General features: G+C 42.9%; 1 protein-coding gene across 1 annotated transcript; it reads right to left on the reverse strand.

Moving 5' to 3' along the window:
• Nucleotides 1–20,366: 20,366 nt before the first annotated feature.
• LOC115459536 (secretagogin) lies at nucleotides 20,367–60,727 on the reverse strand (the record flags this gene model as incomplete). The annotated part of the gene is made up of 8 exons (XM_030189350.1): nucleotides 20,367–21,061; nucleotides 27,180–27,248; nucleotides 33,634–33,693; nucleotides 44,562–44,607; nucleotides 48,481–48,536; nucleotides 50,076–50,153; nucleotides 53,151–53,207; nucleotides 60,638–60,727. Coding segments are annotated over 8 exons (585 nt in total), but the record flags the coding sequence as incomplete, so codon positions are not given.
• Nucleotides 60,728–62,919: the final 2,192 nt, after the last annotated feature.

Below are 62,919 nucleotides of genomic sequence, written 5' to 3' on the forward strand. Positions count from 1 at the left end.
AAACGTGGTATTAACCTGATTATCTCCAGATATTACTCGTCTAATTCATTATTCCACATTGATCATCTGGTTGGCTTCTTCAAGGCCAATACGGTGTATAGTCAAATCATTTCATTGAAAACATACTTATTGTCCAATATTTAGTTAGAAATAATACATCTGATTACATTCTTTCTCTTTTAAAAACCAGAAGTTATTTAACAATACATATACTTAAGTCTCTAATTCAAATCCCACTGATTAAAATAATCCCAGTTTTCACAGGCTTCACTCCTTTTAAAGTAATAATTGAGGAAATATTTCTGAGGAAAACTTTAGGAGTCATACCCGGAACTCTGGGAAAAACAATAATCTCAATATTAATCATCTATAATAATATTCATTTTATTATTCAAAGTTTCTGGTCTATTATCATTTTCAAAATCATAACCACTTCTTGCTCGTGTAGAATCATTTGTTATATCAATTTTTCACTCTCAAAGGGTTCAGTCCATGTAACTCTCTAATAAAATTATATCTGAAACAAAATTATTTACTGCCACAGTTATGTCCCGAAGCGCCTTCCAGATGATATTCAATGTAACCTCCACGGGAGCCAAAATCTCCAAGTTGATTTCTCTTAGATGTTTAGGAGTGGTTCCGCTGATTCAGGTTCTGCTATAAATGTCCTCCGTTTCAGCATATGCCTCTAACTCACTCCTCCACTCCTTTGGACATAGTGGTTGAATAATTCGGGAGCGATGGAGTTGTTTTTTCCAGGTCCAAGAGTGTCGACGCTCCTTCACCGGCGCTAATCAAAGGACTCGCCAACCCTTTCATCTGTGGGCAGTTTGTCGTGCAGTGGTCCTGCACTTGCTGCTTAGGGGACAAAACGCTGGCCATCGGTGGCTGACTGCTGGTTGTCCCCTTCCTCTAAGTTAAGGTAACTGCAATTGCAGAGAGAAAATTTACTTAAAGAAGACGATACTTCAGAGGGCAGCTGGGCCGTTGGGCATACGAACTTCAGGTCGCCATCTTACCACTCTCCCAGTTTGGGACACTCTTTGGTTTCTTCTCAGAGGCCTGTCTGATATGGGTAACCCTTCAGCATAGCCCTCTGAGTCACTGAAACACAGAAGCCCCTCCACCACTACAAGGTGGTGTCCCTTCGGAGGGGAGAGCAGAGGGTTTCAACGTATCATCAACGATGACACCTAGATCATTTTCCTAGGCGTTGATTCCTAATGTGGAACCTTGTATCATGTAACTACGGTTTGGGTTCCTCTTTCTAAATGCATCACTTTGCACTTGCTCACATTAAACGTCATCTGCCATTTAGATGCCCAGTCTTCAAAGGTCCTCTTGCAATTTTTCACAATCCTCTTGCAATTTAACTACTTTAAATTTGCTGATAACACGAAGTTATTGAATTACCTCACTAGTTATTCCCATCTCTAGATTATTTATAAATATGATTAGTTTCTCCTGTGAACATGATACATTGGCTGTGTTAAAAGCTTATTTTAAGAAAAAAGATTTTCTATTTAGTGGGGGAAAAAAATTCAAGTATTTCCAAATATAGCTAATTCCACACAGTTATGAAGGAAATTATTTCTTCAGTTAAAGTCAAGAACACATGCAGTGGGAGCTAGTTTCTTTTTGAAATTCCTTAGCAAGAGTCTGATTAAATTTCCTAATGCTAATTATGTGTTTTGTGACCCTGCACAGCTTGAACAATTATTTATAGATAAAGAAGTTAAGCAAGTTAATAGTTTTCAGTTTAATTAGGTGTGGATTTAATTAATATCGCTAAAGGAGTTTCCAGGTTTATTTGGAGTGACATCCTAATTGCCTACTTATTGTTTAGTTCTTTTCTTTTTATTCTCTAGTCCCACTGATGTGGGCTTGTTTGTTTTCTTGGGTGCATACTGTACTTAGGATATTTAAAATGTAATAAAAGTTTTTAAAAAATCATGGAGAAACTAGGAAGATAGGCATTCTCTCCAAAAAGCATTTTTTAAAGTTCCAAAATTGTTCATGTTCTCAAAATTAAAATGCCAGTGTGTATTTGCTACAGTATAATAAAAAATGATGGAACCAGTGGTGAACTTATCTATTCAGTCCCGAGAAATCCACATTTGCTGAAGGTCATTTTGATCTACACAGCACAGACACTGGGCCTGCCAGAGCGCTTTGTGCCTATGTGCTTCATTTAATCATATACTGCCGGGTTTGTCTCTGTCTTTGACAGTTCTCTTTGTTAGTAGAGATGCTGCCTCATTCATTATGTTTAATTTGGGGTACCACAATGCTATAAATCCTAACACAACACAGAAAAAAGACAGCTCAGCTAATCATAAACTAAAGCAATGTTATTAGTGGTATTAAACATTTTGAACAGCTTAACTTACAGAGCCAATCAAAATTATAATAATCGTTTATTTATTTACTATACCGTTACTTCTTACAAAGCAAATCAGAACAGTTTACATCTTTAAAAATACTACATAGCAAACTGGTATTGTGCTTACTCGATGACTATTTTATTATTAAAGAGGAAAGACTTCAGAATCTCGGGCTCAGCTGATCATGCCACTAAATACAAATGACATGCAACAGTATTCTAACATAAAAGAAATCTATTTTGTAATAGGACAGCTCTATCAAAAATCTTCCATATCAAAGAAGACAAACCAATTACATATATCACTCATACATATCACATCAGATAATACTATTACCTTAAAATAGTATATATTCCCTGTTCAAAATAAACCATATTTCATTTCCTAAGTGGTTTTCTCTAATGAATAACACTAGATTACTCTTTATAAACAGCACTAAATGTCAAAAGCTTTTTCAAAGAAATAAGTTTTTAAAGCTTTACGAAAGAGCATAAATGATTCTTCTACCCTAATATATTTTGGGAGAGAATTCCACAATGATGGTGATAAAAAGAAAAATGCTGAAGCTCGAGTTGATTCCCACGTCACTCTCAAAGGTGGTGGGATTACCAACCTATTATCAGTAAGTGAACGTAAAGTTCACAACGGTGTGTATGGAATAGTTAAATCCGCAAGATATGATGGTGTAGATAAGTATAGCGCTTTATATATAAGGATGAGAACCTTAAATTAAATTCTCAAATGGATTGAAATCCAATGTAATTGGCGTAATAAAGGCTTAGCCTTATCGTATCTTGAAGCTCTATAAATTATACGAGCAGCTGTGTTTTGTATAGTTTGTAGGCATTTCAAGTTGAATTTTGTAATGCCTGCATAAATGTAGAAGATAAACATAAATTTATTAAATGAAAACCAAATATTCAAATCAGCCTGACACAGACCATGTTTCGCCCAGCAGGGCTGCGTCAGGGGCTACAAGACAAATAACATAACATTTAAAAACCTTTATTTGTCTTGTAGCCCCTGACGCAGCCCTGCTGGGCGAAACACGGCCTGTGTCGGGCTGATTTGAATATTTGGTTTTCATTTAATAAATTTATGTTTATCTTTTACTGATCTGCTTTGTTGTTTTTCCATCTTGGAGCCTGCAGATCGTCTGCCTTGTTGTTTTCTTGCATAAATGATGTTACACTAATCAAAGCGCCTTTGAATGAGCATGCCATTTGGCTGGCCCAGTGTATACAAATATATAAGGCACAGTGTGAATGTGCAAGTGTGTGTACAGAGTAAAGTCTTTTCCTCATAGATAGAGTACTGGTGTGGAGTCGTCCAAGGAGCACGCATGAAAAATTATCCAATATTTTAATTCTGCTAAACCTCAAGCAAGATTTAATTCAAGATTCCAGCTACTTTGAATGAAATAAATCAATGTTGAGTAGAATATAGTTTCCAAGATTATTAAGAATTTACTATCCCACCCAGTATACAGATTTATACAACCAGTATAATCTTGTTGGTGATATCAGAAGAGGCGTAATATAAATTAATAAAATAAATAAATAAATAAATAAATAAGATTCACAAGTCATGTTCGGCTCCTTGTAGTAAAGTGTGTTAAGAGTTAACAAACAACTTAGCGCACAAGCATGGCAACTGCTACTGAGCCTGGCATGACGGTGTGCGCTAATGCACATGTTAACTGCGACTCCTACTACTTAGCATTTCTATAATGCTACTAGACATATACAGCGCTGTACAATTGCATGAAGAGACTGTCTCTGCTCGACAGAGCTTACAATCTAATTAGGACAGACAAACAGGACAAATAAGGGATAAGGGCATTACTAATGTGGGAATGACAAAACAGACATGGGTACTGAACAAGTGAATAGGGGTTAGCAGTTAAAAGCAGCATAAAAAAGGTGGGGTTTTATCCTAGATTTGAAGACAGCCAGAGATGGAGCTTGATGTACTGGCTCAGTAAGTCTATTCCAGGCATATGGTGCAACAAGATAAAAGGAATGGAGTCTGGAGTTAGCAGTGGAGCAGAAGGGCACAGATAAGAGTTCCCAGGGAGGAGTGTAGGGAGAGATGAGAGTGGAGAGGTACTGAGGACCTGCAGAGTGAATGCACTTGTAAGTCAATAAGAGGAGTTTGAACTGTATGCGGAAATGGATAGGGAGCCAATGAAGTGACCTGAGGAGAGGGCTAATATGCAGCAGAATTTTGAAGGGGAGAGAAATGGCTTAGTGGGAGACCGCTGTGTTTCGGACAGGTTATAGGAGGAGAATGGGCACGGACTGTACATTGCACTTAGTGGACGATACTGCGCACTAACTCTCACTTGTGCGGTTATCGTGGGTGCACTTAGGGGGGAATTATATAAATAGTACCCAAATTTTGGTGCTAAGCGTGATTCTATAAAGGGCACACACCCTTTACAAAATCACACTTAGTACTGATTGCTACACCTAACTTTGGCTGCCAGACTTATGGCTGCTGAAACCTGGTATGAATGCTGGCGCCCGTGCTGGGGCCGTATTCTGTAACAGCACACGTAACTTTTTGGAACGCCCCTGACATGCCTATCCCCTCTTATGCTCACATCCCTTTTGGAGTTGCGTGCTGTTAGAATTAGGTGTCATGCTTTATTGAACAGCACATCCAGATGCACACAAAAATATTGAGTGCCAATTAACATCAAGAATTGGTTGTTAGCACCCAATTGTTGATGGTAATTGGTTTGTTAGCCAATTAATTTGTGAGCTCATCTCGAGAGCAGGCCCAAATTTTGGTGGGCAAATCTAGGTGCTCTACATAGAATCTGGGAGATACTGCCTCATCGAGAGCTGGTGGTACGTGCATCCATACTAATTGTAAATGATCATAATATACGGTAAAGAACTTTTCTGTTCAGTAATTGCAGGAGACATATGGTCTATGCCCCAAAAGTTACCACATAGTCTTTGCACTTACTGTGCATTAATGTTTGCTGTTTAAGCATAGTTATCAATGTGGGCTACTACTGAGATGTGTTATTTTACCACTGACGTGTGCTATTTTAGCATAGGACACACTTAAGCAATGATATGGAGGGAGGAAGATATCATTGTGGGCTACCGTTAAAACATATTATTTTACTGTTAACCCCAGTTACACCACTGAATGGTGCTGTTTTAGCACAGATCCCATTTTATGCAATGAGACCTAGTTACTGATAATCCCCCGGGTTAGCAGTAAAATAACACATCTTAACAGTATATATATATATATATATATATATATATATATATATATATATATATATATATATAAATAGACAGATAGATACATGACCCCCTAGCGGTAGTAGCATGATATTACTGCTCAGGGTGCTGTTTTGAGGGATGGCGCTGGCAAGGATAGGAGTGACTGAGGATGACTGCTGTCTGAAGGACCCACCAGATTATCAGGAACGAGCTGATAGGCCCCTGGGGTTCCCTTTGGGGGTGAGGTTCACATTGGGGGAGGAGGGCATTGGAGATGGGGCTCCTTATGGGGAGATTGTGATTGGTGGGGTATGGTGCTAATCAGACGGAGGGGAAACAGGTCAGGGGCATCAGGCTTAATGCTCCCGGGCTGATAGATTAACACTGCTTGTGAGTTGGCTTGCAAGCAGTATTAGTCCTTTATCACAAGAATCAGCAAACTGCAATAAGGAGATACTGCAAGTTGGTGATTCTCGTGGTAAATCAAGGTTTGATGCAGTAAAGGCTCTTCTTGTACTACACCTTGATAACGTCCCCACTTAGAGGTGAATTCTATATCTGGCAAAGAAAAATCAGCATTGAAAAAGTGCTATTCTTTAAGCTGCACTTAAAGTTAGGCTTGGTATATGGAATACTGCTTACCTCTGGGAATTATGCTTTAGTGCGGTTATTTGCACCAACTGAAACGTAGTGCAAATGTACACACCTAAATTGGGCGCATATCCCTCCTTATTCCTATAACAATGTGTAAATGCTAGGAATGTCCCTATTCTGCCCATGGCCCTCCCATTTCTGTGCCCCCTTTTTTCACTGGTGCCTAAATTTACACATATAAATTCCAATTAAATCTAATTAGTGCCAATAATTGCTTGTTAAAAAGCCAATTATTGGCATTAATTACCTCGTTATTCAATTATATTGCACGTGTACATTGGGCATGAGCAATTTTTGGCAACCTTTATAGAAATAGGGGATTAGTGCTAAATGTTACCACACTTTAGTAAAAGGGACCCCATTATCTCTAGTCTAAATTGCTGGATCATCTTAAAGACCCTAATTTAATTTAATATTCAATTGATTATGCTATTCTCAATTATTACAATTGTGCAGAGCAGATTACAACAAGTCAGCATAAAAAATAGTATCCTGCCCACCCTCTCATGATGCCTGCTCTAGCACTGGTGCGCTTTCTGTACACACACACACACACACGTGGAAAGAGCAAATGGAAAATCCCCAAAACTCGATATTGCTTTGCTCCTAAAACTGAGACAATAGCACTAGAACCAAGTATTTTAAAGTTAAATAATGTGAACGTCAACTGCCCCAGGACAAGTCATAGACTTTTACTACAGACAATGTTATGGGGCTACTTATCATTGGTTCAATGGTAGACTAAAAAAACTGGAATGGGGAACAACTCCCAATTATAGGAGATTAAAAACCAATACAGAAAAAGCTGCTACCATGTACTAACTCAAGAGGTAACACTAAATTAGCAGTTTTTTCTGTATTGGTTTTTTTCTCCTATAATTGGGAGTTGTTCCCCATTCCAGATTTTTAGTCTACCATTGAACCAATGATAAGTAGCCCCATAACATTGTCTGTAGTAAAAGTCTACGACTTGTCCTGGGGCAGTTGACGTTCACATTATTTAACTTTAAAATACTTGGTTCTAGTGCTATTTTCTCAATTTTAGGAGCAAAGCAATATCGAGTTTTTAGCCCTTTCTGTACAGCCATTTTGGAAAAGCTCTGGATGGGAAAGATGATAAGGAAACATCTTCACCAGGATGAGAACTAGCAATTTTCTGGTTTATACCAGAGGATCAGTAAAAAGGAGGCCCCTCCTCTTTGTTAAGCTGTGGTAATAATAATTTTTCTTCTGTAGGAACTGGAAGGGGAGTGAAGAGAGACAGAAAAAGAAGGGTGTGTTCTAAAATGTACTTGCATTTTTATTGTGCTCCAGGTAAACAGAAGATTTAGCAATCATTTATCTTCCACCAGTCCAGGTAAAACTTCCCCTGGCAAATTACAATTTAAAAATTAGAAAAAGAGAGGGGTAGAGGATTCTGTTTAGATATTGGGATGAAGGAGATAATATGATGTGTATGGAAAGAGGAAAATCTATTCCTTCTGCTTGCAGAATCCAAAGTCCATGGGAATTTCCTGGAAATCCTATCTGTGGAGGGGTGTTTTTGTTTATTTTGCATCTTGAATTCCAAGTGGAGCAAATAATTGAGGTTTTAGCAATTAATATTAATTTCCAAACATTGCTGAGGAGCAAGGGATAAAGGCAGAAAAAAAATTATCAGACACAGAGAGACTCATAACATGTAACATCACAGACAGCAGCTAGAACTAAAAGTAGTCTTCAACGAACAATCAGTGCTAAAATTAACTTCACCCTGAGTAATTTGTCATGAGTAAGTTTGAACTATCCAATTATACTATGAGAACCTCAGTGCTGTGATATTTTTGTAGTTAATCATAAAATAGCATTAAAACAAAAAGGTCGAAATGGTATAATTTTCTCAAATTGGCAGTCTTAACATCTGTCTAAAACTGCTCTTTGTCTCAACAGTCTGTGTTTCAGTTGGAGTGCGGCATAGTGCCACTGAAAGCCGGCCTGTTCTCTTCTCATAAGGTCACTTTTTATGTGCCTTTGTTTTCAAAGGATGATGATGACGACATTATAGCCCGCTGCTCCCTTTTTGGAGGATACTGAGGTGCAAAATGCATTATTATTTTCCATATTTAGAAACAAAGACATTCCACCCCAAACTAAAGGAACTTCTTAACGGGCATCTGTCTGTGGTCCATATAAATGCATGCAGTCAAATAAAAGTCTTGTCTGAGAACTCATTGATTCCAAAATATTCATCACAACACTTCTTTATAAACTCACAGAAATCATCTGATGGATTCCACAAGATTGGGGTAACAAGACTATTCAATGAAAGGAAATGTTTACAAAATGTATTGTGGCTAGGACACCAAGCACTAATCTTTACGAGAAAACTGGCCTGCTAGCTATATTTGCCATACAGGGCAAAAAGTTGACCAGTTTTGGACCTGGTGGCCCATTCCATCGCTTGTGTCCCTTGTGCTTTGTCGTCCAGCAGGAAGCAAGCAGCATTTCTTACTTGCTTTCCTGGCTTTCTTCTGCTATTGGAACAGTTCAAAGCTCCATAGTTTCACAGCACCTCTTGGCCCATGTGATATTAAAGAGGAAAGATGGCAGAGGAGGAGGCAACAGCACGTCATGATAGTAGAGAATGACACGAGGATGGGGACCCGCAGTAACCACGGGGATGGGGACGGGGACAGAGCCCACAAGGACAGGGACAAACTTTGTCCCTAACAGGCTTATTTTCGAAAGAGAAGGGCACCCATTTTTTGACACAAATCGGGAGATAGGTGTCCTTTTCTCAGGGTCGCCCAAATCGGCATAATCGAAAGCCAATTTTGGGCGTCTCCAACTGATTCCCATCGCGGGGACAACCAAAGTTCCTGGGGGCATGTTGCAGGCATAGCGAAGGTGGGACTGGGGTGTGCCTAACAGATGGGCATCCTCGAGCGATAATGGAAAAAAGAAGGGCGTCCCTGACGAGCACTTGGCCAACTTTACTTGGTCCATTTTTTCTTACGACCAAGTGTCTGTGAGCCATGCGCACAAAACCCAGGATATCCAGTGCACCAAGAAGTAGCTGGGAAAAATTTGGCCTTAATACTACTACTACTACTACTACTATTTAGCATTTCTATAGCGCTACAAGGCATATGCAGCGCTGCACAAACATAGACGAAAGACAGTCCCTGCTCAAAGAGCTTACAATCTAATAGACAAAAAATAAATAAAGTAAGCAAATCAAATCAATTAATGTGAACGGGAGGGAAGAGAGGAGGGTAGGTGGAGGCGAGTGGTTACAAGTGGTTACGAGTCAAAAGCAATGTTAAAGAGGTGGGCTTTCAGTCTAGATTTAAAGGTGGCCAAGGATGGGGCAAGACGTAGGGGCTCAGGAAGTTTATTCCAGGTGTAGGGTGCAGCGAGACAGAAGGCGCGAAGTCTGGAGTTGGCAGTAGTGGAGAAGGGAACAGATAAGAAGGATTTATCCATGGAGCGGAGTGCACGGGAAGGGGTGTAGGGAAGGACGAGTGTGGAGAGATACTGGGGAGCAGCAGAGTGAATACATTTATAGGTCAGTAGAAGAAGTTTGAACAGGATGCGAAAACGGATAGGGAGCCAGTGAAGGGTCTTGAGGAGAGGGGTAGTATGAGTAAAGCGACCCTGGCACACTGGCACCCCGGCACACTGTCTTATTGTTGGAATAATCTACAGCATCAATTTGGACGGGATATACTCCCCTCTTCCCAGGCCTCCCTACAATCATCGCAATTTACAGAACCTCCGTCGGGGAGCTGTCTTCCCATCAGTCCAGGAACCGTTAGCTAATAAAAGCCACTGGTAACTTGTAAGTAGTACCCAGATCAGTTTTTCCTTAAAAACATACATAAGCTTGATATGCTTGGCGAACAGTCAGTGGGTTTGGGAAAAACAATCCTTTCTCAATCCAAGTCTCATTGAATCTGTCAAATTGTTGGGGCCTATATCCATCTGATTCTTCCCATTATGGGGTTCCCTGTGCTATTAAAGCTTTAGCACTTAAAGGGAAGGCCAACAAAGGGAGACCATCTCTGTAGGCACCCTAGGCTGTTGAGGTTTCTTTTGTTTAAAATCTATGATCTCTATTATGGTCTGGGTTAAAGCCAAAACTTAGAGCAATTTCATTTTTGATAAGTAGTATATTATGCCCAGTGCGTTTTTTCTAGCAAAAAGGTGCCGGTACTCAAATGCTAGGCCACCCTTCAGGGGTGAGGTGATCACTGTGGGGGCCCACCCCATAATAGCCAGGCCCCCTGTAACCAGTCACAGAATCTATGACAAGGCAGAATTGGTATGTAGAACCTGAGCTCTTTCATTGAAATTTGGGGTCCATGGGTCAAAATTTTAGCAGAAAATGGAAAAGGTGCCGGTACTCAGTACCCCCAAGTACCCCCTCAAAAAATGCCCTGATTATACCATACTTTGTATTGTTATTTGAATATTTTTACTGCTGCAATTGTCTATTGTTTATGTTTGATTTATTTGTACTGTACACCGCCTTGAGTGAATTCCTTCAAAAAGACAGTAAATAAATTCTAATAACTAAATAAATAAAATATTTTTCTGCAGTAATTGTACTATAAGGGCTGGATTCAGTAAATGGTGCTCAAAATTTGGCACTAAAACAAATTACTACTGAACTGTATTCCTTAACAGGATTGGTATCCTGTATAGAATAGCGAGTAGTGCCGGGATCTACACCCAACGTTGGGTGCGAGGATTTACAGCCACTGAAATCAGGTGTAAATCCTATTCTATAACACTGCGTGCATTGTAACAGAATGCCCCTGACCTGCCCATACCCCTCTCATGACCACACCGCCTTTGTAGATCCATGTGGAAACACTTAGGCGCTATTCTCTAAATGAGTGCATAAGTGTGTTCTCATGTGAATCTGCTGTTTCTACCCTGATTTGGCACCTTGCAGAGCCAGCGGCCTGTGGAGAATGCCATCATGCCAACAATCACCGCAGATGCGGGAACAAAACGTTTTACTGCCCTTTGGAAATGGTAAAACGTTTTATTCCCACAGTAAAAAAATCCTTTCCTTCCTTCCCGTCTTCCTCCCCACAGGTCTCACATACAGGATCCTGCAGCCAGCAGCGATTCACAGTAAGAGAGGCTGTCTCTGTGGCCTTCCTTCTGCTGCGTCCCATCCTCCCTAGTGCAACTTCCTGTTTTGATGCCAAACAGGGAGTTGCAGTAGAGAGGGCGGGACGCGGCAAGAGGAAGGCCACGGAGACAGCCTCTCTTACTGTGAATCGCTGCTGGCTGCAGGAACCTGTAAGTGAGACCTGTGGAGAAGAGGAAGGGAGGGAGGGAGAAAAGTGCTGGATGGACCCATGGGAGTGAAAGGAGAAGTGGGGGGGGGGGGGGGGGGCTGGACCTATGGGAAGAGGGGGGATGGGACTGGGTGGGGGCGGGGACAAACTTCGCAGGTGGCGCCAATTTATAGATTTGCAGGGGGGCTCCAGAAATCCTTGCACCGGCTCTGGCACCTTGCATCTATTAGAATGCATTTCCTCACCTAACATTCAGTGTCATATATAGAATTCCCCTATAAGGGCTTAACATCCTTTAGTACTGAGGTAGTTCTAGCAATAAAACTCCTTGGTATTCAGAGCTGGAGCAGGGGCTGCACAGGGAGCCGAATAGTAATGAATCTTCTGGACTAGAGGTAATTGTTATGCCAAATGAGCACAACTTTCATGGCACACAGTTCAGAGAGCTGCTGCCCCTGCTTGAACATGCTCTTCCCTCATCTGTGTGTTATGACTCCTGACTCCTTTGTGCTCTCCACTTCTTGTATTCCTTGCTGTGAGATGTAATTCTGCCTGAAATTCTGGAGAAAGCAGGTGCAGCTGAAGGCCTTTCAAAATTACAGCGTTTCGTTACCAGTTGGCATGTCTCGTGCGCAATTGGCTTTTATTATAGCTGCGACACCTTAAAACCTGTAATTATATGGCAAAGTCCCTCCTAGACACTCTTAGTTCACAAGATCAACTTTCTAATTTCTGTTAAATGAGTGCAACAGTTGTCACCGAGCATTAAGCAGTCTGCATGTATTTCAAGGATAACAGTAGTAATTAAAAATGCTGAAAAAATTCAATTTTATTCTTACAACACCACAGATGTGTCTCTCACAGCCACATAGCTTGAACAACTGCTGATAATTGTTTACATTAATGCTAACAACATTTTCTTGCCGCACAGACAAGAAAAAAAATTATCCTGATCAAAACATTGCAAAGATTGCTTTAAACTTGGTTGCTGAGCTTGCATGTTCATTTAATAGTGTGACCAGCCTGGAGACACCCATTCCTCTTCTTACACACTACACCTTGTATCAGTGGCGTAGCAAGGGCGGGGTGGTGGGGGCGGTCCGCCCCGGGTGTCAACAGGTGGGGGGGGGGGTGCATCCGTCCACCCCCCCCCCCGGTGCAGCGCCTCCCCCCCGACACGGTCCCCACCTGTCTACGAGCTCCATCCATCTGCAGCGCTGCTGTAAAAATCGCTTCGTTGGCCCTTCCCTCACTTACTGTGTCCCGCCCTCTGACGTAACTTCCTATTTCTTCAAGGGCGGGACACAGTGAGTGAGGGAAGGGCCGACAAAGTGATTTTTACAACAGCGCTGCAGATGGATGGAGCTTGTAGACAGGTGGGGACCGTGTCGGGGTGGCGCTATGCCGGGGGGGTCCACGCCGGTGGGGGAGTGTCGTGTTGGTCTGCACCTGGGGGGGGGGGTGCAGCGGCGATCTGCCCCCACTACGCCTATGCCTTGTATATTAACACTAAGGGATGTAATGAAGGGATCCCTGGGATCTCAAAGCATCATGTAGTACAACCTATTTGTCTACTTAATGGCAAAACAAAAGATTGTGTCTGGCTACAGAAATGCAAACCCTGGAGATACTCTCTTTTTTGGGGCCCTCTTTTTCAGGCTTCTATACCCTCTTAACTTAGTCCATTGTCAGCTTCCACTGTTCTGATTTATATACAAAAATTTTCCTTTTGTTGCACATTGTGTGTCAGTGGCGTAGCCAGGCCTTGACATGGGGAGGGGGGGGGGGGTCTACAGCCCAAGGTGTGTGTGGGAGGGGGCACATTTGGCCCACCTCCTCACCCCCCCACCACCACCGTCTCTGCTGCCTCCTCACATACCTTGGCTGGAGGGGGTCCCCAACCTCCGCCAGCTGAAGCATTTGTCTAGCTCTGCTCTCTGCCATATTGCCTCGTTTTAATAAAATTGAGCATGTTCGAAGTGTCGTGCATGCTAAGTTTCACATGACGTGAAGGGAAGAGCAGGGCAGGCAATGCGATGGAGAGCTGGAGACCAGCGCTGGACAAACACTTCAGCTGGAGGGGATTGGGAACCCCCGCCAGCCAAACCAGGGGCCCCACAGCCAATTTGGGGGGCCCAGGCCCCTGTGCCCCCCCCATAGCTGTGCCACTGGTGTCATATCTACCTGTAGTGTTTTGTGGATTGTGCTTCCCTTCCTGATCTTTTAGCTCTGAGTTTATCTCTTCTATTTGCTCTTCTTTTTCTGTCTCTGTTACTACTGGTTCCCCGAACTGGTTATTGGTTATATCCTGCAGCCTTTCTGAAAAAGCTTGTACAATTCATAATGTCATTTCTTTGATGTCTTTTTGATTTGCTGCATTGTTATCGCTCTGATTCTTATGATAATAAAATAAAAATTATTTGGAAAAAAAAATTGCAGTTACTGTGGCTTAATGTGGGACTTTACTGCAGTTTTAAGGGCCCTTTTCCTAAGCCAAGGTAGGTAGTAATGCATGCCTACTGTGGGCCTAAAAGCAGTGCCATGGGATGCACTGATGCCTCAGCCAATCCCGCTCTAGTTTTTAAACATGGGAGGCGTGTCAATGGGCATAGAGTAGGCGTGCCCTGCGACAATCAGTAGTGTGGGCACATGGGACTTTGTGTGGAGTTAGCATAGAAGCACTTCACGCCTCGTTTAGGAGGTAGTACGTGGTCCTCTGTTAACTGCAAAAGTGAAACACCGAAAGATCTAATCAAACACTGAATAGTCTGCCCTCTAGTGGAAAACTAATCCACAAATATATTTGAAAAGCGGAGGAAAAAAGACCTCAGAAACCTGTGAGTCAGACTTTAAATATTGTCTGTTCTCTATACGGTTCCAATTTTCTTTCATCAGTTTCAAAAACCTCCAAAGAACTAACTTTTTCTGTGTGTGCAAATGCCAAAAATACATGAGTGCTCTTAAAAAATTGCAGGAACTTCTAAATATACTGTAATCCGGACCCCCTGCTCTGGGAAGCTTGATCTTTAGCTTTTAGGTGACAGAGTTCCCCTTTTACCTGTAGTCGAGCCAGGAGAATGTCAACCACCCCGGAGCAAAGGGACAGGATACAGTTCACTATCCTCATCCCAAGTCTATGCTAGAGATGGGAGGAAAAAAAAACTAATTTGTTGGGCTCGGTCAGATTTGAAAGAAGCAAGCTTCGGTGTTTAAAATAAATTTGTTTTATTCAGTTAAAAGTTAAACAAAACAGGAAAATATAACTCTTTAAAAACCCTAAATTAAGATCCCTTATTTATGCTACAATATCAGGCTATTATTATACAGCAATGTCAGATTCATTCAACTTGTGCTTTTGTTGTCAACAGGTACCCTTCACCTCTCAGCTGCAAGATATCAGATAAGTATTATCAAATTAACTGTCACTTTCTAAAAGAAAATGTGGAACAATGTTCTCTCAAATTCTCAAAGTTTTCAAGAATTGATACTTTGTGTCAACTTCCTTTTGTTTTTCAGAATTACACTCAACCCTCCCGAAGGATCCAGGCAAGTACCCCTCTTTTCTACCCTCTTTCTTTCTTTTTGAAAGTCACTTCCCTTTCAGTGCGTAGCTCAGTCCCACTTCTTGCTTCACACCAAAGGTCTTTCTTGCGTGGGGGCCCGTTGTTTTTAGATGATGCAGCGTCTTCTGTGTCTTCTTCCTAAACCTATCTTAAATAACTTAAACGGGAGAAAAACCCTAGCTCCTTATCTATATTCCAGATTTCCTTCTCCTGGTGACCTTAAACACTTTCTTTATTAAGGAATACTGGGACTCAAACTAGCTTAAAACACAAAATAATCAAACTTCCCTATCTTAGATCCCCTAATCTATGTACTTTTTGTGCCCTATTCTATTAAAGGAGTATCGTGGATGTTTCAGGTTTTTACTCAATCACACGCTTGTACTAACCTAACTCCTACTCAGTCAAACAACTTTCAATTCACATCTTATCACTCAATAGATATATTTTCAATAATCATTTAAAAACATTTAATACGCGAACTTCAAAGCATAAAATCACACACTCAAACAAATTCTAGTAAGCCTCACCCCAACAATCCTATTCCCAATCTCCCCCCTAAACCTTTAAATTTCCTAAAAATCCCTAAACCCCAAAACAGTAACACAATCACCCCTTCTCCTTTTATATTCCTTCACTGAACTCCCTTTTAATCATACACCCCTTCCCAATCCTATCCTAACCTAACTATCCTCCTCTACCTCAATCAATATCCACTCACGCAACATGCATCTGCTCTCTTCGCTGTCCCAACTCCTTCTGCCAACTGCCAGAAACTCCGTCTCCTAGGATACGGAACCTCCGGCAGCCTTCCGGCCACTCCCCAGCCAATCAGTTACTTCCCTCAAAATTCTAAGCTTCACTGCTGACCAACGGAATGTTGGCCAGCAGTGCTAAATCTCCATTTTAAACAATGATTTTCCATAGGAAATAATAGGAAAATCATATAATTAAATAAAAACCCTACTAAACATTATTCAAAGTACCCCAAAATTCCCATACACAATAAACCTTTTATCCCCTACCTGGCTATATTTTTAAAATTTAAATTTAAACCTTTAAAATACATGCCCCAACATCTTCCCCCAAAAACCCCTTTTAAAATTCCCCAAAAATTTCAAAACTTACCTCAAAAATTCAATCACGCCCCCCTCTACCTACTACGTCGAAATTAAAAATTTAAACTGCAATTAACCCCTTAAAACCAGCACCCCTCCAAAAGACCCCTTTAAAAAATTAAAAATCAAAAACTAATCTGACAGAAAAATCAAGAAAAATATCCCGAACCCAAATATGCAAAAAAAATTAAAATCTGATAAACCCCTGATTTTTAAAAAATAAAAAACGCATTTTCACAATTTAAAAATAAATAAATTTAAATTCTGGGTCAAAAAACCCCTTACCTTGTCGCTGATTTTCTCCTCCCTCGACGACTATCATTGGTTCTGGTCCCAGACGTCCCAGTCCGAAAACGGAGCCAAAAATCGAAAAAAACAAAAAAAAAAACCCTCGGAGCTCCGTCCGAAAATTTAGGCCCCGGCTTGGGCCTAAACGGAACTTTCTTCATGGATGCACGCCGCCGATTTGTGCATGTGGCGCGCACCCCGTCGGGAGCGCGCCCGCACGTTTTCCCTACCCGCCGGCCATTTTCTTCAATCTTCAGGCCTCGGAACGGCCCTCTCCCGCTCTTCGGCGTCCCAGTGTCCACGATTGGACCTGGCCCCATCTCTCCTGCTCCAGGGATGTGCACACTCATCCCCTGATCTCCCAAAACTGGCGATTTCACCTGGGGACAGCGCTTAGATACGGCGCCTTCGCCTCCTGCAGTGGCCCCAACATCCAGCTCCCCCCCCCCCCGTCGCCCAGAACAGCTAAAAAAAACCTCACTGCCTTCTCCAACTGGCCCGGCCCCCCCAGGTAAGTATTAAAAAAAAACATTTAATTTATTTAACCCCATGTTACAATACGATAAAGCTATATTGTACAGCGCTGCGTAACCCTAGTAGCGCTTTAGAAATGTCAAATAGTAGTAGTAGTAGTAAACCAGTAGTTGCCAAACCTGGTCATGGAGGCACCCCAGCCACTCAGGTTTTCAAGATATCCACAATGAATATTCACGACAGAGATTTGCATGCACTGCCTCCAATGCATGCAAATCTCTCTCATGAATATTCATTTCTGACCAATGGCTTTCTACAGGAGCTTTTGCAATTTCTTTTGTAGGGAGTTGTATATTTGTTTTCAAATCACCAGAGACCAGACTAGTGAAGGGGAGGGGGGAGGTCAGGGCTGATTACAAAATCTCCCAGATGTCTTTAACTGACATTCTGAGTAGGCCTTGAAGCCTCAGTTAGGCTTTGCATTTGTCCATATTAAATTTAATCTGTTATTTAGATGCCCAGTCTTCAAATTTCCTAAGGTCTTCCTGCAACATTTCATGGTCTACATGTGTTTTAACAACCTTGAATAGTGTTGTGTCATCTGCAAATTTAATCTCCTCACTTGTTATTCCAGTTTCCAGATCATTTATAAATATATTAAATAGCATCGGTCCCAGTACAGATCTCTGCAGCACTCCAATATTCGCCCTCCTCCATTGAGAGAAATGGCCATTTAACCCTACCCTCTGTTTTCTGTCCAATAACTAATTCCTAATCCACTACAGTACATTGCTTCCTATCCCATGACTCTTTAATTTTCTCAGGAGTCTCTAATGGGGAACTTTGTCAAAAGTTTTCTGGAAATCTAGATACACTACATCAATCGGCTCACCTTTATCGATATGTTTATTCATGCCTTCAAAGAAATGAAGCAAATTGTTGAGATAAGACTTCCCTTGGCTGAATCCATGCTGGCTCTGTCCCATTAAATCATGTTAATGTATGTGTTCCATAAGTTTATTCTTTATAATAGTTTCTACTATCCAGCCATGACATCAGGCTTACTGGTTTGTAATTTCCTAGATCACCCCTAGAACCTTTTTATAAAATTAGTGTTGCATTGGCCACTTCAGGTACTATGGATGATTTTAATGACAGTTTACAGATTACTAACAGCAGATCAACAATTTCATGTTTGAGTTCTTTCAGTACCCTTGGATGCATACCATCCAGTCCAGGTGATTTGGCTCATTATGTCTTATTTTGAAAAGTGTCTGGCCCTTGCCACATAAAAATGCACATGACTAGTGATCTCCACATCCTGTAGAGTCACCATACAAACAAAAACCCCATCTGATGTAAACAAAGTCTAACAGTGGAAGGTGTGTGTGCAGATCCTGAGGTGATAATCACAATTTGAATATTTTTGTACGATGTTTGTAAGAGGGATACCCAGTGGCGTTCCGACCCTAGCTGACACCCGGGGCGGAAAGCTGATGTGCCCCCCCCGGGTGCAGCGCGACCCCCCCCTGGCGAAATGACACCCCCCCGGGTGCATGCCGCTGGGTGGGTGCCGCGGCACGCGCCTGTTGCCCTGTCTCCGAGTTCGCAATTTGCATGTGTTCACTGCTCCCTCTAAGTCTGCCCCGGAACAGGAAGTAACCTGTTCCGGGGCAGACTCAGAGGGAGCACTGAACACATGCGAATTGCAATGCGAACTCGGACTGAGACAGGGCAACAGGCGTGCGCTGCGGCACCCCCACAGTGGCGTGCACCCGGGGCGGACCGCCCCCACCGCCCCCCCTTGGTACGCCACTGGGGATACCTCTATTTTGGGGAAATTTGGAATTTGTGATACACAATTGAAGGTGTAAGGTTTATATTGAGGATCTGTCCAATCCTGCAGAGAATCCAGACCACTCCCACAAGAAGAATCTGTTGAATGATGCTATCAGTTATAATGGCTGAAACTATCTGGAAAGGGAGAGTTTATGAAGGCCCTGATGTCTTATATTGCTAACTTAATAATGTGGATAGGGGAGGGGTGTGTGATGTGGTAGGTGGTTATGATGTGTGGAAATATAGCTTTGGCTTGCTTCCCTCCATACCAAGCTTGCCCCCTGTTGCTACCCCCAATATTTCTGTCTAGAGATAGCACTGCATGGGATTAATAGAGAGAATGACACCCTTAATCATCCTTGTAAAGCCCTGGTGAAAACAAGCACTTTTTAAAAAACTGTGTGTACCTTTGAGCAGGTGTAAATCCCGATGTGGAATTTTTTCCATACACTGGTATTCTCATTTTAAAACAGGGGATACACATGTAGATTTTAGTCCTGCCCATGCTATGCCTAAACCATGCCCCTTTGGAACCTCTTTGTGGAATGGAACACTGTGCAAATAGTGACTTTCTATACTTGGCATTTATACAGGTAAAAAAAAGCAACACCGTAGAGTTTGTTTTGCCATTTTCTCAGCAACTGCTTAGAATTTCAAAGAGAAATTTTACATACTTATTTCTTCATCAAACTTACTTACTACTGTTAAACAACTAATTATCTTAAGCTACGTTGATGTTACTGACATTTTAGCGTTACTACCTAGCAATTTTTGCGCGTTAAAAATGTTCAAACTAAAACACTGTCAAAAACCGTCATTCAAACGATACAATTAACAATGTGTCAGAATTTTGCAGTCACTGTGAATGCTCAGTGTCCACCCCCAGCTTCAGTCACTTTGGGAATTTCGTCCAGCCTTGTCGATAGGTCCCTGTGGCAAGCTGTCCAAGATCATCTGCAGCACTTCCTTGAGTTTGGCAATTGTTTTTGGCTTTAGGTGGAACTTGTCATAGGCCTCTAACATTACTCCCCAGACAAAAGTCTATGTCACTGTGATATCATTAACAACAGTAAGCTGGTACCCCATTTTGCCCCCCCCCCCAAATAATAGTAGTTTTAGAGTGCAAACATTTTTGAAAGTGCGAAATTCAGTGGGCGGTCACTCTAAAAAGCCTATAACTTCGCTGTGTTTAAAGGCAATCTCATTCTATTCAGCACATAAATGTAGATAGTAACAATAAATAAAACTGTAAAATTTCACGCTGAACTTCCAAGCGGTTGCTGAGAAAAAAACTCTAGGGGTTTACATTTTTTTTGCCTTACCCTTTAAATATATGCAAGATAGAGGTTTAAATGTGCTATTAACATGTGGGTATGTTTCTAAAATAATGCCATAAATGTACCATTTACATTTATAGCACAGGCACTACTCTTGTCAATGCGTGAAAGTTGGACTTCTATAAAGAACTCAGCAGAATATCATAGATCATTAGATGTAAATTTTATTTTGCACAAACGGCATAAATTCACAAATATTAATTAAAGCAAAATTCATATGCTCAGAACAGTACACTGCTGCATATACTGCATTTAACCAAAAATGGAACACACATAACAGAGCCATCTATAGAAACAAGAATGATAGTAAATTCTAGGCAAAGTTCACTCCCTTTTTCACGGAGGACAAGCTTATCTTGAAATAGGCAATAGTAACTTTTCCTAAACAGGTAAGGAATCAGAACCTGTTACATTTATGCATTTTGTTACAAGGGAGCATGTTGATAATCTGATCATTTCCTCTGAATATTGTTTATTTAAAAGTATTATAAATTCAGCAAGTAATGTCTTTCTTGAGCTATACTTTTTCGTAGATTCAGAGGTTCAGTTATGCATTCAACATTGATTTCTAGATCTGCATGCAACAGTACTATGAGTAGACAGATTAGATGCCCGCAGCTTCCACATTCAACACGGTCACACAGAGTTTTAGCAGAACATTGATATCGTTTCACCACCATTAAGGTTTTACAGAGAAACAAAAACAATCGTAAATGCAGAACTACATTCAATTTCAAGGGGCTACTTTAAGCCCAAGACACAATGCCAGTTCTGATTTTTGAATTTTTCCATCCCTGTTCACATCACAGTGATTGAGAAGAATCTGGCGGAACTTGTCAAGATCCACACCACTAATGCTGGGCTGCAAGGAAAAGAAATGCTTCATTAGAAAAGGAGGCCAGTAGAATCAGTGACCATTTAATATCTTTTACTGGAGAAATACTGTCACGATTGGGATGCAGGAAATGCATCAAAATAGCACTGATACATTGCCACCCTGAGCAAACAAATGGATGTTTTTAGTTCAGTCATCTTTACCTGCATTTAAAAATATTTACTGCTCCACATCCTCTATCCACAGAAGCTTTGTGTTCATGAAATTTTCAAATTGCTCTCTTAGAACTATGGAAGATTAGCTGTGCTAAGTTATACTTAGCAAAGCTAATCTTCCAGCTCCTCAGTACCTTTCCACTTATCTCTCCCTACACTCCTCCCCGGGAACTCCATTCATCAGGTAAATTTCTGTTATATGTACCCTTCTCCACCACTTCCAACTCCAGACTCCGTTCCTTTTACCTTGATGCACCATATGCCTGGAATCAGTGGCATTCCTGGGGGGGGGGGGGGGGCGGTGGGTGCGGTCCGCCCCGGGTAGGGTTACCATATGGCTCCAGAAAAAGGAGGACGGATTGAGCCAGCCGGGTTTTACTTTCATTGCTTTCAATGGAAGTAAGTGAGCCAGCCGGGTTTTACTTCCATTGCTTTCAATGGAAAGCAATGGAAGTAAAACCCGGCTGGCTCAATCCGTCCTTTTTAGGGAGCCATATGGTAACCCTAGCCCCGGGTGCACGCCGCTGGTGGGGTGCCGTGCGCACCTGTCCTCTGTTGTTCCATGCTTCTTCTCTGCCCCGGAACAGGTTACTTCCTGTTCCGGGGCAGAGAAGAAGCATGGAACAATGGAGGACAGGCACGCGCGGCACACCCCCAGTGGCGTGCACCCGGTGGGAGGGGTCCTTCACGGGGGTGTCCTTTCGCCGGGTGGGGGTCCGCGCTGCATCGGGTGGGGGGGACACTGCACCCGGGGGGGGGGGGCGGGGTGCATCGGCGATCCGCCCCGGGTGCCAGCCCCCCCCCCCCCCCCAGGAATGCCACTGCCTGGAATAGACTTCCAGAGCTAGTACGTCAAACTCCATCTCTGGCCATCTTCAAATCTAGGCTAAACGTCCACCTTTTTGAGGCTGTTTTTAACTCCTGTTCACTTGTTCGGTACCCATGTCTGTTTTATTATTCCCACCTTAAGTAATTCCCTAATCCCATATTTGTCCTGTTTGTCTGTCCTGATTAGACTGTAAACTCTGTTGAGCAGAGATCCACACCACTAATGCTTGGCTGCAAGGAAAAGCAATGCTTCATTAGAAAAGGAGGACAGTGGAATCAGTGACCATGTTCAAGCGTACAGCGCTGCGTACGTCTAGTAGCACTATAGAAAAGACAAGTAGTAGTACTCTTTGGGATGCTGGAATCTTGCTACTCTTTGTCCTTATCCATTATTTATTTATTTATTAGGATTTATTTACCACCTTTTTGAAGGAATTCACTCAAGGCGGTGTACAGCAAAAATAAATCAAACATAAGCGACAGAAAATTACAGCAGCAAAAAATATTCAAACCGCAAAACAAAGTATGGCATAGTATAATACATTACAATGTCAACATAATACACAATAAAACATTTTAATAGACAGCATAGGGTGTAAGCAAAGATGGAACATATAGACAGGATAAGATAGTGAAGAAGGGAATGACCTTCTGTTGACCTGTGTGTCTGTCCTGATTAGATTGTAAGCTCTGTTGAGCAGGGACTGTCTGTTCATGTTCAAGTGTACAGCGCTGCATATGTCTAGTAGCGCTATAGAAATAGTAAGTAGTAGTAGGCTTTTGGATTCCGGAATCTTGCTACTCTTTGTCCTTATCGTCTGTCTTGATTAGATTGTAAGCTCTGTCAAACTGGGACTGTCTCTTACATGTTTAGTGTACAGTGCTGCGTATGTCTAGAAGCGCTTTAGAAATGATAAGTAGTAGTATATTTGGCATAACCTGATCACGGGAGCAGCAAGGTAGTTAGTTTGCAAAATCAAATGCAATATTCCATTTTGTGGTTTTACATAGCATCTTCTTGTGTTCTTAATTTCATCCCAAAATGAGCTGATTTATTGATGCACTGTTGCAATTTAAAGAAATGCTACCTTCCTCCTATACAAATTTATATTTAGAGATAAAGAAAGGTGGTTGCTAACATGCACTAAGGAAATAGCACACTATTTTGGCTAAGCAACTGCCTTTAAAGGACAGAATTGTGTGTTATTTGCCTTGAGTGCACATTTTGGCAGCACAACATGAGAAGCAAAGCATGCAAAACACCTTATTATGAAAAATGAATAAGGCATGTTGCTTTTAACCTTGCAAGATGTGTTATTCATAGAAAAATAATTCCAGCTGTGTGTGCACTCTTATTTGGCAACTTGATAAGTGATGCAATTCTGAACTCAGCAGTCTACAGGGCAGGAGCAACAGAGGATAGATCCTGCCTCCCTCACTAGACACCAGCGAGACTCTGGTAGGTGCCAGTGGGAGGGGGATGGATTGAGATGGGGATGGATTGAGACGGGGTGTCTGATTCAGGGAAATACTATTTGGGGGAGTCTGTTAGGGTGGGAGAATTTGTTAGGGAATGATTGGGGATGGAGTGGATCAGTTATACATTATGGACAACTTTTAAAGATAAAAGGCCTGTCTTAGGGCCCATTGTCTTTGCATTACTGCAAAAGCTTATTACAGAAATCCTTTTATTTCATTTTAGCGTGAAGTTGTTTACTTGCTATCTTAAAGGCTTGGAGGAAAAGCCTCAAGTATCCTCAAGTGACTCCGTTATTCACAGCTCAACGACTTTCAACTTTACGGAGCTCTCGCTCTCATCACTGGCATAGAAATAAGTACATAAGTAATGCTATACTGGGAAAAGACCAAGGGTCCATCGAGCCCAGCATCCTGTCCACAAATTCTTATAGTCTCTTTAATATTGATTGAAAAATATTTTTTAAAATCTTTATAGACAGAAACTTATCTTTGCAGTGGCACAGTCTGTTTTTCTTTCCCATGGCCAACAATGGCCAAGGTTTCAGGGTCCGTGGTCAGTGCGACTGTTTCACTCCTGCAGTCTGTTCTCCTGTGCTCCAGGTTATGTGTCAGCCATGAGCAGAGGAAGCACCAGACATACTGAAAAGGCCCTCCTCCGAAGCTATCCTGGCAGCATCTCTGCCCCAGTATGGAGCACAAACTCCAATTGCAGAGGAGTCACCAAATTTCTCTCAATCAGTAGAGGGTATATGGATCAGAGTCAGATAACGAGTTCCATAAATGATAAAGGAGGCAGGTCGTATTACAGCTCTCAAGACGTGAAAGGCCTGACCAACAGCCCTAGCCTTTTTACCCTTCCATTAAAAATGTATGCAAAAGCTTGTTCATCCTGTCCATATCCCCTTCCCCAAAAAAAGAACAACAGAGGGCTTGCAAGAGGTTCAGAAGCTTTGGGAGTAAAGTCATTTGAAGAGGTGCTACCGTACCTGAGAGAGAAAGGAGGAGACACTTCCAACAGGAGAGCCTGTGTTATCTATAAAGTCTTAGTTCACAAATATTAACAGAACTAGAAGATCAACATTTTCCCCCCTGTTTGCATTCCACTGAGTGAAAGGTAGAAAAAGACTTAAGATGTTTAAAAAGCTTTTAGCTTATTATGCTCCAAAAATGTGGAAGGACGTTTAGGGTTGTTTCGAACAATCCTATTCTTATGTCTCTTTTAGAAAAAGTTAAAAAAATGTATTATTCAAGAAATATTTTTTCATGTTAATTATTTCCTAGCTTTTCTCTTTAAGAATAAGAATTGTTGTAATATTGTGTTGATTCAGCTTTTTAAAATGTGTTTTGTATTTTAATTGATTGTAATGCCAAGTGACTTTCTTGGCTTTTATTATTATTATATTATTATGTAAACTGCTATATGGTTACAGGGTATATAAATACTATTATTATTGTTATGCACCTCACTCCCAATTAAGAGGAAAAGAGCCCTCCCACCATTGTTAAAACCAAAGCTGGGAAAGAGTAAGTGAAGTAGAGTAGAGTGGAGTGGAGGAGTGGCCTAATTGTTTGTGCAGCAGGCTTTGATCCTGGTAACCTGGGTTCAATTCCCCCTACATCTCCTTATGACCTTGGGCAAGTCACCTATCCCTCCATTGCCTCAGGTACAGAAACTTAGATTATGAGTCCTCTAGGGACAGAGAAAGTATCTGCATATAAATGTGTACATCTAGTAGCACTATAGAAATTATTCAGGCCTGAAATAGAACCGAAGTCCACAAGCTCTTCCATAAGGTGTGGCTCTGTAGGGTGCGACAGCAAATTATCTGCCAAAACTCTATTTTAAAAATAGAACCTCCCAGCCAGCTATGTCAGCCCTGGCTGAAACACAATGCAGGAAAGGCTCCAATGAAAGAAGAAACAACTCTGGCAAGGGCCCATGCTTATTGGATACCCCGTATTAACAGAAATGTTGATGATGAACAATCATTCACCCACACTAAGGCCCTAAGAGCGTGAAAGAACACACGGACCAACTGCAAAAAAAAAAAAAAAGCCCATTTGAATCTAAATTCAAATAAAAAGAAAATTAAAAACCCAAACTAAATGAAAGTCCATGTGAACAACACAGGAAAATAAAACAGAAATTTTTGGGCTGCATCCCTAGAGTACTAATTGGAGAATTGAGCCACTTTTCTATACATGTTTTTTTTTTTAATTAAAATTAATTTGCTGTACAAGATCAGTCAAGTTTTGATTTATTGCCTTGTTTTTTGTATTAAATAATTTTAGGTGATGACTGACTTTGAGGCCTCGTTTACTAAAGTATGTTAAGGCAGGGGTCAACAAACTCCAGGTGCCAGATTGCCAATGCGACTAAAAGAAATCAGACCTGCCGTCTAGGTTGTACAGTCAGAACACGTGCAGCTTGGTTGGGTTGTGGAAAGGAGCTGGTATTAGAAGCAGGCTGTCTACTCATCCCTCCTCCCCCTCTCCAAAGCGGCACCTCCATTGCACATGTGTACTCACGCATACATGCACATTTTTTCCTCCCACCCTAATCCCCATCTTAGTGCTGATCAGAAGTGGAAGGAAAGAAGAGCAGCTGCACATCAGGCCAGAGCCTCTTCTTCTGCTGCCTGGTTCTGAATATAAAATGTGGCAAGGACATGTGTAACATTCATGATTTTGTAAGCTGCATGTGTAAATGGGAGTCTCGCCCATGTGCCTCCCCTTGGTATGCAGCTTTGCAAATATGCACTATGTAAGTTAGGCAGGTATTTGCAAAATTGTGATTAGGTGGCATATTGGCATGTACAGTGTTCACTTATGTGCTATTTTATTTATTTATTATTAAGATTTATTTACTGCCTTTTTGAAGGAATTTACTCATGGCGAGAATAAGCCAAACATACGCAAGTACAGCAGTAAAAATATTCAAACAATACAAAGTATTGCATAGTATGCTACATTATCATGTCAACACAATACGCAAGAAAACATCTTAGTCTGTATTTTTTTAGATTGTAAGCTTTATTACTACTATTGTACAATTGAGCAGGGACTGTCTCTCTGTGTCAGGTGTTCAGCGCTGCGTGCGTCTGGTAGCGCTATACAAATGCTAATAATAATAATAATAATTTTAATAGACAGCATAGGGTATATACAAAGATGGAACATATACATAGGTAAGATAGAGTGACAAGAATAAGAAAATAAGGGGATTAATTTAAGAAAGTTGCATATGAGGACAGAAAGGTGCTTGAATATTATCTTTGGGTTGGAGTGGATAAACATGGTGGGTGTGTGTGTTGAACAGCCAAGTTTTCACCTGCTTCCTTGTGTTAATGCTAGTATTCCAAACATTATAATGTATGCATAAATGTTAGCACTCAGTTTACGGACATGCCCTTCACATATTAACAAATGACCCCCTTAATGTTTTACATGTTAAGTCGTAATCTGAAATTCTTATGTTATGAATTTGTGTATTCTTTTTAATGACGTTTTTCCTTTTGATATGTACACTGCCTTGGGCTTCTACGTTAGATGATAAATTAAGTTGAAATAAATAAATAAATAAATAAATAAATAAATAAATAAATAAACCATTTCAAGCTCACCTTGACAAGCTCCATCATATCTTTAACAAATCCATCCACTTCAGGACCTTCAAGAGCTCCTGTTTGACTCTGACAGAAAAACAAAACAGCTGAAAAGCCAAGTAAATGAGATAACTTTTTACACCCTGGCCTCCTGCATTGATCCTTTGCAAAAGCACTGATGTATCACGATCAAAATAACAGAATGAGAATCAAACCTATAGGAAGTGAAGTGCCATAAAAAAATTGCATGGGCAGGTAATAGAATAGTTCGTTACGCATTTAAGTTAATCGATACTGCTGTTTATAATTGCAGTTGATTGGTGCTAATTTCCATTAATTTGCTCTTATGTGTGTAATTACACTTAGTCATAATTCTATAGCCATAGGGCCAAATTCTATAAATGGTGCCTTAAAAATCGGTGCTGAAAAACCACGCGCTTAGAGTAATTCTATAAACTATGCCTAAAGTTAGGTGTAGTATATAGAATATCCTCGTGCCACTCTTGCAACTAAAATGTAGCCGCACCCATTTAGGCCACCTAAAACCAGGCCTAAATACCTGTGCCTAAGTTAGGCGCAGATTGGGTGTATTCTATTATACTGTGCATAGTTTTTTGACTTTTCAACTGCATGCATGAGAATTTATATGCACTGTGCTATAGAATATGCATAAAAAGTTGTGTGCGTAAATTCTAATTAAAGCCAATTAGTGCCGCTAATTGGTTAAGTACCAATTATCAGCACTGACTGGTTTGTTAATCAATTATATTGTGCATGCTAATATGGCCATGTGGCCAAATTAGCATGCACAACTTAAAGCGCCATATATAGAATTTGGGGGTTAGCAAATCCTTTAGCGTGTACCTGCTGGGGGTGTGTGGATGTGAGAGAGACGCAGATAGGTCTGGAGAGTGCCTAGCACTTATGCGCTATATTTATAGAATACTGTTAGTCACATACATTATTAATGGCATTTAGGCAGGCGCATTTACACCAGCCTTTGATAAGACATAAGTAATTGTGCCTAAAGTTAAGCCTGTAAATGTGGACTTAAACTAGTATTGGTGATATAGAATTTATACTTAGTTTACATATTTTAGGCACTTAACTGTAGGTGACCTGTACAGAATTAAATCCCCTCCCCACCCAGTATCTTAGGTATTCACCTACAGGTATTCTCACCTGTGATGGCAAAGACCTATTGTAACTCTAAGGCTTCAGCAAGAAGAAATTAAGGATCCAGTATGATTTCTAATAGAAATATTGAAATTCGACTTAATGGGCTAGATTCTGTATATGGCGCCTGAAAATTCCATGTGGAAAAAAAATGTGTGTAGGCGTATCCTCTAAAGTATGTCTAAATTTGATAGAATAGGCTTAAATTTCCGCACGGTATACAGAATTATGCTGAGAGCCTCTCCACATGACCAAATTGAGTCGCATCAAAAAACAGTTTATTCAGAATATTCATATCAATATCAAGGACCCGACACGGTCCGTGTTTCGGCGCCAAAGCGCCTGCCTCAGGCGCCGAAACACGGACCGTGTCAGGTCCTTGATATTGATATGAATATTCTGAATAAACTGTTTTTTGAGATTATCTCCCTATTGGTTTGCGCATTTGTCAGCCTCTACTTTTGCTGTTTTGCTTTGACTTTCCGTGGAGGCTCCTCCTGTCTTCTTGGATTTGCAAATTTAGTCGCAGCCATTTACTCCACGTTTTACTTGGCGTTAATCCCGACACCTAAATTAGGCACAGAGCTGACAGGGAAAAAGTACTTACCATGACATGATAGTTCATACTTTTCCAGCGGGAGTGCACAGGGGTGGAGTTTGGGCAGAGCATGGACAGAGTTCACTAGTACGTGCACAGATTCTGAAATACCTTAATGCATGTGCATACATGCATAAAGTATGCATCTTCATTTACATTAGCTCTGCAGCAGATGAACGTGATTTTGCCTACTTGTCTTTATATGCAATATGCACATGAAAATTGAGTATTTATACATGCAAATTGTGACTATGCTTTCTCTTTTTTTTTCTAATTTTATTTTTACATTTTAAATCATATTCAAGGTTATACACTTGATCCGGTAAAGTGTTATATAAATCACAATTCTCAAGTAATCCTATATAATAATTCTCACCTCCAACGTTCGGTCTCTGCCTGGGACCGTGGCTCCGTGGTCTGATTCCGGCAGTAAATTAGTGACGTCATTTGCATCACACAGCCTCTTCTATCGCTTCTGTTTCTGCTGTTCGTGTGAGGGCGGGACCACACGAACAGCTGAAACAAAAGAGAAAGAAGAGGCTGTGGCATCCTGTGCAGAAGGAATGGATCCTCAGAAGCTTAGCTACAATTGGGTGGCAGAGCAGGTGGGGGGAAGAGGGGTTGGTGGTTGGGAGGCGAGGATAGGGGAGGGCAGACTTATACGGTCTGTGCCAGAGCTGGTGATGGAAGGCGGGACAGGTGGTTGGGAGGCAGGAAAAACTGCTGGGCAGACTTATACGGTCTGTGCCCTGAGAAAGACAGGTACAAATCAAGGTAAGGTATACACATGAGTTTATCTTGGGCAGACTGGATGGACCGTGCAGGTCTTTTTCTGCCGTCATCTACTATGTTACTATGGCTGTGTGAAGCTTGTGGGACTACAGTGCAGGAGGTAAAAACGTGCAGGAGGTGGGGAGGGGGGTCCTGAAATGACAGGGGAGGGAAGGGGGGTCATGAATGACACTGGGGGGGGGAAGGGGGTCCTTCTTTCGCTTCTGTTTCGGCTGTTCGTGAGGTCGGAACAGCTGAAACAGAAGCGAAAGAAGAGGCTGTGTGAAGCGTGTGGGAGGTAAAAACGTGCAGGAGGTGAGGAGGGGGGTCCTGAAATGACAGGGGAGGGAAGAGGGGTCATGACCGACACAGGGGGAAGGGGGTCATGAAGCTACAGAGGGGGGGTCCTGAAACGACACGGGGGAGGGGATTCCTGGAAATCAACTAGAAGGGTAGGGGCAGGTCCTGGAACTGGAAGTGGAGGGGGTCCTGGATCAGGGGGTAGAGGGGGGATGGGAAGAAGGGGGAAGGGAAGAAGAGGAGGGGGAGGGGGGTCCTGGAACTCGGAGAGGGAGGAGAGGTGGAGTGGGGAGGGGAGAGGGGGGATGGGAAGAACTGGCAGGGGGGTCCTGGAACTCACATGTGAAGAAGTGGGAGGGGTTTCAGGAACTCAGACAGAGGTGGAAGGGGGGAGGGGAAGGGGGTTCAGCAAACTCTCAGTCTCGCTGTGTCTCACATATGCACTCGCACACACTGTCATTTTGACACACACACACTCTCTCACAGACACAATCGCACCCAACTCACTCACTCTCTGTCACACACACACACACTCGCACAGTCACTCTCTCTCTCTCTCTCTCTCTCTCTCACACAGTCACTCTCACACACATTCTCAAACATACACACTACGAGGAAAACCTTGCTAGCGCCCGTTTCCTTAAAAACTGAAGTGGGCCTTTTTTACTAGTATAGTATAATATACATAATTGCTAACACTCAAGTCCACTTAAATTGGGTTCCAAGAAACAAATTCAGGAGGAATAAAAAAAACAAACAATTTGCAAAACTTAATCAGCACCTAGAACAGAACAGAGAATTAATACTAAATTAAACTCCTTCAGATCTTTTTGAAGCAATGAATATTGTTAAATGTGAAGGATACATAAAGACATATTTTAGTGAATTGTATCGTGACTACGCTTTCTCAAATAACCACCTGCGTAGTTGTAGAATATGGTCCTCTGTGCCCAACTCTACACACCGGGACTTACGCCATGTTTTCTTTGGAATAAATGGAACTGCATAGTTTTAGGCGCTGGGATATCAACCAATCGTGGCGTAATATCACCACAATACACGTAGTTGCTAGTGCCACATGCTTTCTATGTATATTCAGTGCTGTCATCTCTCTATGTAGTGGTGCTGAATGTATGTATGGTGTTTAAAATAAATTCACACCACTGGGTTTGAATAATGACCTGAAGGTTTCCTCCTATTTTATGCCTATGGGAAAAATGTTTGGCACACAAGGCCCATAGGGGTCTTTTTACTAAGGTATGCTGAAAAATGTCCTGTGCTGGTGTAGACCTATGTATTTTCAGCACACCTGAAAAAAAAAAAAACGCCTTTTTCCCCCTGAAAATGGACGTGCGGCAAAATAAAAATCAGCGTGCATCCATTTTGCACCTGAGACCTTACCACCACCCATTGACTTAGCGGTAAGGTCTCATATGTTAACCAGGCGGTAATCATCAGTGTGCGTACACTGCCGATTACTGCCCGGTTAGTGCCACACGGCATATTGGACATGCATAGAAATTAGAATTACCACCAGGTGCACACAGTAGCCGGGTGGTAATTCTAATTTGACGCGTGTTGTATGCGCATAGGTGCCTATCCTGCTTATAATCGAAAGAGAAAAATGCCTATATTGTGACCCAAATCGGGAGATGGGCGTCTTTCTCCCGTGGCGCCCAAATCGGTATAATCGAAAGCCGATTTTGGGCGTTTCCAACTGCAATCCGTCGCGGAAACGGGTAAAGTTGATGGGGGCATGTCGGAGGCATGGTGAAGGCGGAAGTGGGGCGTGGTTATCGGCTGAGGAGAGATGGGCGTCTTTAGCTGATAATCGAAAAAGCGTTTTTACCGCGATTTTGGGTCACTTTTTTTGGACCCTTTTTTTTTCCATGAACAAGTCCCAAAAAAGTGCCCCAACTGCCCAGATGACCACTGGAGGGAATCGGGGATGACCTCCCCGGACTCTCCCAGTGGTCACTAACCCCCTCCCACCAAAAAAACCCCACTTTAATAACTTTTTTCCCAGCCTCTATGCCAGCCTCAAATGCCGTACCCACCTCTCTGACAGCAGAATGTGTTCTATCCTCTGACAGCCTTTCCCTGGTTCTGATGTGGCTCTCGGGTGAGTGTGACACCTTTTCTGTTATGCGCACTGCAGAGTCACATCAGCAATGCATTGTGGTGGGTGTAGGGTATTGGGCTCCGTGATTCCAGTAGCTTGTGGCAAATGCTCACGATGTTGGTAGTTGGTAGGCTCTACTCCCATGGTGCTTTCCCCCCTGCTTACTGGGTCAGAGTGTGCCCTGTTTTGTTTCTGGTAGTCCATGAGGTAGTGGCCATTTTTGTAAGCCAGTTTTAGATCCCTTTCATGTGTTAGCCACGTTACAGAACTTAGTTCTTACCTTGAATGTGGCTGAAAGAGGGCATTGTACACCATTCTGCCAGTTCTGACCTACTGTTCATCTCAGTACCAGGGAGACTTGTTGCCAGTGGGGCACAACCTCTGATCTGCAGTTAACTGTGAGTAAGCGTGCTTATTCTAATAAAGGACGTTTTCGGAGAGATTAGTCTTCAGGTGTCAACTGGTGTGCCAATGTTATATAGCAGCAACAAGTCCTAGAGGCCTGCGTGTATGCAGGTCCCTGGAGCACTTTTAGTGGGTACCGCAGTGCACTTCAGCCAGGTGGACCCAGGCCCATCCCCCCCTACTTGTAACACTTGTGCTGGTAAATGGGAGTTCTCCAAAACCCACTGTACCCACATGTAGGTGCCCCCTTCACCCCTAAGAGCTATGGTAGTGTTGTAAATTTGTGGGTAGTGGATTTTGGGGGAGGGGGGTTGGGTGCTCAGCACCCGTGGTAAGGGAGCTATGCATGTGGGAGCATTGTCTGAAGTCCACCACACTGACCTCTAGGGTGCCCAGTTGGTGTCCTGGCATGTCAGGGGGGTGAGTGTACTACGAATCGTGGCCTGGATTAGGACGTTTTTGAGCTGGGCATTTTTAGTTTCCATTATCGCTAAAAAAAACAAACGCCCAGCTGAAAAACGTCCATTTTTTCGAATATACGGTCTGTCCCGTCTCTTCACATACCCGTTTTCAGACATAGATGCCCATGGAGATAGGCGTTCGTGTTCGACTATGCCCCTCCACGTGTCTTAGTAAAAGGGCCCCATAGTGACTTTACCCAAAGACTCAAAAAGGAGGTCAAAGCAAGCAGAACTCAGGTCTCAGTGCAGCGGCTTGAGAACCCAGGGAGAAAGGGTTCAATTCCTACTGCAGCTCCTTGTGACTCTGGGCAAGTATCTTAACTCTCCATTGCTCCAGGTACAAAATAAGTACCTGTATATAATATGTAAACTGCTTTGAAGGCAGTATATCACATCCCATCCCATCCCTGTTCCCTTTTCCTTTCTTCAAGATTGTAGCCCATTACTTAACTCCCTCTGCAACTGACCCCCTACCTCTTTTTTGCAGACAATTTTAGTTCTGCAAGATCACATCTTATTACATTGACCTAACAAAGCATATTTAATTGTAGGTGTTTATAATGCACATATGCCAAAGAAAGTCTTTCTGCTATTTAGAAGAATGCAAGTGAAAACAAAAAACAAATAGGTAATACTTACAACATCATAGTGTGCAAAGATCGTCTCAAAATCTCGCTTTCTTTCCTCTTTACTACTAGCCTGCACATGTACAAAAAGAAATGTTCACGGAAATATTGTGAGCATTGAAAAATATATATTTATAAATTTCAATCAAATTTCCAAAGGGAAAATGGAGACAAATAAACATATGATATTTAACAATAATATCTAAAATATAAATCCATAAGTCCCCTAATGACTTGGAGGGGGGGGGGGGGGGCTAAGAGATACAAAACAGGAGAAGAAAAAAAAATAAAAGAAAACCAAGCAGATTAGATATTATAACAATGCCATAAAGTATATAGAAGGCTACAACTCAGACCCAGAACTACTACTTAGAAGCTGCTTCCCACAGAAGTTCTGAGAGAAGAGGACATTTCTGTGAGTAAGTGACATTATTTTATTCTGTGCTTGGTAACTTAAAGATTGGGTTTGAAAGAGGAATTGTAGGATATTGATAAACATAGAATTAAAAAAAAAAGTGATTAGCTAGTCTCCATACCCTTTCCCCCATAGTTTTAAAACTTGAATTTTCTGCCACAGCATTAACAGTAATGCCTAGTTCAGTCTTAGAAAAAAAAAAAAAAAACAACAACAGAAAAAGATAAACAAGCATTATTAACTAGTTTCCATAGGGTACAACCCTTTCCGCCATAGTTTTAAACTGAATCTTTCTCTAGAGGTAGAAAATTAACAGCCAAGAGTATAAAAAGGATAGTAGCAAGGCTTAAACTGTCCTAAAAGAAAGTTATTTTCTGTTCTTGCCTGCTGGAGAGGTAGCACTGCTACTGACCTGAATTAGATGTTAGTTAAGGTGTAACAAAGTAGATTATTTGCAAAGGGCAATCTGATTACTGGGCTAGCTTCAAAGGGTTTGAAACAGTCTCCTTAGAATCCATACTATATAGAGAGGAAAGGTCCTACTTAACTTTGTTTCTGAGAAGTTCTGAGAGAAGAGGACATTTCTGTGGGTAAGTGACATTATTTTATTCTATGCTTGGTAACTTAAAGATTGGGTTTAAAAGAGGAACTGTAGGATATTGATAAAAACAGAATTTTAAAAAAAGAAGAAGCAAACGTTATTAGCTAGTCTCCATACCCTTTTCCCCTTAGTTTAAAAAATTGAATTTTCTGCCACAGCATTAACAGATAGCCTATAGAAGCCCTAGTTTGGTACTTATTCCCATCCACCCTCCTGATCTCCCACCCATCCCTAGCTCAACTATTCATTTATAGTCAATTATTCTAATTAGAAAAACAGGGAGTTTTCATTAGAGTTTTAATTACATTTAACTCGTTTCTGAGAAGCAAACATTAAATAAATTACAAATTAAACCAATCTTAAGGCTCTTTATATTCATCTGATATCCCTAGTACCTTAAGAAGTTTTAATTAAACAACTCTATAATACTAAGATGCAGACAGTAGTCCAACAGTAAGAGGGGTGCTATCCAGTCTTTTGCATTGAGTGTCCCAGTGTCTAAGTTGGTGAGAGGTCTGAGTATGCTCAATGCAAAGAGCTCCTATCTCAGAGAACGAGCCCATTCTCTTGAGGCTAGAGTAGCAGACTTGGAGGAGATGAGGGAGACAGAGAGGTACATAGAGGAGGCATACGCCCCTGTGCTGCCTTGGAGGAGGGAGGTTTTCTAAAAAGAGAACATCATCCTGCTGCAGCTGGAAGTAATCCTGTAGACAGGACCAGCACACCAGGGATGTGATATCCTTTCACACCAAGGATGTGTCTCCAGGAGCTACTGCTCAGGAGGGAAGAGATAGGATGGCTGTTGTAGTTGGTGATTCAATTATTAGGCATGTAGATAGCTGGGTAGCTGGTCGACCTGAGGATCGCCTGGTTACTTGCCTGCCTGGGGCCAAGGTGGCGGACCTCATGCGTCACCTAGAAAGAATTTTAGATAGTACTGGGGAGGAGCTGGCTGTCTTGGTATATGTAGGTACCAATGACATAGGAAAATGTGGAAGAGAGGTTCTGGAAGACAAATTTAGGCTCTTAGGTAGAAAGCTCAAATCCAGAACCTCTAGAGTAGCATTTTCCGAAGTGCTACCCATTCCACCTGCAGGGCCCAAGAGACAGGTAGAGATTTGGAGTCCCAATATGTGGATGAGGAAATGGTGCAGGGAGGAAGGTTTTAGATTTGTAAAGAACTGGGCAACATTTTGGGGAATGGGGAGCCTATTCCAGTAGGATAGGCTCTACCTTAACCAGGGTGGGACCAGGCTGTTGGCATGGGCTATTAAACTAGAACCTGGGGGAAGGCTGACAGTCATTCAAAAACGCATGATTCAGAACACGGTATCTTTCAAAGATATTACCAAAACAGGGAAGATAAGGTATCTTGATAGTGAGATTGCAAAAGAGACCATGGTAGATCAGATTGCCTTAAATAAAAATCAGAAAAAAGATTGCAAATTAACACTGTCAACTACTGAGCAAGATGTAAATAGGAACAACAAACATAGTTTGAAATATTTATATGCGAATGCCAGAAGCCTAAGAAATAAGATGGGAGAGTTAGAATATATTGCACTAAATGAAAAATTAGATATAATAGGCATCTCTGAGACCTGGTGGAAGGAGGATAACTAGTGGGACACTGTCATACCAGGGTACAAATTATATCGTAGTGATAGGGTGGATCGAATTGGTGGAGGGGTAGCATTGTTTGTTAAGGAGGGCACTGAATCAAATAGATTGAAAATTCTGCAGGAAACAAAACACATCTTGGAATCCTTATGAATTGAAATTCCATGTGTACAGGGGAAAAGAATAATGATAGGAGTGTACTACCATCCACCTGGCCAGGATGAACAGACAGATGTAGAAATGTTATCAGAAATTAGAGAGGCTAACATACTGGGCAACACAATAATAATGAGTGATTTCAATTACCCCGATTTTGACTGGGTAAATGTAACATCATGGCATGCTAGGGAGTTAAAATTCCTTGAAGAAATCAAGAACTGCTTTTATAGAGCAGCTGGTTCAGGAGCCAACAAGAGAAGGAAAAAACTAGTTCTTAGTGATCATAATATGATCAGATTTTATATTGGCTCTGGAGTAAGCGCACACAGGAAATCTAATACATTAGCATTTTTGACTTTCAAAAAGGAGACTATGATAAAATGAGAATGGTGACAAAAAAAAGGAGGAGCAGCTGCAAAGATCAAAAATTTACATCAGGTGTGGTTGCTGTTCAAAAATATCATCCTGGAAGCCCAGGCCAAATATATTCTGTGTATTAAAAAAGGAGGAAGGAAGACCAAATGACAACTGGCATGGTTAAAAAGTGAGGTGAAGGAAGCTATTAGAGCTAAAAGAAAATCCTTCAGAAAGTGGAAGAAGGAACCGACTGAAAATAATAAGAAACAGCATAAGGGATGTCAAGTCAAATGCAAAGCACTGATAAGGAAGGCAAAGATGGACTTTGAAAAAAAGATTGCGTTGGAGGCAAAAACATCAGGTAAAACATGTGGATAAAGGTGAGACGGTCGATATTGTGTATCTGGATTTTCAAAAGGCCTTTGGAGTCTTTCATGAGGTACTTTGTCAGAGGAAATTGGAGAGTCATGGGATAGGAGGTAGTGTCTTTTTGTGGATTAAAAACTGGTTAAAAGATAGAAAAGAGAGTAGGGTCAAATGGCCAATATTTTCAATGGAGAAGAGTAGATAGTGGGGTTCCCCAGGGTTCTGTGCTGGGACCACTGCTTTTAAACATATTTATAAATGATCTAGAGATGGGAGTAACTAGTGAGGTAATTAAATTTGCTGACAACACAGAGTTATTCAAAGTTGTTAAATTGGAAGAGGATTGTGAAAAATTACAAGAGGATCTTACAAGACTGAGAGACTGTGCATCTAAATGGCAGATGACATTTAATGTGAGCAAGTGCAAAGTGATGCATGTGGGAAAGCATGCAAGGTTCCACATTAGGAGTGACTGACCAGGAAAGGGATCTAGGCGTTGTCGTCGTTGATGATATGTTGAAACCCTCTGCTCACTGTGCGGCGGCTAAGAAAGCAAATAGAATGTTAAGTATTAGTAGGAAAGGAATAGAAAACAAAAATGAGGACGTTATAATGCCTTTGTATTGCTCCATGGTGCAACCACACCTTGAATATTGTGTTCAATTCTGATCACCGCATCTTAAAAAAGATATAGTGGAATTAGAAAAGGTGACAAAAATGATAAAGGGGATGGGATGACTTCTGTATGAGGAAAGGCTAAAGCGACTAAGGCTCTTCAGCTTATAGAAAAGACAGCTGAAGGGATATATGATAGAGGTCTATAAAATAATGAGTGGAGTGGAATGAGTAGACGTAAATCGCTTGTTTACTCTTTCCAAAAATACTAGGACTAGGGGGCACGCATTGAAGCTACAAAGTAGTAAATTTAAAATGAATTGGAGAAAATCTTTCTTCACTCAATGTGTAATTAAACTCTGGAATTTGTTACCAGAGAATGTAGTAAAAGCAGTTAGCTTAGTAGGGTTTACAAAAAGGTCTGGATGTCTTCCTAAAGGAAAAGTCCATAGACCATTATTAAAATGGACTTGGGAAAAATCCACTGCTTATTTCTTGGATAAGCAGCATAAAATATATTGTACTTTTTTGGGATCTTCTCAGGTACTTGTGACCTGGATTGGGCACTGTTGGAAACAGGATGCTGGGCGTAATGGACCTTCAGTCTGTCCCAGTATTGCAATACTTATGCACTTATGATAATGGTTTGATTTAATCTATCAAGAATAATTAGAGAGGCTTAAAAAAGACACAGTTTGTACTTCCATGTCTCATAGTAAATTTACAGGAAAATGTAAGACAAAACTGCCCCAATCTCTAAGGGGGTCTTTTATTAAGTCACGGTAGTGTTTTTACCTCATGGTAGAAATCAGCTGGTGGTAAACGCCGAGACACCCATTATATTCTGATGAGCGTTTCAGCGTTTACCACCAGTTGATTTCTACCGCAGCTAAAAATGGTACCACAGCTTAGTAAAAGGACCCCTAAGACATTTGGGCGCATCAGCAAAAACTGTTTCCTACATTGCTGTATGACTCTGGCAAACATCAGACTCAATACTAGCATGAGGTATAGTCCAACCACATAAGTATTTCTTTTCCGAGTTTTAAATGTATTACAGTCCACCATAGCTTATGAAAATGCTACAAATAAATTTAAGAAGGAAAGAAGCAGAGGGAAAACATGCTAGTAAAAGCCAATAATGGCTGAATACAGTAAATCACACCCAGAGTTAGGCGCTGGAATAATATCAGTGCTAAGCACTATTCAATAAAGGGTGCACCTAACTTTGGGTGCCAGACTTAACGCCTATAATGCTGGCGCCCAAGTTAAGTGTGCAAATGGCAGTATTCTGTAACAGTGCATGCAACTAGCACTTATGTACTTAGGTGTGGTTAGGTATATGCTAACAGGATTGCTTGGCACTATTCTGCAAATACCTGCTTAACTTACAAGTTTGCAAGAGGTGCACACACTGGGCAAAGCATGGGTGAGATATAGGCAGGTCCCCCGCTTATACAAGTAACTTACAGAATACTGTAAGTTATGTTCATCCCTGCCACATTTAGGTGTCCCCACTGATGCCAGGTTTTTGCCTAGTATAACTGCAGGTGAGTAAGTGTTAGTCACCTCGATACTTTGCTCACAGCATAGCCTTGGGGCATCTATATAGAGGTGTCCAGTTACAGTGTAGCATATGATATGATGAATTTTCAGAGTTACTGATTTTGTTGGATAAGTGTTTTGCTATGCAACTTATTCAGTATCAGAAGGCAGAACTGGCTCTACCCTCCCCCTGAAGACCACTGATAGCCTGGAACAATAGGACTATTGAAGGGTCAACCAGTGTAACAAAAGCAGGCTGGGTGGATACTGAAAAGTTAATCACCCCCATTCAGGGTCGGTATATTGACAGTAATCCAAGAGGCTGGACAGGGCCGTGCCGATGCGGTAAGCGAGGTAAGCGCCGCAGGGGGGCGCCCACCTCTGAAGGGCGCCGCCGCAGTGCTTACCCTCGCCCCGGCGCCCCAGCCCAATCGTGGACTTCAGACTTCCCTGCTGCCCTCACAAGCGTAGCGCTTTTGCGAGGCAGCTCGGGCTCTCCCTCCTTCCTTCCTTGGTTCCCGCTCTGGCTCCCCGATCGGCAGCCCCCCCCCCCGCGTATTTTAACCTTTACTCTCTGACGTGGCAGCGATGTCAATCAATGAAGAACGCACAACAGACTCGTTTCCAGCTTCTCTCTTCACAGTGTCCCGCCCTCGCGGGAACAGGAAATGCATCATCGCTGACGCTGAAGGCGGGACACTGTGAAGAGAGAAGCTGGAAACGAGTCTGTTGTGCGTTCTTCATTGATTGACATCGCTGCCACGTCGGAGAGTAAAGGTTAAAATACGCGGGGGGGGGGGGGCTGCCGATCGGGGAGCCAGAGCGGGAACCAAGGAAGGAAGGAGGGAGAGCCAGAGCTGCCTCGCAAAAACGCTGCAGCCTGCCACATGTAGGGGGGAGGGCAGGGGAGAGGAGAATTGTTGGCCATGTATGGATGCAGGGCAGGGAGAGAGAAGAAATCACTGGACAGGAGGGGAGAGGGCAGAGCAGGGGAGAGAATTGCTGACATGGATGGATGGAGGGGAGGGCAGGGAAGAGAGGAGAATTGCTGGGCATAGATCGAGGGGACAGGGGAGAGAGGAAATTATCTGGAGATAGATGGAGGAGAGGCCAGGGGAGAACGGAGAGTTCCTGGACATGGATGGATGGATGGATGGAGGGGAGGGCAAGGGAGAGAGGAGAATTCTGGACATGGATGATGGGAGATGGGAAGATGGGATCCGGAGATGGGAAGGCGGTAGAACAAGAGGACATGAAATGAGATTGAAGGGGGGCAGACTCAAAAAAGATGTCAGGAAGTATTTTTTCACGGAGAGGGTGGTGGATGCTTGGAATGCCCTCCCGTGGGAGGTGGTGGAGATGAAAACGGTAACGGAATTCAAACATGCGTGGGATATGCATAAAGGAATCCTGTGCAGCAGGAATGGATCCTCAGAAGCTTAGCTGAAATTGGGTGGCGGAGCAGGTGGGGGGAAGAGGGGTTGGTGGTTGGGAGGCTAGGATAGGGGAGGGCAGACATATACGGTCTGTACCAGAGCCGGTGATGGGAGACGGGACTGGTGGTTGGGAGGCGGGAAATACTGCTGGGCAGACTTATATGGTCTGTGCCCTGAAAAAGACAGGTACAAATTCAAGATAAACTCATATCTTGGGCAGACTAGATGGACCATGCAGGTCTTTTTCTGCCGTCATCTACTATGTTACTATGGATGGATGAATGGGGACAGGGGAGAGAGGAAATTTTCTGGAGATGGATGGAGGAGAGGGCAGGGGAGAACGGAGAGTTCCTGGACATGGATGGATGGATGGAGGGGAGGGCAAGGGAGAGAGGAGAATTCTGGACATGGATGGATGAATGGGGACAGGGGAGAGAGGAAATTTGCAGGATATGGGTGGATGGATGGAGGAGAGGGAAGGGGAGAATGGAGAGTTGTTGGACATGGATGGATGGAGGGGAGGGACGTCAGGAAGGAGATGCACATGGATGGAGGGGAGGGAAGAGAGGAGAAATGCTGGACATGGATGGAGTGGAGGGCAGGGAAGAGAGGAGAAATGTTGGACAAGGATGGGGGGAAGGAAAGATAAAGGAAGGAGATGCACACGGATGGAGTGGAAGGGAGAGAGGAGAAATGCTGGACATGGATGGAGGGGAGAGAAGACAAAGGTTGTAGATGCACATGGATGGAGGGGAGTGAGGAGAAATGCTTTATATGGATGGAGGAGAAATTGCTGAATTTAAAGGCTGGATTGGAACACTTTGAGGGCAGATGTTGAAACTGGAGAAAGGATAGGGTGGTAGACAGGACGCATAAGGACACAGAAAGATGGTGGACATGATGAGAGAAAAAAATATCAAATGGAAAGAAGACACTGGGACCCAAGCTAATAGAAAAACTAAATGCTCTGACAGCAAAGGTAGAAAACATTTTTTATTCAAAATTTATTAATTGGAATATGTCAGCTTTTGGAAATGTACATCTGTGATATTTTGCATGTAAGTTTCAATGTTTCTAGTATTGCTGCATGCTGAGTCTGACTTCTTGTATTTTGCCTTCATATCTGTTAAGCCATGTGTTTTTCATGTGTGATCAAGATGCAGTATTCTGCTAGCGTGAAGTATTTGCAGCCCTTTTTGTTTTATTTTGGTTTCACTAGGTTGTGTACTGGTGTTTTAGAGCCCGGTGTAATTATAGTGCTGCCTTTCCACACATAAAGGTTGTAGCTCGTCCTGTCCTTGGAATTAGTGCTGTTATGGTTTGGTAAGGCTATGAGTGTGTTTTGCACAAGTTTGTATATAGTGTTTTGCAGTGGAGAGATTGTGTGTTGGCCTTACTAAGTTGGCACCAAAACACCAGAAAGGGTGTACAGCGTAAATCATGACACACTACCTCTTGAAGGATCTACATATGGTCGTTAATAAAAGGAGCTCATTGTGAACACTAGCCACCCTAAAAGGGTGTTTTTTGGCTCTACACGTATCATGATATTATGATCCCTTGTTTCATATTGTTGACGGTCTGCATGTTCCGTATGGTGGTATATTGGTGTATTAGGGTCTTCCCAGTGTAATATTTATGGTACAGTAAGGTTCTGAGTGTGTTTTTGCACAAAGTTGTGCATAGTGTTTTGCAGTTGAGCGATTGTGTTTAGTATATGCTTTGAGCAACCACTCTATTCTTTGACATATGATACATATCTAATATCTAAATTTAATAAAAGGTATTAACTGTGACTTTTATTTTTACTTATGTTTTTTCTGTGTGTTGTCAAACACTTATGGAGATAAGCTCCGCCCCTGGCCCACCCCTAACCCCGCCCCCTTTAGCCTCCCCAAACAGTTGGGCCACCGACCGCCTATGGCAGGCATGGGTGGGAGGGCAGAGAGGCATGGATGGGAGGGCAGCAGCAGGGCCCAGGGAGAGGACAAATTGCTGGAAGTGGAGGGGAGAGAGGAGGATTGCTAGCTATGGATGCAGCAGGGAAGGGCAGAGAGGGACAAGGATGGACATGGGGGCCCAGGGAGAGGACAATTTGCTGGAAATGGAGGGGAGGGGAGAGAGGAGGATTGCTGGCTATGGATGGAGGAGGGAAGGGCAGAGAGGGACAAGGATGGACATGGGGGCCCAGGGAGAGGACAAATTGCTGGAAATGGAGGGGAGGGGAGAGAGAAGGATTGCTAGCTATGGATGGAGGAGGGAAGGGCAGAGAGGGACAAGAATGGACATGGATGGGAGGGCAGGACCCAGGGAGAGAGAAGAAATTGCTGGAAATGGATATAGAGCAAGAAATGAAGAAGAAAGGAGGAAAGTAAAGAAATAAATTAGCCCTGGAAATGGAGTTAAGAGGACAGATAGCAGCAGACTCAGATACTGGGCCAGCATGATCGGAAAAAGAAAGTCACCAGACAACAAAGGTAGAAAAAAATCATTTTATTTTCATTTTAGCGTTTGGAATATGTCCACTTTGAGAATTTACATCTGCTATCTTATTTTGCAATGTATAGCAATTTGTTTCTAAGAATATTGCTGACAATTCCTGTCAGTGTGGCAATTGGTGAGCGATCATTTTCACCGGGGGGGGGGGGGGGGGGGGAGGGGCCCCAACTGATAGTCTGCAGGGGGGCGCCAGAGACCCTAGGCACGGCCCTGAGGCTGGATGTAACAACAGACAGACCATCTACCTGAAACTCCCAGACAATGACTTGACTTGTCAAGTACATTTGGGTGTGTACTACAGCACATGGTCAGCCAGGACCCTTATGATATAGTTTAAACATGTGACCAGCTAAATCAGCATTTCCATGTCTCCATCTCAACAACCAGAACAAATCAGTTTCATCTATCCTTGGGTTTTGATTGGATTAATACACCTCCACCTGACTTTAGCCTATAGCCCAACAAGAATTTCATAAAAACTGTAACACTCTTTGTCTGCCCCTCTCTGGACACTGCGTGCACTGCTGTATCTGAGCCCTCCTTGAAGCTCTCCGGGCCTTGCTGGACTTCAAACACACCTCTAAGATAAGACTTTCTCCAGGTTCCACTACCATCAACTCTGCAAGTAGAAGCAGTGGCGTACCAAGGGGGGGGGGGGCGGTCCGCCCCGGGTGCACGCCACTGGGGGGTGTTGCGGCGCGCGCCTGGCTCCGAGTTCACTATCTTCGCTCGTTCGCTGCAGCTCCCTCTGCCCCGGAACAGGTTACTTCCTGTTCTGGGGCAGAGGGACCTGCAGCGAACAAGCAAAGTTAGCGAACTTTTTGGAGCCGACAGGCGCACGCCGCGGCACCCCCCCAGTGGCGTGCACCCGGGGGGGTGTCATTTCGCCGGGGGGGGGGGCGCATCGGTGATCTGCCCCAGGTGCCATCTTGGCTAGGAATGCCACTGAGTAGAAGACTTCTCTCCCCAGCAAAGGACCCACCATCTAGCTACAGAGATAAGACCTCCTTCACCACTCCAACCAGCAGCAGAAAGAATACATCTGAGATTCAATCAAAGTGAGTTACTATTAATTATTCTGCCTTGCTAACAATATTTATCTTGTGGTATGTTTCCCTTGTGGAAAATCCCTAAACTGCCTTCTAAAATAAACTTTATTTGCACCTGAGAATAAGAATTTAGTCCTTATGTTCTGAGCACATTATACAGTGCAGGTTAATACAATTCCCCAAACATATATATTTTCTAAGCAGGTCTTCTATGGAAACAATGAGTACCAGGATAAGCAGGCACTGCATAAAATTAGAAAAAAAAATTCTTCTACTCACATCCATTTTAAATTGAAGAAGGAAATTTTCTTGGAGTGCCAGAATCCTTCATTGGAGACACAAAAAGCAAAATCTTCAATATGTGCAGTATTATTAATTTAGCAAGTAGCATAGTGGCAAAGTGCACTGCCATTCAGAGTGTCCCTGGTTCAGTTCCCCCATCAGGTCTTCCAAATTCTGCATTGGCTGGGGATACAGTGAATTCAAGAAGCAAGTCATGATTATCAAAAAAAAGTGACACCTGGTGGCTAATTTTTTAGAGCCCATGATACGGGGTTCCGGAAGGAGATTTTGTGCATGGTTCCCAGCTTCAGGATCACTACTGCAATGACCAGATTAGGAACAATGGGAGAGAAGGTATATTAGAACAAGGGAACATTCTGGGTAGTTGCAAATAAAAGTACATTGCCCCAGTGTCTCAGCCCTGGTTCAACTGAGACAAAAGAAATTACAGAGCGAACAAAATGTAGATAGCAAAAGAAAACTTCAAAATAAAGATAACTAAACTGTATGTGAATTGGCTCAAACACAGAAATATCCAACCAATGTGAAAACACTTCAGTATTTCATATATAGGCCCCCTTTTCCTAAGCTGCATTACCATTTTGCAGTTACCACATATTAAAGGTCAAAATGAATGCACAGTAACTGTGAAGCTTCTCTGTTTAACTTCTTACCATACTTTTAACGCAGGAACAATAAATACACTTACCACGCATTAACTACAGATAATGTGAATTCACTCACCACTACCTCCAGTTTGCACCCACATTTTCATGCATCAGTTTTCAAAATAATTCTAAAGAATGGGCTGCTTAGCATGCTAAGGGCCCTGTTTACTAAGCTGCGCTAGCGTTTTTAGTGCACGCTAAATGCTAGAGTCACCCATATGTTCCTACAGGCGACTTAGTGTTTAGTGCATCCTAATCATTAGCGTGTGCCAAAAATGCTAACATGCCCTTTGTGCTGTTTAGTAAGCAGGGCCCTAAGCCTCATAGAACCTCATTATTAAAGGATTTGCATTAAAGTAGCACAGGTTTGGTTTTTTTTCGCAAATGGTCCCTAAACATGTTTAAAGGGGCAAAAGCCCAAAACGACAGCATTTTTGTACATTTTGTACATTTTAGTGAATGAAGACTCTGCCTGTAAAACAATAAGCGCATTGGCTTCCTGGTGATAGAACTAGCAACTCTGCCATGAGGAGGACTTGGGCTTGAATACAATGAAGCTACTAAGAAGTAAATTTAAAACAAACCAAAGAAAATATTTCTTCACTCAGCATGTAATTAAACTTTGGAATTTGTTGCCAGAGAATGTGATAAAAGCAGTCAACTTGGCAGGGTTTAAAAAAAAAGGTTTGGATAATTTCCTACAAGACAAGTCCATAAGCCATTATTAAGATGGACTTGGGGAAAATCCACTACTTATTTCCAAGATAAGCAGCATAAAATCTGTTTTACTGTTTTGGGATCTTGCCAGGTACTTGTGACCTGGATTGGCCACTGTTGGAAACAGGATACTGGGTTTGATGGGCCTTCGGTCTGTCCCACTATAGCAGTGCTTATGTTCTTATGTATAATGGAGATAGCGATTACAGCCCCTGGAGGAAGGAAGACTTTCTGTTGTACAGTGAAAACAGGGGTAGCCTGTGGGGAATGTGGATTGATGTGCCACTATAAGCAGAGACTCGCTATGGGGCCTCATTAGATTAAGTTCATAGAGGCTGAAAAGTGGGTCCATATGCAAACCTGTAGTTGCTCATTGGTGGGACCAGTCCTAAATGGCAACACTAAAAGGGTAGTTGAATAACAGGGCACTTACAATTATGCACCATTTGCATGCATAAATGCAAAGAAAACTGTCAGTTATACTCATAAATGGTGGCAAATTGGCAGACAGGTATTCTATAAGGGTACATACTCCCGGTCTATAAAGGGCGCAGGTACTAGATCGGTGCACAAAGTAGTTAGTTAATGTGATCCAATGATTTAATTACTGAATTGGCATTAATTATAATTTGGGCACCAATCTTGCTCAAGGCTATTCTGTAACAATGGGAGCCTAAATTGGATTATGCATAACTCAAAAGGGGGTGTGGTCATGGGAGGGGCATGAGTGGGTTAAAGATGGGCACAGTATTACAGAATAGTGGGGATCCACGTCCAAATTGCACACCAGGATTTACACCAGGTTTCAGCTGGTGCAAGTTGTCATGCCCAAAGTTGAATTTGCACACAGCGCTATTCTATAACGATCACTCATCCCAGAGCAACCTTTATAGAATAATGCTAAGTGCCGATTTTTATCAGTGCCTAAGTTTTGGTGCATTTATAGAATTTTCCCCATAGTGTGTAATTGCAAGGGGGGCTTCACATGGACAGAACATGGGAGTGGCGTAGGGCAGGGCTGCCACTTACATATGTAATTTAATGTAAGGTACGTGCATCTTTGCCACATTTAGTTGCAAGGTCTATGGCTGGTGTAACTGTGGGTACCTAATTGTTAAGTGTGGGTTACTAGTATTCTGTAACAGGATCTGGGCACTCAGATGCCGTTATGGAATTAATGCTCAGTGTACTGCATCGGCACACTTAACTGGAGGCCCCCAGTTATATAACCACCCTCCATCCTCATAGTGGCCATGTTTATGGCTAATGTGTGCAGGAGCTGGTGCATGGCCCCTGGCCAGTGGTTCCCAAACCTGATCCTGGAGGCACCCCAGTCAGTCAGGTTTTCAGGATACCCACAATGAATATTCATGACAGAGATTTGCATGCACTGCCTCCACTGCAAGCAAATCTAGATCATGAATTTTCGTTGTGGATATCCTGAAAACCTGTCTGGCTGGGGTGCCTCTAGGACCAGGTTTGAGAATCACTGGATTAGACTAAAGAAGTTGAGAGAAAAATATGTGTTAGTTTTGAATGTAGTTTCTAGTGATTTTAGTGCTTGTGGAAGGCTGATGACACTGGACACTAAAATCTCCCAGTATTGTACAGCGCTGGTTCAGAAAAGACAGAAGCAGTACAGGTTTCAGGAAACAACAAGGCAAACGATCTGCAAACTCCAAAGTGGAAGATAACAAAGCAGATCAGTAGAAGATGTATATAAACTTTATTAATAAAATTGCATATAAAATATATTGCAGTACAGGTTTCTCCACACTGCCTTTAATAACTGAGCCATCTCACCGCACCTTATGCCTGGAATAGGCTTCCTGAGCCATTACGTCTAGCTCCATCCCTGGCTGCCTTCAAATCCGGGCTAAAGGCCTACCTGTTTGATGCTGCTTTCGACTCCTGACTTGTAACTTTTATCTTATCCTTATGTGTCCTTCTGTCTGTCCTTCCCTTCTCCTTTTTGGTCCTGTCTGTTTGTCCTGATTTAGATTGTAAGCTCTTTTGAGCAGGGACTGTCTTCTTCATGTTCAATTATAAAGTGCTGCGTACGACTGGTAGCGCTATAGAAGTGATTTATAGTAGTAGTAGTAGAAATGAACACTGAAATACTGTTGGGCTGGTCCATAACCAAAGCTCTAAATCCAAGTTTGGTATAAAGGATACATAGCTCTTCTAATGTGTCCTTTTCATTTTCTTGGTACACAACTGAAGTGATTATTAACAGGACAGTACAGAGGATGTCTTGGATAAAAAATAACAACATATAGGTATTTTCCTATTGGAAAGATGAGCCCCTTCCAAATTCTGAGAACATAGACCCTAGTCATAGATCCATGATAGTACCAAATTGGGATTTTAATTTTTATGATGTGTGTGAATATCCAATGAGGGAGAAACTGAAACTAGCTTCTCATTTCTCTTGTGACACCACGCAATCTTTGTGGAAAGTTCCAGCATGCAACCACTGCATAAGGTTGCAGTATCTATTATAAACATGCAAATGTATCTCATAATCCTACCTTGCCAAATCGTTCAGATCCAATCGACCGTCTTTATTTTTGTCAAAGATTTTCATCTGCAATCAATCAGAACAAACTGGTGTAAGTTATTTACATTGATAAAGCTATGTAAAAGTAGCTCTTTTGGGCTTTTAACTCAATCATATTGTGGCCCATCAGGGTTTTCTCACGTTTTTGTTCCTTTGCCCTTCTGCTCCTATAACCCAGCAACAGTCTTCAACAATGAACCACAGACCAAAGCTTTTTTTTGTAGAACTCAGTAGACATGCACTTGAATATCACGGTTATGATCTCAGGGAAGGTGAGCCCTTGGACCACTGTCGGATACTGGCTAGTGGTAGGCGAACCACCCAGGTAGGACGAGACACTAAAGCAAAAACCAGGCAAGGCTGGGACTGGAACTGGGGACAAGCAAGATTGGTGCTGAAGACAGGCAAAGCTTGAGTTGGTGGCAGGCAGGGGTGGAACTAGAGCTGAGGATGAGAAGGGATGGAACAAGCAGGGATGAGACTGAAGCTGAAGACGAGCAAGGCTGGAACTGGAGCTGAGGACAGGAAAAGCAGGTCAAATCTGAATATGAGATAACACAAAACCAGGCACACACAACTAGTTTGATGTTACAGCAACAAATGGACCTTTTTATGTGTTTCATGAATTAAAATATTTTCATTTTAAGCCCCACAGTTAGTTTGAGCTTTCTTCTGTTTCCCACTTTTCTGTGTGTTTTCATCTTGTTTTTCATGGGACTCTTGTGTTCAGCCCTTTCGTGGTTTACGCCCATGCTCTGCCCATGTTGATGCCTCCATGCAGCTGCACGCTAAGGAACCCAACTGCACATTTTCTAGAATAGCATCTAGCTCATTAGCATAACTGCCAATTATTGGCACCAATCATGTGCATAAGTGTTACTATTTTATAAGTATGTCCATGTTATTGGTGCCTAAATTTAGGTGCACATTATAGAATTGCCCTTCACATCTTTTATGCTGGTTCAGCAGGAGGTATCGCAACCTAGGAAGATTCCTGCATTTGGAATTATTTGAATGCTTCTAGGAATAAGACACTAACCTGTCTGCACAGCCCCAGATCACTTGGATGCGTTTGGACTAGGGCTGTGCTAAATATTTGTATTCAATTCAATTAGGTCCCGAATACATTATTCATATTCGGACAAATAGTGATTTAACGTCAAATATGAATAATCCGGGGCTCTACTGTGCTAAATCCTACTGAAATAAACGCTTGATCTCTGGTTTCACATTGCTTCTTTTATTATTTGTTACGTTACAGTTCAATGCCTGTTATTCGTATTCGGCCAAATAGTAAAACATGCCATTCAGTACAGCTCTAGTTTGAAGCATCCCTTTTTTCTCAATTCCATCAAGAGACGTTTATGAGATTCCCAGTTCACTAGTTGCTTAATATGGAAAAGAAGAATGCACTGCACTCGTGATCTCCACTCTAGGGAATTGGCATGGTCTTGCAGTATTTTGCTATGATATTTGCTCTCAGCGTTCAAATTTACTCTATAATGTTTTCATAAAGCAAGAAAAGTTCAAACATTCTCAGCTACAGTGGTTTCTTCTGTCACTCACCATCGTGTGGGTATACTCATCCAGTTTAGCCTCTGGAATTTGCTTTTTGTGCTGCTGGAATAGGTCTTGCAAGAAGTTCTGTGGATGGCAGATACATGGTTTATTGTCCTTGCTAGAACATTTCATACTTGTTCTCTTGAGATTTATCAGCATTCATGACACCCAGAAGCAAGATAAAAATCACATATGCTGGTTTGGTTTTGCTAAAAAGCAGTAAAACTAGAAAGAGCTGTTTTATTTATTTATTTATTTACTTACTTAGGTATTTCTCTCTTTTAATTCTAGCCCACCTATTACTAGGCGGGTAACAATAAAACCAACATAGTTAGAAATAACACATAACATCACAAACAACTCCGTGGTCTCTTACAAACAGTCTGATATCTACCTACTAAGGTGCAAATGCCTGAGAGTAAAAGTATGTTTTCAGTCCCTTCTTCATTGTAGAAAATTCTGTCAGCAAATGTAACTTCTCAGGTGATTTGTTCCATAAAAGAGGACCTATGATAGACAACATTGCTTCTCTTCTGCCTGCATAATGTACTTTAGATAAACAAGGTCAACAAAAAAACGGGGTTGCTACAAAGCTCCACATAAAAGTCTATCCCCCCCCTGTTTACAAAGCCATGCGGCAATGTCAACATAGCCCATTCAAAGTGAATGAGCTGTTTCGGCATTACCGCATTGACTGCCGCTAGCATAGCTTTGTAAACATGGGGGTATATAAGTATTTTAGACTAGTGTGTTTAAGGATTCATCATTAGAAAGCTTTTTTATGAAGGTTGTCATAAAGGCTTCACATAAAAGCCTATATAAGTACTTTAGGGACCTGTTCACTAAGCCGCACTAGAGTTTTTAGCATGCGCTACTGCTAGAGACACCCATAGGAATATATGGGTGTCTCTAGCATTTTAGTCAGGGGCGTAGCCAGACCTCATGGTGGGAGGGGGCCAGAGCCCGAGGTTGGGGGCACATTTTGAGTGTCGCCCCAGCGCACCCCCCCCCCCACCTCGCACCCCCCACCGCCTCGCTTCACATCTTAGCCACTTCCCCTCACAAACAAATACCTTTGCTGGCCGAAGCCTTTTTCACACACACATACACACACACACACACACACACACATATATATATATATATATATAAGTTGCAGTGATTCTAATTATAATTTTGTATATTCTAATTCTAATGTTTGTAAGAACTCCTGAGGAAGGAATAGGCCGAAACACGGACTGTGTTGAGTCCACTGTCAAGTGAAGCTTGCTGCTTTTCCTCTATGTGCTGTCTTCAAGCAAACATTGATGTATATATGAATAAAGGATTTGCTTTTTTTTTTTTCTGACTGATCGTACTGGTCGTTCCCACCCCTTTTTTTGTTGATTTTGATGTCTATGGGACTGTTTGGTTTTCTTCTTCTGTTGGACTTTAGATAAAGAAGCCAGTAAATGTTTTGTGTCATTGCCATTGTTTTCTTTTTAATGCAGTCCTTTGTTGGACGGTTGCCACAGCAACAGGATGCAGGGCAAAGGCAGCGCTCCGGGCAGGAAAGAGGGGGCTCTTTCCTGCCCCGAAGAGGTCACTAGCCCACCAGGGCAGTAGATAGTAAGTAAGGGAAGGGGAGGCTAGGATAGGCCCACCACCCGCCCGTTTGTCCAGAAATCCGGACAAACGGGCGGACTGGCAAAACCCGTCCGGACACCCGAACATGTCCTGAAAAAGAGGACATGTCTGGGTAAATCCGGACATATGGTAACCCTAGTTAGGCATAGCTTATTTTGGAATTGACAGGCCCCTTCCCAGAGACTTGACAACACAATGTGAAGAGGAACAGTGAGTTTCTCTTATTTCTGAAGAGCACTCTGGTGACCTATGAACTCTTCTACTAGCCAAGTTACCCAGTTCCAGGCTGGAGATGTTTTTACCAGTCCTGGTTTTGAACTTACATCCCAAATCAGTGTTGGATTTGTAGTGCCTGATCCTGCCCATTGAAATCAGTGCTGGAAGACCCATAATGCACCAGAATGGGGTGGTCAGAAATCCAGGACTGCCCAAAATCTTCAGCCTGGAACTGGGTAACCTGGCATCTCTGCTTTACCTACTGAGAATAACACTCCATATCGCTACTGGCTCTTTGTCCCCCAGGGGTCAGAGCTAGGCAGGCAGATTTAGGAATACATTTTATGTGGCCCTATATTGCCCATTTAGGTATGTGGCACCGGCATTGAATATTGCTGGCACCTGCCTAACTGCTGGCTCCTCCTCCAGCTCTATACCCTGTATCACCCTTGACTTGCTCACTTCAAACATGGCCAGAGCCCATATCCAGTGGTTAAGTGCTGCTGAATATCAGGGGTTAGGCAGCCACAAGCGATTTAAGCTGGCAGGAGCCTCTTTGAATATCGACTGGATTTTGTTTTGATTATTATGACGTTAACCATTCTGAGTTCTCATTTGAAGAAGGGTGGCATCAAACATATAAACGGCAAGTGACCGACTCATCTGCAAATGCGCAGTAGAGACTTCCCTCTCTGTCCCGCCCTCGCGTCAAGACATGATGACGTCAGAGGGCGGAACAGAGAGGGAAACGGAGTCGGAGTCACTGTCGGACGCTGCCGCCTGGAAATGGACATCACACGCACCAACCTCCACCCTCCCCCCCATCCCCACTGCCGCTCCCGCCCTCCTCCGCATCGGGCCCCCTGCACTGAGCTGACAGCGCCTCTCACCTCCGTGTGGAAACGCTGCAGGCAGCAACAGCAGAGCGATCTGCTGCTGCCTGCAGCGCTTTCACATGGAGGTGAGAGGCGCTGTCAGGTCAGTGCAGGGGGGCCTGGCACAGAGGGGGGAGGGAGCAGCGGCGAGGAGGGTAGCTGGAAATCTCGCCCGATTTTACGGGCTTAACGGCTAGTATTAATATAAGCTGCATTGTATAGCTGTAAATAATAAATACAGAAACATGTTTTGTAGCTTTTTAAAATGTTTCTTCATATACCCCCAAATAAAAACATTAACATTCAAAATTTGGCATGCCAACAAGGTACATATATGACTTAAGATAGCTGTAGAATTACTTACTCTGAGCTCAATAGCTGAAATGAAGCCACTGCTGTCTGCATCGTACTTGCGCCAGATCTAATGGAGGAAATATTAGTGACACTGTTTCAATCTCTCATTAGTGATTGAAGGAATGGTTGCGGCACAGAACCGAGAATCAGGATATCTGGATGATTTCAAACAAGTGTCTCTACTTCAGGGGTTCTTAACCCAATCCTTAGGGCACTCTGAGCTAGTCGGGTTTTCTTTTGACTGTGCATGCAGTTGGTTCTGCCCCTCCTGTGTATGTGACAATAAATGTGAATGAGGCAGATTTGCATGTCGTACCTCCTTTGTATGCCAAGCTATCTCATGCATATTCATTGTGTTTATCCTAAAAGTCTGACTGGTTCAGTGTGTCCTCAGGGCTGAGTTAAGGAGCTCTGCTCTGCTCTGCTTCCATGCCTTTGATTTCCTGAACAGTAAACGGGTAACAGGAGGAACTCTCTCTCTCTCTCTTTGATATACTAGTGAGGACACGTGGAGGGGCATTTTAGATATGTCCAAAAATCCAGTAGTGAACGTGGCCATTTTCATACCAGAAAAACAGCCAACTTTTTGTTTCAAAAATGGCTATTTGGTAGATGTTTTTGTGTTCAGTGCATCTATCTTTTAGGACCATTTTGGGGGGGAACAAAAACCATCCAAGGGAAAAACGCACTAAAGTAAGCCATTGGGATGTATGAGGGGCCGGCGTGGTCACATGGACATCCCAGCAGAGCAATTGGGCACCTGAGGGGGCACTCCAGTGGAATTCACATAAAAGGTCCCAGGTACACATTTCATTGTTACCCCCTTATATTGTATGGTGAGCCCTCCAAAATCCACCAAAAATCTACTGTACCCAACTGTACATACTACTACTTATCATTTCTATAGCACTACTATATGTAAGTACAGTGGTTTTTTGGTAGGTTTTGAAGGGCTCACATTTTCAACCACATGTACTAGTCAGAGTGGGATATGGGCCTGGGTCCCCTTCTGCCATACAGGCTGGTATGTACTGTTTCTTTCACATCTTTGGGGAGTGGGAGGGGGTCAGTGACCACTGGGGGAGTAAGGGGGGTTATGCCTTCATCCCTCCAGCGGTCATTTGGTCACTTAGGTTACCTTTTGGTCACTTAGTCATGATTGAACAGACCTAGCCAGAAACATCTTCATTTTGGCCGTAGATGCATCATTTTGTTCTATTATTGCAGAAAAACATCTATCTTGTGGTGCCACCCATGTCCCGCCCCAAACATGCTCCCAACATGCCCCCTTGAAATTTGGACAAACTGTGGAGCGAAACATCTAAAATCTGGGTGTCAAAAATTGCAGCTTGTACATTTTGGGAGAAAAGCATCCTTCTTCTACCTTATGACGTTTTTGGGGATTTTTTTTTGTTTTGAAATGAGCCCCTAAGTTTCAGATCATGCAAAAATTTGCCATCTGAAATTTTTGCAGTCTTGTACAATTAACACCTGAAGGTCTTTATACAGGAATCCAGCTAATATTAATGCAGCTCTATAAGTATCTGGCACTGATTGCATAGCTGCCAACTTACCCAGTTCCAGTAGTGTCATGTCCCCTACCTCTATGCAAGCGGCATCCTCGGGCTGCACAGGGTCCCGTCGACACACACACTTGACTGGCACAGCCCTGAGCCATGTGTATGTTATTCTTCTCTGGCTGTAGGCTCCTTGATTGGTTTGCTTCCATGCACCTGTTTCTGCTCTCTCTCTCTCTGCCTGGCTTCCAGACTTCTTAATTGCTTTGCTTCCACCCACCTGGGTCTACTCTTCCTCTGCTTGGCTTCCCTTGCTTCTCTCCTATTGGTCTTCCGGTTCCTCTTTCCCTTGCTCTTGTCCTATGGCTGTGCCCCTTCTCCCTGCTGATGTCAGACGCCAGCACTTTATCAGCTGAGCTCTCTCTAGACTCCTTTCTTCGGCTTCTACTTTGGTAGGTGTTACTTTCTCAGTAGTGTGTGTTTCCTCTACTTCGTTCTTCATTGCTGACTCTGCCTGTACCTGGATTACTCTCGTGTCTGCTGCCTGCCTACTGACTCTACCTGTACCTGGATTACTCTTGTGTCTGCTACCTGCCTACTGACTCTACCTGTACCTGGATTACTCTCGTGTCTGCTGCCTGCCTACTGACTCTGCCTGTACCTGGATTACTCTCGTTTCTGCTGCCTACCTACTGACTCTGCCTGTACCTGGATTACGCTCGTGTCTGCTGCCTGCCTACTGACTCTGCCTGTACCTGGATTACTCTCGTGTCTGCTACCTGCCTCCTGACCTTGCCTGTACCTGGATTACTCTCGTGTCTGCTGCCTGCCTCCTGACCTTGCCTGTACCTGGATTACTCTCGTGTCTGCTGCCTGCCTCCTGACTCTGCCTGTACCTGGATTACTCTTTTGTCTGCTACCTGCCTACTGACTCTACCTGTACCTGGATCACTCTCTTGCCTGCTGCCTGTCTGGCCATCACATTCATCACCCTGCTTCCTGCTCCATCTCATAAGCCCTGCAGGCCTCCCGCACCTAGGGGCTCAACCTCTGGGGAACGGTGGTCAGTGCAGGTGAAACCCGGGGTTGTCCGGCCACCAAGCAGAACCTGGTCTGAGTATCGGGCTTGGCAGCGCTCTACTTGGTACAAGAACTCACAGATCTGACAAGTAGGGACATTTTAAGCAGTCTTGCATTGATGAATGCACTGTCCTGATGTATGATGGCACTGGCAGCAACTCATTTCAATGGGAAGAATCAGATTATGAACAGGTAAGAGGAACTGAAGAGGTAAGTTGAGAACCAGAATCAGCTTAAAATGTATATTTGGGGTCTCCAGTTTTAGAGCAGAGGTTCTCAACCCAGTCCTCAGGACACATCAAGCCAGTCTGGTTTTCAAGATATCCACAATGAATATGCAAGAGATACATTTGCATACTTTGCCTCCATTGTATGCAAATCTATCTCATGCATATTCATTGTGGATATCCCAAAAATCTGACTGGCTGGGTGTGTCTCAAGGACTGGGTTGAGAAATCCTATTTTAGAGTAGTGTTTCTCAAGTCCAGTCCTGGAGTATTCCTTACCAGTCAGGTTTTCAGGATATCCACAATGAATATGCATGAAAGAGATTTGCATATAATGGATGTCCTGTATGCAAATCAAGTTCATACTTATTCATTGTGGATATCCTGAAAACCTGACTGGCAAAGGCTACTCCAGGACTGGACTTTGTCTTAGAGGGTTGTAAAATCTAAAAATGATGTTTGTTTTCATTTGGGGTGCAGGAACTATGCTGAGTACCTTTTTCCAGTTGAGTTAAATAAATACATTTGTGCAGATGGGAGGTGGTCGGTGCAGAGCAGAAGAACAGGGTGAAGGATCCACGGCCGACAAGGAGAAGGAAGAAAGTGCATAAAGAGAAGTGGCTTTTCTCCAGTTTTTATCCAATAAATAATTTCTGCTTTTGCATCAGGAGTGAATATTAGGATCAGCTGAGTTACTGCTTTCTAAATGCAGTAGCAGTACAAATCTGCATGAGATAAATCAGTTTCATAGTTTAAAACCCTCTATTTTGTCCTACAAGTCAGAGTGGTTCACAATAAAAACAATTAAGAGTAGAAAAAAATACCAATTAAAAATCGAATAGAAACTTACAAACAGAGGGCCACTTTTACAAAGTGGTGGTAAGCCCAATGCGGGCTTACCGCTCGCTAAAAATGGAAGTACCGCCAGGCTACCATAGCAGCCCGGCGGTAATTCTCCCCCCCCCCCCCCCCAGCGCACATCATATCTGGCACTACAAAAATATTTTTATTTTTGTAGTGCCGGTGTGTACCTAGCGATAATCAGGGTGGCAGTAAGGGCTCCCCCTGAAATGGTCGCACGGACAGTGCTTCACTTGCCACAAGGCCATTTCCTGAAAAACAAAGAGAGACCTACATTTTGCCTGCTGCTGCTATAAGAGGGGGCCTTGGGTCACGTCAAAAACACACAACAACGCCAGCACAGGCTCCCTTTTGTCGCAGCTTGGTAAAGGGGTCCAGAATTTAACTAATACATTCAGTCTTCCACACTTGCAGACTTTCAAGCTGCCTACCCCGGGTAGAATTAGGCCTCCAGTCCCAAAACTTTAGAAAACAAAGTGCCAAGGTACCCATTTCCAGGAGGAAGATTTTTAAGTTAGTCCTTGACTTCTGTCAGCAGCATTGATTTTAATGGAGAGACTCAGAATACAACTACCACAATGCTTTGAGATTTAAGTTCAAAACCAGGACTGGGTAAAAAAAAAAAATCTCACCCTGGAACTGGGTATCCTAGCAGCTCTGGATAAATATGCATACTATTTGCAACTTTATCTCATACATATTCATTGCAAATATACTAAATAAATGTTTGGCTGGGAGGTCACCACGAAGGTTTTGGGAAGCCATCTGAATCATTTTTTCCCAGGCTAATTTGATCCAATTCTGATTTTACTTCAGTGCAATTTGAAGTTCTGGTTAAGGAAGGAGCAGGATTCTCTCTCCATGTAAGGTGTAGCCACAGGGGAGGGGGGCCTTGGCCCCCTCTGCTTTCATGCCTGAACTGAACTGAGCGTGCACGGGAGAGCCGGCATTAGCGGCAAAAGTGCGCCGACTGAATTAAGTGCTGCTGATTCAGCACAGGCTGGGCACAGGCAGGAGATGTCTTTGGGCTGATGGGGCTTGGCATCCCTGTCAGCAAGGGTTATATTTTATTGTGTCGGTAGCATGGGGGGAAGGGGAGAGAATACCAGTCCACTTTTGGGAAACACCGAAAATGGACTTCTGGCAAGGACTAAAATACAAGATGATACAAGCAACCACCTTCTCGTACATGAGCACGCAGTCGTGGAATGCTTTACCTACTGCCTTGAAAACTATTGACGAAACAACCAACTTTCGTAAATCGCTGAAGACACATCTCTTCAACAAGGCCTACAAAGAGAACCCATAACCTTACTAAATCACCTCGCCAACCTACCCAGTTATGAAAGTCTACCTTCTATACTTACCCACATAAATCTTTCTTTTTTTTTCCATTACCTAATCTTTCTACATCAAAAATAGTATCTGATATCCTGGAATGGCAATGCCATAACAGGACTCTGTAAGCCACATTGAGCCTGCAAATAGGTGGGAAAATGTGGGATACAAATGCAATAAATAATAATAATAATAATGGGGTAAAACAAGGACTGGATTAGGTTGTCCTGAAAAAATAAAAATGGAATCAAACAGATATCAATCCTAAATTCTATTTGGTGTACCAATTTTAACCCAGTTGATAGCTGCCTTTGCTACACAAGGTCTAGTTTCTTGCTCTCCTTCAAGCAGGCACAAAAACAGGGTTAAAATGGGCATTAAAATATCACCCCTGAGTGCATTGGGTCTTCTGTTTCATAAAGCATATCAAGGGCCATTTTTAGTGGGGAAAAAATATCCACATGCAAATCATTCTATTAGATAATCATCAAGAGCAAATAATTTTAACCATAGATACACTGCAAGAATTGACCTCAGCTTATTCCCATAGCCCCATACTGGGAAGAAAGCCTTAGCACATCATGTGATAAATTCACTTCTGTTTAGAAGAATATTAACCTTTTATTCTATGAGAGAAACTTTAACTCTGCATAATAACTCCGATAATTGCATTGGTCTCTGTGAAGTCTGTAGGAGATGTTTGTTCACCTCACAGGATCATCGGATTCAATATTCTCAGTAGACCCAGGCCCAGCTCATTTGCAAAGCTAATTGTGGGAAGACTGTACAGGTTCTGTTTCTGCTGCATCTATTTGGGCATATAATTGTTTTTGCAAGCAATAAATTGCCTTTCTAAATGCAAGGACACTGGAGGAGCTACAATGTAAATGGTAACATCCTGATAGGATATTAAAAATTCAGAGCAACCCTGTCAGTTTAAATAATCCTCTGCCTGCATGTCATCAACATTCACAGTCATGTAACGTGCAAGGCAGGACCTGTATGGGGCAGAATCGTGATTAGGTGCAACACACCTGACCTCGGCACAACATCGTTCACAATCTTGTCTGCTAAATAAAACAGGGCACAACGGAAAGAAAATTCTTCTAGCTTTGCAACATATGTATGGTCCATTGAATGCATCTATCTTGCTGTCAGATTGGAGGCCCCCTGAGCAGGACTTGATTTCTGGGGAAACAGTGTGGAATGCAGTTCCGCCACCTCTTTTCAGACTCCAGAGCAATAGTGGTGTTTTGCTCTAGCCCCCACCACCACCACCACCACACACACACTTTGGGATGTCACAGAAAAGCTGAAGCATTTTGCGCTTCAGAATCTTCTGGAAGCATCATGCTGAGAAGAAGAAGAGCTTCCTATGCACAAGTATTAATAAAGAAAATAGCATATTTCTAAATAGGCAAACAAATTTCTAAGCCGTTTATCAATACTAAATAACAAGTTCACAAAAAAGGGGCTATCATTTTCACTGTGAAATGTGACAGTAGAATAGTTCAAATCATTGTTATGCATTTGGCTTCCGCCTTTCCTGGCTACAGCAAATGGGATAACAATCACATGTAAATGTAAACACATAATAACAATACACTGCACATGTCTGGATTATTTTTTCTTTTCTTTTCTTAATAAGGTTGCTAGTGATTGTAGTACCTGTACATCGCAATGCAGAGCAGCATGAACCAAAGGGTATGGAGCTGGAAAGCATGACCAAGGCTACCAATGTTGCATGGCCCTCAGATAACGAACCCTGGGCTTGTGCACACCACAGAGGCGGTGCTCTCCGGCTTAGGCAAGAAAGATGCCTACTGCTAAATTGGAGGGAAAATGTGGTACAGATCTCTGAAAGGGGATTCCCCCCTCCCAAAACAATAAAAGTTGCATCTTCACTCATCTGCCCCAGCAGTTTGTCCCTTACGGCAACAGATCCCTCTAATGCAGTGGCATAGCCAAGGGTGGGCCCAGGCCCATCCACTTTGGGCTCAGGCCCACCCAGTAGTAGCACGTCTATGATGTGATTGGCAGGGATCGCCAAGCCCCACCAGCCAAAAACTCCCAACAACTGTCCCTCCTGAATACCTTGTAAATAGCATATCTTCGCCTTCAGTGAGCAGCGACTGATACATACTGTTCGCACCGGCCCCACAGCCTTCCCTCTGATGTATTCCCGCCTAAGCGGAAACAGGATGTTTCATTAGAGGGAAGGCTTTGGGGCCAACATGAGCTGTGTGTATTAGTTGCTGCTCGCTGCCAGTGAAAATCTGCTTTCTAAAAGGTATGCAAGGGGGGGGGGATGTTTGAGAGACCATATGGCATGCAGGTGAGAGAGGGAGAGACCAAATCACCTATAGGACAAGACGGAGTTCTTCTGACCACCCATCTTGGGCCCAGGCCCACCCAAAATTGGGTGTCTGGCTATGCTCCTGCTCTAATGCAGTCCATACACAGTGGACACTCACCCGCATAAATTCCACACTGTTGTCAAGGGGAGTTTCGCGTCTGAAAAGCAGAAGAAAATTCTCATCTTCTGGCAGGATCATATTTGCAAGCTAAAATTTGGCAAAGGAAAAAGAAAAAGATGGGGTATGATTAGATTTTCACAACCCTTTATTGCTGCCCTCCAAGCCCTGATCATGTTGCTTTACTAGAAATTTCTTGCAGTAAGAGATGAGAAGTATGGTGTGTGTTTGCTGATGTATTTATCTGTTACATTTGTACCCCACATTTTCCCACCTATTTGCAGGCTCAATGTGGCTTACATAGTACTGTAAAGGCGTTCCGCTGAAAGAGGGCTGTATCCAGACTTGAACGTATATCCAGATTTGCTTTGACTCTTACTCACTCAGCCTACAAGACTACAAGAGTTTGTAGTCACATGTAAGAGTAATGACTAGGGATGGGCAGCACCAGTGGCGTTCCTAGCCTCGATGACACCCGGGGCGGATCGCTGATGCGCCCCCCCCCTGGGTGCAGCGCACCCCCCCCCTGTGAAATGACACCTCCCCCCTGGTGAAATGACACCCCCCCGGGTGCACGCCGCTGGGGGTGTGTGCCGCGGCGTGCACCTGTCGGCTCCGTGTTCGCCACACTAACTTTGCTGGTTCGCTGCAGCTCCCTCTGCCCTGGAACAGGAAGTAACCTGTTCCGGGGCAGAGGGAGGGAGCTGCAGTGAACCAGCGAAGTTAGCGTAGCGAACTCGGAGCCAACAGGCGCGCGCCGCAGCACCCCCCAGCAGCGTGCACCCGGGGCGGACTGCCCCCACCACCCTCCCCTTGGTACGCCACTGGGCAGCACCACAATGTACATTTTGTTTCCCGTGTCATTTGCAACACTGTTAATGTAGTTTGTTTCATTTCATCTACCTTCATGTTTTTGAGGGCAATGTCATTAAGAGTGCAAACTCTTTCAAAGGAATGCACGCTCTTCCAAAACCATTGCACTCTTTTTCAGTAAGGCGCATTTGCGGCAGAAGTTAATGGAACTGTGTCTGCCAGTGCTACAGTGCTCTGCCTGCCACCAGTGTCCATCCAGTGAACGGAGTGGGGATCACCTGTTTACTAAATGTTCTCCTGAAGGGCACTTTGTAATTTGGGGTAACAGATGGTTCAGCCACTTAAATTCCAAGGGCTTCTTATACAAAGCTGCACTAGCGATTCCCGCGCGGCAAAAGAGAGGAAGCCCTTAGGAACTGAATGGGCTTCCTCTCATTCACTGCACCAAGAATTGGCAGAGCAACTTTTTAAAAGAGACCCCAAATTCTCTACAACCTGCAGGGAGATGGTCATCAAAACAATCATTTTATCTATGTACCACTGGATGCAGCCTGTTTCTTGGCACAGGGCAGTAAACAGTGTTGTTCTAGGTCAAAGTACTTAAATAAAAGTTCAAAATAAATGTATATTTTAATACTTAAGTAAAAAACGCAGTGAAGAACACATTAAAAGATTGACTTAAGTGAAAGTAAAAAGTTATTGCATAAAATAATATTTTTTGAGTAAAATACAACTACAATGGTTAATGTTTGTATCCCAAAACCTTTGTTGCTCTACCATTCAATCCACTTTGCTTTTAGTAAAATAAAAGTTTTGAAAATGACTATCATTTATGTGAGTGCACTTGTGAGTCCTTAATCCAGCACAGCTAAAAGATGCTGAACAAACTGCACTAGCAGCAAGTGGATTGTTCAGTCTGATAAAAAGTTCCTTCAAATCAAGCCAGGCTGCAGTATTACTGATGTCTTCTGACTGGATCTGCAGGTTTTGATCAAAGGAATCTCTGAAACACTTGACTTCCATATAACAAAGAATACATTATCATCATTATTGTCGTTATCATTGTCATGCTGTCCAGTTACAGCGAAAGCTTTCACAAAGTTCGAATCACTGTCTGTTGTTCTAACAATTTTTCACCTGATGGCAAACTCTGTTTGAATATCTTTGAGAACTGATGTGAGAATGTCAAATGTGTGGGAACCCTTCAGTCTCAAGACCAGACAAACAAACTTCCTCTTGAAAGTCTCTATCAATCCAATGGACAGTCACAGGGCCGCCGAGAGGGGGGGCAGTGGGGACAAAATTCCCCAGGCCCAGGCCTCCAAGGGGGGCCCGGCACTGCAGTCCCCTCCACCCGCCCCCCTCCGTCCACCACCGGGCCGGGCCCCCCTGAATTCAAATCATAGCACCTCACCTCGACCTCACTCCATGTGAAAGAAGCGCAGCAGAGGCAGTCTGCAGATCACCTC

This window comes from Microcaecilia unicolor, unplaced genomic scaffold (assembly GCF_901765095.1).
Source record: "Microcaecilia unicolor unplaced genomic scaffold, aMicUni1.1, whole genome shotgun sequence".
NCBI lineage: Eukaryota > Metazoa > Chordata > Amphibia > Gymnophiona > Siphonopidae > Microcaecilia > Microcaecilia unicolor.